Raw genomic sequence first — 72,089 nt, 5'->3', positions numbered from 1 at the left:
CCATACAACAAGGGGAAAATTTGGCAGTTTTTGTTGTATACTTGTATAGTTTTGTAACATTCGGCCAGGAAACACATCATACTTCCAATGATGGTTGATAATTACAATGTAAATTATTACTAGTGGTAGTACTACATCGACTTAGGGATTTCTTTGTAGTGAAAATGTGTTTTTAAACCTTTCTAGAGGATTTCATGAAGGAAACACCTTGATGTAACAATATTATGATTTTTAATCATGGTATGATGCCAAATTTGGTTCTGAATTAGATTAAATTTTGACATACTTCAGTTCATGTAAATATGCTAATTTTGATAAGCATAGATGCTAAGAATTAGTTATTGATTTTTAACTTGCTCGCTACCTATTTATTTGTCCTCAGAGGCTTGTTTCTCTTTATAATGAAAATTTGCATGGAGTTTAGAAATCGTTAGTTACAATGTTTTTTTAGAGCCATTGAAATAAAGTTCTAGCTGATGAAAATTTGCATGGAGTTTAAAAATTGTTAGTTACAGTGTGTTTTTAGAGGAATTGAAATAAATAGGCTTCTCGAGGGCTAAAATAGGGCTCTTCTAGGTTGACCTATCCTTTTGGTAGCTTCTAGACCAATATTTTTACATAAAATATATTTCCTTTCTTTGATACATGAGCCCTTCAAGGGAATTTACATCATGACCTTGAATTTGACTCTTCTTCACAACCCTAGAGCACTCAATGGGTGCTTTTACCTAGGAAAAATAACCAATGGGAAGGAAACCCATTTCATAATAAAATAATTTTCCTTTTAAAAATAAATATTTTCTTTTCTTTATTTTGACAATTACAATAATTACATCTAGTCATGACATCATCCTAATTATGAAGACTGACACTAGTTACTTCTTCAAACCCTAAAAATGTCCCAGGGAAAATTTCTCCTCAACTAAACTCGCCTCTCCTTCTTTTGTACTTCAGATTTCTTCTTATCTTAAGACTTTCTCTGAAATGAAGTGCATGTGTGATGTCTCTCAAGGGAGCTCAAATGTATACTTTATATAGCCTTCCAAGGGCTCTTTAAGCCCAATGGGAGGCCAACTTCAGTTAGCTAGCTGACCTGTTCTTGGGAGCACTATAAACATTTTTCCAAAATACAAAAAGTTTCTTTCTTTGATACATGTGCCCAAATGGATCTTTACATAATGACAATGACCTTTTGACTCAAGACAATCCTATAGGCATGCAATGGATGCTTGACATATTAACATAAGACTCAAGCATGAAGCCCATGCTTTATAAAAATTTCTTTCTTATTTTGATTAATATATAATAATTACATCATGACATGAGACAAATGAAAATTATGAAGGTTGAAACTAGTTACATTTCCTAACAGGCAAAAGTATTTTGATTCAAATAAGCCATAGGAGCAACACCAATTATGTTTCCATTTTGGGTTCCTCACACAGTTTGGGAAAAAGTTTCATTTGATACATGATGAAAACAAGGGAAATATGGTTCATGATATATGTTTCATGATGAGATTTCCCAATCCTCCAAGTGTAGTGAAACAATATATCTTCAAGATGATGTCTCTTCCAGCCTTTCGTGCTCACCAAGGAATCCTGCAACACCTCTTGCAATTTTGGACTTGAGGAAACCCTAGGGTATTCACACATGTGAACATTAGAAGACGAATTACAAACTTTTGAAATCTTGATGTGTCTCTCAATAAGTCAAATATCCATCTTTATATAGCCTTTCCAAGGGGTGCCGTTAGCCCTCTTTAGGTTGAATTTTCCTTGATACAAATTCCCGAAAGGGTCTTTTACAATATGACAAGGACTCTTGACTCATGAAAAACCATAGGAGCATTCAATGGATGTTTGAACTAATGAAAAAGTGACTTAATAATGAAACCCATGCTTTAAAATAATCAATTTCTTTCTTCTTTTGATATATACATAAGAATTACATTATGACATGAGTCAAATGACAATTATGAAGACTAAAACTAGTTACATTCTTCAATATATCGAAGTATGTGGGTAATTTTTTGTAATGAAAGATTAAATGCTATCAGATTATGTTGAGTTCTCAAGTTATCGAGTGATTTCATTGGTTAATATGAATAGGCTTTGAATTTCTCAAGTTTCTAAATATTACTTGAATATTTTAAATACAAAGAAATTCCTTATAACTCACTTGTGCTAACATAATGTTCTTGTGGTTTCATCAAGATGTTTCTCTACCTCCCTTATGACACTCGCTAACAATTTATCTCATTTGATGGCGTGTTATAGGATGTTCAACCAAACAGGTATTTGTTAGATATATCTTTGTCAAGTGATGAAAGTTCAGGTAGGATAGAAGAAATTGAACAAACATCTGCTACGTCGTTTAGGAGGCGAAGATCAACTAAAGGTGAAAAGATTAGAAGAAAATTCCATAGACACATGTAAATTTTCTCATTAAAGGGGGGTCATGTTTTTATGATAATGAGAGCATATATGACATCAAGGTTCCCTTGAGGTACAAAAATCTAGTGAAACAATGTGCACCCAAGGTTCTTCCTGAAATAAACACCAAATTTTCTGTCAATTAAATGCTATACCAAATTTCCCCATCCTCACTACATGGTTTGGAGATATTTTCCATGGATGACATAAAGGTATGTTACATAGGATTAACTGAATTGATGGAGTATGTCGGTCCCCGTTAGAACTACAATAATTGGGTACGACTAGTCCAATATACCAAAAGTATGTGAAGATATGGAGTGGCCGCAAATTATATGCAAATAAAAGAAAATGATGAAAATAAAACCACAACTACGTATATTTATGGAAGGCCAAAAGCAACAAGGAATATTGCAAGGTTTATAAATAATACACAACCCGCCACCACAAATAAGAAACCCAATTGCATATTCTAGGGACGTGAAGGAAACCATGTAGTCGTATGTGCTATTAAATCAATAGCGGCAGGCCTTGAGCTTCCCATTGATTATAATTTGAATAAAATAAATACAAATATTTCTATAATGGGGGTGGTATGTATTCAATTTTAGCCAACTTGTAAGCAATGTTTATTGTATGTTATGATTTTCATTTACTACGTGAAGTAATTTGTATATAAAGTTATACATATGTCAATAGAGGTTTTCTTATTAATATAATGATGATTAATTGTGGATGAATTTAAAATTACACTTATTTGATAAACAAGGTGATAAGGGGAAGGCACCAACCTTAGATTAGTCCACATATGCTCGTGAGAAAGAGGTTACTACTGATGCAATTTTTATGTCCACTGATCCAATGCAAGCAATAAGGAAGATTAAATACAAAGAAAACAAGAAACTTAATTCTTTAGTTCTAATTGAGACTCAAACATATGAGATAAAAGGTGAAATAATAACCTTGTTGCAACAAGTTCATCAGTATGGGGTGAGCAACTCATTAAATTATCCCGATTTATTTATTTATTTATTTTAATATGATATAGTTAACTCATCCTTTATAAAAAAAAACTCTTTATTTTATAGGTGTTTTTTGCGGAGTTTGGTCCTCATGCTACGATTATGGGCCATGCCAACGTTGTTAGCAACGCCGATGCTCCACCTGTGAGTGAGTCACTAGTCATTGAGACTAGTACAACCGCTCAACCACCCACAACATGATCTGCACCCCCTGAACAATGTATTTTAGGATCTACACATGATATGATGGATGCTAAGGATGATACAATCACACAATTTGAAATGAGCTTTCCTGGATCTTCTTATGTTACTAGCACAAGATCACTACCAATAACATTTTTGGTAGATGATGAAAATGTCCCTATGAAAATAGAGAAACTTCGAGGTATTTAAGAAGTGTTTTAAATATTAAGTACAAACTAAATGAAATTAACATATAGTCTGTGATTATTTAAAACTAATGATAATATCATTTTGCAAGAAATGTTGTATTTTATAGGCCGTGTATTACATAAAGTAAGAAATATTTGGGCTGACCATTCCCACAAACTAGAAATCCCAAAGTTTCAAGTTAAAAGAGGAACTTATTAATAGGATGGTTCACCTATTCGGTGACGATACCTTCAACAAATCTGGAGTTACCTCAAAGGCATGCCTACATTTAAAATATTTGTGGGAACAATATAGGTCTCAATTAGAAAGGGCCAGGTCACATGAACACTCTCCATCGATTCCAAAGATGGAATGGAGAGCACTCATAACAGATGCACATGAGAAGGCACTTCGAAAAGCAAGGAAGACTCCACCTAGACCAGGAAGATATGAGTCACTTTTAATAGTGTAATTATGATGCTTTATCATCATTGCGACATCTAATTAAGTTTTTCAATGTTTTGAATATAGGCTACTAGATACTTCCAAAATCACACAGGCTAGAATAGCCAAACATGGGAAGCATCATCTTGGCCCGAGTGGTTGCTCAAAATTGGCCACAAAAATTGTAAGTATATAAAAAAATAATTTGCATCCAAATTACAAATTGTTAACAATTTTAATTTAATGTCATAGAAGAAGAAAAAATCACGTTCTAATGAAAAATATCAGGGGACACAATTCAAAGAGGCTCCCATGGAGGAAGACCTAAATCTTTCTTTCAAGTATGACTACCAAGCCGTGGTTGAATGAAGGACAATATTGGTGTCTTCACAGTCTTCCAACGCCCAACATAACACTCAAGAAAATAAAAGCAACGAATAGTGTTTATAAATCATTACTTGTACAATCTATTGGTTATTATTTTTGGCCATAAAGTAATGTGCTTGATTGTAAAAAGTAGGAAAGCAATGCAGATACTACACATGAGCCTACTGATGATGGAGTGCCTGATCTTGAGACTGATGTCATTTCATGTGTTATAAAAAATTGTAGTATGGAATACAATTAAAAATATTTAAATGAAAATGGTGTATTAATTATAACCTTTCTTGTTTCTATACCAGAGCATGCACATGATGTGTCCATAGAAGAGGAGGAACATATGACCACATCCGAAAGTATTCTGCTTCCATCCACTAACGAAGGAAGTAAAGAACACTATACTACTATTTTTATTAATAAAAAATTTGTAATAATAATAAATATAAATATGAGTTTAACATTTCTTTCTTATGCAGTTGATGCTCAGCCCCACTTGCAACAACATATTCGTAGGACTATCTCAATAACAATACATACTACACTAGAGTCCACAACAATTGAAGGGGGAAAATATTAAGACATCTTGGCTAATCACATGTTAAAAAGGAGAAAGAAAGCTGATAAAAAATGACTAAAATTGTTTATTTAGAGCTCATTTTTTTGAGTACCATATTTTTTATTGAGAGGTTGAATGCCTCATGGCATGTGCACATATAACTTTAGACTATATTAATAAAAAGTTGTGATTTTTCCATCGCAAAAAATTAGAACAATTTTGTTTCATATTCCGTAAACATATTTTTTGTGATACAAGGAGGGTGTAGAATACCATATGTTTGATAAATTTGTGATATAAGTCAATTGACTCCGTTATGAACACCAAGAGCCTATAACCAAATTCTTGTGTTAAACTAAGCCTTTACACAATCTGTGGCCATGATAAGTCAACCATCTACTAAATTGTATATCTATCCCACTCTACAATACACTACCACACTCCTAATTTGGGTGCTAACTACTCCTGCTTCAACGCCTAATCACAAAAATTCATGATTATGATGAAAATTCAAGTACATATGTGTGTAATGTCCATGATGGGACGTATGAATTTTCATCCCCAAATTTCTCGTCAATGATTATAACCTTAAATGGGCTCACACCGGTCTATCTCATCATCTCAAAATGACCTAACAAATGAAAATTTACAATTTTTGTCATCATCACTTCACACTATCTCATGAATGGCACTTTATATAGATTATATGCATGAATTTATGGAAGGCCATCCCATCTACCTATCCTATGATTGATTATGACATCGAGTGAATAAAGGACAACTGACAAATCTTTGTTGACAAGATCCCCTACTTATAAATCGTACTTTGTTCACTTGTTCTCACAATCAATCATACTCTAGGTAGAGGGGATGATCTGCGAGAAATTCATGTATACAATTTGTAGAAGGGGTCATCTATGAAACAATGTGAATTGATGATGTAAAACATAGTAAAATTTCATCTGCTGGGTCATTTTGATACGGTGATGATAGACCAGTGCTAGCCCATTCAAGGTTATAATCATTGATGGGAAATGTGTGGAGGACAATTCATACATCCCATCATGGACATTACACTCTTGTGTAATTAAATTGTCATCATAATCACAAACTATTGTGAATTTAAAACTAATATATGTCATACTTTTGTTAGACTAATATGGATTAGAAACTGCAACCAATATATAGATTAGTTACAATAAATATAGTAGAAAATATAGCAGCCATTCCAACAGTGTTAACTAGCCTATATTGAGACTAATATTGATGCTTCATGGGATGGTGTATCAACTCGTCTCATGCTTTATCCCAATAATAATTTAATATCATAATATTGCTATGAGGTTCCATTCAAATTCTGGCAATTTATAAGACTTGTAGCCTTCCAAAATTTTCACATCTCTCTAGCTTCAAGTGGTACACTAAGTATATGTTAACTAGTATAGGTTTAATGGGTAGTTTATTATCCTCAATCCATATTCATAAAATCTTGCAAAAATTTCATCGTAGGTATGGGATCCTGTAGTTTATTCTTATTCTCTATTTTCTTAGTTTGATCGATATTATAAGTCTCATTCCCATAACACACACACATCCACATATGCCAATATTTATCCAATATTAATTATTAAGATATAAGTATCGAACATAGATCTCAACTTCTATACTCCTATTTAGACTTCAGATCTTATATATGTATGTGAAAGACCTCTTTGTTCTATTCAAGTACAGTGAATATAGTTTTCGGACTAGGTATGATCTTTTAACAATGCGTTTTCAAACTTAATTCGGATACCCAGTTAGAAAATTGAATTTCAATTTTTAATCATGATCAGTATGTGTTTATGGATTTTTGAATTGGTGCAACAATTCATATTCCTAGTTTCAAAAATAATGCTCATGCTTTTCGTTTGGATGAGACCTAATCTATTGAAGGATAAATGTGTAATTATTATTTTTCCAATGTTATTAAATTTCTCATTTTAATAATCTAAAAACATCATCGACTAAAATATTCCCTAAATATTTGATACAAATCCCCCTTATCTATTCCCCTAAACTCTGTACCTTCAAAATGGTAGAACATGCACAAAGAATCTCCATATTTCCTTTGTTGTCCCCTTCTTGGAAAATACAACATTTATCCATTGTAGCATCTCCAAAATCCATTAATGATTCATTTAAAAAAAATGATAGACATTAACAAAACCTATAACTCTTCAAAACTCTTAAAAAGGAAACAATTACCACAGTATCAAAATGGAAAAATACAATTATGTAGATGCTTCTCAAACAAAGCATCAATATTGATCAAGACATCCAACATTGCCTCTCGTCTTCACTAGTAGCGTTTCGGGCTTATACGAATTCCAAACATACTCATGCATAGATGCCATACATGATATCTGTGAAGATGGGAGAGAATATTAGTTGTCTTGACCAGTATTGACGCTCTGTTTGAGAAGTATCAACAAAATTACACTTTTATGTTTTGATATTGTGGTAATTGTTTCCTTTTTTAAATTACAGTGTCGACTAGCACATAAGGTAAAGAAAACTCTAATGATTTTTTTATTAATGAATAATGACAAAAAATATCAATTTAACGTTTCTTTTTTGTTACAACTAATGATCCACCCCTCTTGCGGCAACCTCATGAGTACATGACTAGGCCATCAAAAACAAAGAAAAAGAAAAAGAAATGATGGTAATAGTTATATCATTAGAAACATCACGTACCATATTATGAAAACATATTTTTGATGATAACTTTTTATGAGATGAAGTATTTTGTGTCTATGATTAATGAATGAATGAAGAATGTTATATGTTAATGAATAATTTCCATATGTCTCTTTATGTACATGGCATTTTTTCGTATTCTGTAAACACATTTTGTATGATAAAATTTATTGAGATGAAATATTTTGTGGATTTACGATTGAATGAATGTTTTCTATTTTTTATTTTTATGTATCTTAATGTCTTTCTTTCAACTATTTCCTATATAGTAAATAGATTGGGCACTAGGGAATTGAGAGTGATGTGAGAGGGGGGGGGAGGATTGCGGGGAGGGGCTGTTATAGACATTTTTGTGCCTTACAGCTTTAAGCATGAAATGTCCATAAACCAAGGGCTCCTAAGTCCCTAAAAGTGTTGTTCTAACCCCTAAAGGAACAAGGTCAACAAATTACAGCTTCTCCCAGAAGTTCTCCACCAGAAACTGCTCAGAATAAGTCAAAATAGGATCATTTCAGCTGCTCCACTAGCTAAGTGCGTTGCATAGCACCTAAATCCACTAGCTAGGTGCGTTGGAACGCACCTAAATGCACTACCAGGGTGCGTTGAGCGGGAAATGACAAATGGCAGTGTCATTCCGCGAGGTGGAGAGACAATGGAAGCTTCTAGAATCTCCTCCTATGACACTTGCCTCACTGAATTTGACCAAGGATGAGTAAGAGACCTTCAGTCTCCAAGTGGAAGCAAGAAATGACAGAGAGAAGCCACTAATCAAATCACAAGCTGACTCATCCTCCTTGCATACATCTATATATGGATCCCTCATCCCAGAGATCCAGAGGCTGGAATTTTGCACATTGTAAGGAATTGCTGTTGGTTTTGAGATACATATCAGAGAATTGGGTGATCTAAGCTTTGTTGGAGGTGAAGAGGGGCTTCTTTGCTAGGAGGTTGATGTTGGGTCAGGAATCATCGGTTGTAACTCCTCCTGGATCTTCTTGTATATCAATAAAAACTATTTGAGTTTCTCCTCTATGCTTTTGTATCATTGATGCTTGTTACATTTGTATGGTTAACTTAAATATGATCCTAAGTTATTTATGAATATAAATCCATGTCTTTGTATAGTTTTCTTCTTCTGTGATCTTACAGGTACTTGGTGAAGTTGAGCAAGTAAGGGAGCACGTAGCTGGAAGCTGTCAAAGAGGAGAGAGATTGGATCAAAGGACTAGCGCAAGACACAGGTTGGTTCTTCCTATTCTTCTTTGTTTATAGTTCATAAAGGAGATACGAAAGTAGTTTTCTCTGTTTGTTTCTAAGGCAGCTGTCACACCTTAGTGGGATAGAGCAGTTCTAAATAGACACTTTTCCCGGTAACAAAATGGCGACTCCGCTGGGGATCGAGTCTAATTAGTTTGTTTGTGTATCTATTTTTGTTTGTTTCATAAACTTATAAGTAGCAATTGAATTGCATTTGCCATAACAAATGCAAAGTAGACATCTGCTGCTTCAATCCGTTCACTGGATCTGTTTATGATTTGAAAAACTGATTCATAGACTATCTGATTGCCCTTGTGATAGCTCTTAGACCCTCCTTAGATCTACCCCTGATTGTGCATTACTGATTGCTTTTACTCGGCCAAAAACCAAAGACTAAATTGCAAACTGTGACCCAGAACCTGGATAGAATTCTCGTTTCTGCTCCAACGCAGGCACTGTGAAGAGGTTCTGCATTTCAACGCACTTCCCAAGAGGGCAACCTGCGCTGCAATGCAGTTTCTCTGTGTAACAGGTGCGCTGATCAGCCTAGCCCTGTGCAGTTGAGGTTCTTTGCTTCATTCTTTCCAGTTTTGTCTCTGATTTTTGCAGCCTGTGATCAGTATATGACTGTTTCAAACCCCTTTTCCTTACTGATATTCTAGCTCATTTGTACAAAAGAACTGTAGATGTTTTTATGTGTTTGTTGAGTCGTTTACAGTTTTCCATTGCAAAAGTATAATAGTCATACTGTCGTCCTTTGATTTAGATCTGTCGCAAGTGTCGATTTTGATCATAGGAGAAAGTTTATTTGCTGCTGATGGTCGATTATACGTTTACTATTGCCTTTGGTTTGAATTTGTGACTTTCTAGTGTCGAAACGAGTATTTATTTCAAAATCATAAAGTGTCGTAATCGTCTCTACCTTTTGATTTCGAAAAGAAGCTTGTTTGTGTTTGTCGCTTGAAAGCAAATTCAGATTTGTACATCAACTTTCTTTTTAGCATCAATACTAAGAAAGTGAAAAACAAATACATGCGTGTGCATTTGCATATAGACAGTTTGTTTGGCTTGATTTAGGAAAGTGCATTTATAGTGTGCTCTTTGCTCTTTGTGAAAAGATTGTGTCTTTCTTTTCCCCTAGTAGCTAGGATTTTCATTGCTGAAAAGAGATAAAAGTTTATTTATCATCTTTAGATTGCATTTTAGGAATTACATCTACATCTCGTGGTGAACCCAAAAGGCAAACTTCATAAGAGAGATCAACTTAAAAGAAATTCAATGAACCTAACAACACTTTGGAACTTAACGCACAACATTTAGAGGTCTAGGCTAAAGACGTATTCCTGTGTCGTAAAGCCTGGTAACTGTTGTCCTCACTGATGGTTGGGTGATTCCTCCACTTTGAGACGATAAGTGCCAGTACGGACTTGTGCTCCCACGTACCATCGAGTATATATTGGGAGACCCCTATAGGCTTAAAACCTTTATCCATAGGAAGCCGTGTCGGCCGCCCTACTGATCGCAATGCACCGAACACAGCATTCGGGAAGATTTAATGTTGTACCGTAAAAAGTATTCTGCAGTTTTGCGATTGGTTTGGTACTCCCTCTACCTAGACCTCTAGAGCAGTCCCTTTCGTTCCTTTTTAGACTCTTTAACGGAAAAGGTCCATCTGATCACTTGTCACTTCAGGCTCATTAAAAATCGAAGGAGACTAGAGTCATCTTTTGTTTTTTCTCGACTCTTAAAAACTGAAAAAACAAGTTGTGTCAAAAGCGTCTAAAATTCATTTAATTCGGAAACATACCTTCCCTTTATTTTAGTTGATCGAGTAATCCGCAACCGTGGAAGCAAGTCAATTGAAACCCCGTCGTTCCCGGAGGCTTACGAGTCAACCGTCTTTGTCTCCGGAATCGAAACCAGTACGGACAAAGAGAACTTGTTTAACCGGTTCCAAATCTCCTATCAAAGTTAGAACAAGTGTTCCAACGACATCAGAGACTCCGGTTACTCCAAACATTTATGGAATCCCTGCCTATACAGTAGAAGTTCAATAGCCACAGAAGGACAGTGATACTGATCCTAGTTTGAGAATAAACACTTGTGTTACCGAACCCGTTAAATCTACAACCATTCAGAGAGTCTTACTCTTCAAACATCTGTCGCTGCTGATTTCACACCTTCTTCGGCACCAGAAATATTTTACAGACCTGACGGTCTTCCCCTTCCACCTGGTCTGATTACAATAGAAGAAATTGTAGAAGATCCTCAAACAAGTACTCCAACGCACTTTGGAGTCAGGATCACTCTATATCCTTCGACATCAGAAGTTAGTCTACCACCAGCGGAAGCTCCTGTAGAATCGCTAGGTAATCTTTTGGATAGACTACAAATGTCTGAACAACCGTCAACATCTAGGACTGTGTCATCTGACACAACGACGACAGAACTCCCTGCTATCACTCCGACAATGTTCGCCGGCATACCATCTGTCCCAACTAGCTCTCAACCACTAGAAGGAGCCTACTCAGGGGCTATTTCGACAGTTTGGTCCGTTCCTGTTTGTTCATCCGGAATAATATCCGGAAACTCTTATGTTGAGTCTCAACAAATTGATCCATTTGGAGGTCAATTTGGGTAGTCCGGTCCCCAAGGGCAAACAATTCCCTTGAGTTCTGGATTACCACCGTATGGGGGGCAGTATGCCCTTTCATTATCCCCTCCGGGAGGATATCCATACGGGAGTTCACAACAACATTCAGGTTATACTGGAATTACCTCAAGTGGTTGGGTACCTATACTACCTCAACAACCAAGAGTTGTGTATTCGATGCAACAATGCGTACCTATGTCGAACATCCCGACTACGCCAACTATTGTGACGGTGTCGCAAGTTCAAGCGCTGCCTGTTGTATGCTAACCTCAGGTTTCTCAGGTTGTAATGCAACAGCCCCTTGACCCTGCAACTCAACCACAATCGCCGACTAGTGGGGCGACACAGGTCCAGACGGGTACAATTACCCCTCACCTTGGTCAAATGGTTAGTATTGGGCAACATCACATGTCTTCACAACCATGGCTGGTGCAGTACCAACAACCGCAATTCCAACAAGTATACCAAGGTTCTGAGCAGCATATCTTTGTGAACAGTGGGCAACCGTACATTCAAAACGGTCAAAATCAACCATTTTACAATGGTCAAGTCCACCAACCTTACCAAACATACCAGCATCAAATGCATTATGCCGGTATGCAAAGACCAACTGCTCAGGCGATTCCATCTTATCCTGGGTATGCTTCGCCTAACCTGAATCAACAGTTACCCTTCGTGGCAACCTTAGAGTTACCTGATTTAAATCGGTTAACAAACGATCCAATTGCTTACGCCCCTTGGTGGCCAGCGATTCCGCATAAACTTCCATAAGATATTCCTAAATTTAATGGAAATCCGGGTGAAGATCCATCGAATCACGTGATGACCTTTCATCTATGGTGTTCATCAAACACCCTAAATGATGATTCGATAAGACTTCGCCTCTTTCAGAGGACGTTAACGGGTCCAGCGGCAAAATGGTACATTGAATTGCCTAGAGCTTTGTTCGACAACTTCAGTACCTTAGCCACAACCTTTTTAACCCATTTTCAATTACCAATAAGGTACGAAACGGGAACAGAACTTCTTACCAACTTCAAACAGACAACGGCCACTCACATATCTGATCATATACATGAGTGGCGACGTCGTCGTAGGATGGTAAAAATGTACGTCCCTGATCAGCTCTTAGCTGAATGGTTTATCAAGTCATTACTACCTTCCATCAAGGAAGATGTGGCAAAGGGGGGAGTCGTAACAGAAGAGCAAGTTATCGCTCGTGCGCAATATCTGGACTTGATTTACACTCAGTCCAGCACGCTCTACGACAAAATACCTGATGCCCCTAGACCAGAATTCTCAATTCCTCCTCCTCCTAAATCAAACAATGACTCTCATGCCGGCGATGGCGTGATTGGCGCAACAGACACGAAATCAACAAAGGCTACATATAAAAAGGCCCGTAAGATTTCTAGTCAAAATGCAAATGAGGAACTTCTTGCCTCGGAAAAAATGCCGTGTCGACCGACAAGGGCAAACAACTGAAGCAACCAGGGGGCAAGAGGAAAAAGAAAGGGAGGAAAAAGAATCAGGATGAGTCATCTCCTGAAAAACCTTCTACAAACCCTTCTGGGCAAAGGAAACTCCCTGCGGGGTGTCATATATGCGATGATGGATCATTGGACGAGAGATTGTCCACATAAAGCTGAAGTTAAGAAACTCTTTAAGAGTTCAAAAACCTCAGCAGTATTGACTGATCCGTTTCCAAACCCGGGAACCAAACTGGTTGCTAATCAAAATGCTTCCCGATCCCAAGTGCTTATGTTGTCTATCTCAAAGCAGCAAAGTGATGCTTTGACAAGGAATAAAGATTACAGGAATCCACATCTGTCGAATAACAAGGCTAATGAACAACCTAGTAGTTCGACAACAACTTTGACTGAAGTTGTGCCACCCATCATTCCTGAACCAATGATAAAGTCACCAAAGGGAGTAGTACACAAATCGACATTTAATCCTCGTGCAAAAGTAGCACAAAATTATAATATAATAGAGCACCTGGCTCAATCGCCGTCCGCTATGTCGACACTTGAGGTACCGCAAAATTTCCCCTCCCAAAAGCAAGCTTTATTATCAACAATAGGTGGGATTGGCCCAATGGATTCAAATCTTGTGGCTTTTGATCATAAAGGATATGACCCTCAGTTATCAGCTCAACTAGCTTTCCTTATTCAAGTAAAAGCCCTCAAAAAAACTGTTCATCGAACAATTATTGATGGGGGGCATCTACATGTATTATGTCGATGAGTTGCTGGAAAAATTTAGGGTCACCACCCTTTTTGAGATCATCAACGACATTAAAAGCATTTGATGGACGATCATACACTCCATACGGGATTTTAAGTAACTTGCAAGTTGAACTAGGGGGAAAAACAATAGAAGTTGATGTTGAAGTAATCGACGGAAACCTCGATTACAACATCCTACTGGGAAGACCCTGGATATATGCCATGGCCGCAGTTGTGTCGACCTACTTCAGGAAGATTGCATTTCCCTTCCAAGGAAAAATTACAATAGTCGACCAACAAACATTTCTCCCCAACAGTTCACAAGTTACGAGAAGCATTCCAATGGTCTATGGAAGCAATCATTCGCTTCAAAATATTGGAGTAGGCCTCCTAAAAGACCCTGCCTTAATGGGTACTTTTGCCCTACCGCCTCCGAGTAATCTGACGGAAGTGGCCACAGTGGGAACCTGCAATATGAAATCTTCTATATCTAATGGATTCGGAAGATTCCTAAACGTTTTGTCAGCATGGATCATCGCCCTAATAGAAATATTATAGCAATCAATTTTCTTGGCCTGGGGGGCAAACCCAAATCAGCGCTCATCGAGTGTTTGGATAGATAGGTCTAAGGAATATAGCACCTCTTCAAATCCTTCGTCGCATGTACATTCAGCAGACGAAAGAATCATTCATTCAATGATAGGAGAGGCACCATGGGAAGATTACCACCATCGTTCCCTTCTTCCGGATTGTGAAGAAGATACCCCTGATGACCTTCATCATCCTTCAATTTTTTATTTTCTATCAAATACTGTAAATACGGTGGACTCCGAGGACAGTTCTTATCTCGTGTCAACCTCGTTAAAAAATGAAACAAGGAGTCATGAGGATAGTTCTTTTATTGTGTCAACCTCATTAAAAAATGAAACAAATCACCTTTCCAACTCGAATGTAAACCTTCATTCCAACCACCAAATTGAATGCAATAAAGCTTGGGGGCATGCAAACTTATCACGAGCAGTGTTACAACAGGGTTCAAGCTCGTTAAAAAATAAACCCGCATCGAGCAGTGTTACCGCAAGGTTCAAGCTCGTTAAAAAATAAACCCGCACCGAGCAAATGTTTCCACCCGCGTTTAAGCTCGTTAAAAAATGAACTATTCCCCGGTAATAACCACCGTGAATGTAGTACTTCAACCATTAAAGCCTTGGTCGTGTTTGCACCGTCACCTCCACTTTTTCATTGGCCGATCATTCACCTCCATTTGATTGTTTACCCATTTTGAGGAACAGTTGCGAAGAGTGATTTCACTAGCCATCCTTGTGACACTGCCATGATTGGAAAGTTCCAAACCTTACCTGGAATCAGCTACTACCCATTTTATCACTCGTTCCTCAAACGAAGAGTCTTCTTTAAGCTCTTTTCTGACTCGTAAAACATGAAAAGGTTGCCGAGTTCTGGCCTTCCAGCTCGTTAAAGCGATAGGAAGTGCTATCTCTCCTCTATATTTTAATCTTTTTGGACCTGAGGGATTATTGCACAAAAAGATCGAGCGCTTGTTTTGTTCGGCTCGTTAAAGCTATCGAAAATTCATCCCTTCTGTATTGTTTTATACTTTTTCGGACTTAAGGGATTAGATGACGAAAAATGAATTTTGGAGTTACCTTTATGTACCTTTTTAGACTCTCTAAAAATGAAAAGGACCCAGTTATCTTTATCGTTAAACTCGTTAAAAAGATTAATAGCGACAAACTTGTCTTTAGATGAGAACGAGTTTCACTATCGCTAGGCTCATTAAAAAATAGCGATGGGTTTGCCCGAAGGGCAAATTATAGAACAAGCATATGTTATCCTCCTCAAGCTTGAAAAAAATAAAGAGGTACTAGTCAGCAATGACTGGGGAAAAATTGGGAAGAAAACTCAAAGAATCTTTATTGGTAGCAAGTCGCCCTTGAACATGACACTTCCGCTCCGTGCCCGAGTCGGGTTGGGTTGTTTCATTCACCGATCACATTGCCATGGTCACGCCATACCATCCACATTTGGGGTTAATGCTACCAATCCATCACATCAGTGTCGCCGACATGTTCAAGATAAGTCATCCAGAAAGGCCACCTGTGTCCCACCCACTACCATACATTATACTTCATTCTTTCATGACTGCCACCCTGAACCATATATCATCAGATCATTTTCACCTCCATCAAAATCATTTGCTCCGTTCCGTGTCATTGATGTGGGATTCATTAAGGCCCTCCTATGACGGATCACTTCTTGTCGACATCAGCTCATTATCCAAGAAGTTGGTCTAGGGACACCCCATTCAGTACTTTGAAGCTTGCATGCCTCAATGGAAAGTTTCTCACTTCCGGCGACAGGTTTACATCAATGACCTTCGACTTAAAGATTTTGCGTGGTGTTCGACGCCAAGTCCTTTATTCACACCACGTGAATTGTACTGCAGTACCTTGAGGATCATTATCATTATCGGTGATTCCTCTCGCGCTTGTTAACAATTTACATCATTGACTGGTAATCAAGCGATGTCCTTCCATGTTCGACTTCAAAACATTTCTCACATGGATCGAATTGTACTTCGAGTGAAGATCGGACGAGATTGAAGACCCCGGATCTAGTTTCATCCATCCGGGCTGCGATATATATTCAGGGAAATAAAGACATTGAAATGTACAGCATTGAAGCACAAATAATCATCCTACCAAAAGGATGATGGCTCTATCAGAATCATCAGTCTACCATCAGACGATTGTCTGTCCTATGTACATGAAAATGAATCTATAAAGCTGAGCATGGGAATGCCCGCCTCAGCTAGATCATGAAAACAATATGAAGATAATGTATTGTATTGTATCTTATTACAGGTCTCCTCCCAGCATTGAAAGAACTTCAGATCCTCATAATAAATCATTTCACCCAATAAACGACCTCATACTTTAGGGGGCAACTGTTATAGACATTTTTGTGTCTTACAGCTCTAAGCATGAAATGTCCATAAACCAAGGGCTCCTAAGTCCCTAAAAGTGTTGTTCTAACCCCTAAAGGAACAAGGTCAACAAATTACAACTTCTCCCAGAAGTTCTCCACCAGAAACTGCTCAGAATAAGTCAAAACAGGATCATTTCAGCTGCTCCACTAGCTAAGTGCGTTGCATAGCACCTAAATCCACTAGCTAGGTGCGTTGCAACGCACCTAAATGCACTACCAAGGTGCGTTGAGCGGGAAATGACAAATGGCAGTGTCATTTTGCGAGGTGGAGAGACAATGGAAGCTTCTAGAATCTTCTCCTATGACACTTGCCTCACTGAATTCGACCAAGGATGAGTAAGATGCCTTCAGTCTCCAAGTGGAAGCAAGAACTGAAAGAGAGAAGCCACTAATCAAATCACAAGCTGAATCATCCTCCTTGCATACATCTATATATGGATCCCTCATCCCAGAGATCCAGAGGCTGGAATTTTGCACATTGTAAGGAATTGCTGTTGGTTTTGAGATACATATCAGAGAATTGGGTGATCTAAGCTTTGTTGGAGGTGAAGAGGGGCTTCTTTGCTGGGAGGTTGATGCTGGGTCAGGAATCATCGGTTGTAACTCCTCCTGGATCTTCTTGTATATCAATAAAAACTATTTGAGTTTCTCCTCTATGCTTTTGTATCATTGATGCTTGTTACATTTGTATGGTTAACTTAAATCTGATCCTAAGTTATTTATGAATATAAATCCATGTCTTTGTATAGTTTTCTTCTTCTGTGATATTACAGGTACTTGGTGAAGCTGAGCAAGTAAGGGAGCACGTAGCTGGAAGCTGTCAAAGAGGAGAGAGATTGGATCAAAGGACTAGCGCAAGACATGGGTTGGTTCTTCCTATTCTTCTTTGTTTATAGTTCATAAAGGAGATACAAAAGTAGTTTTCTCTGTTTGTTTCTAAGGCAGCTGTCACACCTTAGTGGGATAGAGCAGTTCTAAATAGACACTTTTCCCGGTAACAGGGGCCATGAGAGCTTCCACCTTCACGTGGTTGGAATTTTTCAATAGAGAATAAATTAGGATTTGCATAATCTTAGAGCAAAACACCCTCAATCCAATAGAGCAACAACAAAGCCAATGTTTACTTTGTTGCTGCTCCGTTGAGTGGAGGGAGGTTTGCTCCAAGATTAAACTGCTCCAACAATTTATTCTCGAAACTAAGAGGAGCTCATTCAAGTATTCATGCACGCAAGTATTTTTAATTATTATTTATTCATGCAATTAAATTAAATATTTGATGAAATTTAATCTAAATTTTCCTAATTGGTCTCATGAATATGTGTAGGACAACTAGTTTCAATTCATATGTTGAAGTGGAACAACTATCTGAAGCAAATAGATCAAAATGGTAAGGGTTTAGGTGAGACAAAGAAATTTGTTTGATATTTGTGTGTATGTCTTAGCCCAGTGGGAGTTACATAAAGTTTTATAAGAAATAACAGACTTTTCCATGAAGCAAATTCATGTAGTATTTCCCTTTCTTTGAAAATTGTGTTTGTATTTGAGTGAAATACCATAAACTATCATTTTTCATGTGTATGAATTTTTATTCTATTTTATTAATTATTTATCGCACCTAACTTCTCCTCCTTCCTTTGTTTTGCATGTACTTTCATTCGTATATATGGATTTAAAAGATTAACTATGGTTGGAGTCATATATGCAAAAAAAATCATTGAAGTACTCCTCAACTTTATCCGACAAAGAACTGGTCTACCAAGTGCATGATTTAGTTTTACGTTGCATTTGATTTCAAGCAATTTTTTATTTCTACATTGCAAATCTTCCAAGACCATAGATGTTAAGAAAAACTTGGGCAAACAGAATTGATGAATAGGACAAGCTCGGAAACCCAATTAGTTCTTCGAATAATGAAATAGGAGAATGGGATCAGAGAAAATAGGAATCTTCTCCAAGATTGCTTAGTTATTCTCCTCATCTCTCCTCCCTACGATCTATCTCTATTTTCCGGATCGTTTGGACAAGGAAAGGAGGGAATGGCATGTATATAGTACACGATATAGAGATTGGGGTTTCTTTTATAATGTTTTCTCTTGTTATATTGAAAATTATTGTGATATAATGTTAGTTCATCATCATCATTATTATTTTGTGTACATCATCAAGACAATTCCAATAAATAATATCACAATGCAAACAAGAACACTGAAAATAGGCTCCAGGCTAGGGAAAAAGCCAAAAACTTCTCTTCTTATAGAAATTCAAGGAATACTTCTAAAACCTTTGATCAATATAACTCACCAAGTGACATGACAACCACCCAAACAACAATGCTTCTCTCTATAACTCAGTCTGCTGCTCTGTAGCTTGAAATCTAAACAAAGATAAGTTTCTTCCCATACGTGCGAGCTTGCGAAACAAAAAAATTGATGCACAAGCCAAGCAAATAGACCTTCTTTATTTCCTGACTATTATTCACCTCTTTCTCGCTCTGAATTTTTCTCAACCTTCTTCAAGAGACAGAATTAATTGTGTGACTTAAATGAGGTCTAATACCTCTCCTTTGTTGAGAAATTTAGGGCATTATGTGAGTTAGATTCTTCAATTTGATTTCTCTTATCTTGAAATTTACTTGTGAAATTATATCTTGATTATGTTAGTGTTCCTTTCATCAAATAAATGCCAACATGAAGATCACTAGGATAAGAACACAAGATGTAGGCGCACAACCAGGGAAAAAACCCTATGAAGGAGAAAACCCAATCAACTATTTCTCTAGTAGATTAAATCAAGTTAAGACACAATTGACTCTTTGACTAAAGAAATATACTTACTCCAACCACCAGACCAATTCCTCCTACAATTTTCTCTGCTATCATGGTTTTGGCTCATTCTGTTTCAACTTCAAAATTTTGACCCTCATTCTGCAATAGTCTCGACCCTCCTACTTCAGAAATATCGAACTTCCTTCTGCAATAGTCTCGACCCTCATACTTCAGAAATATCAAACTTCCTTCTGTAATAGTCTCATCCCTTTCTGTAACCATCTGTGCAAAAAGGAACTTCGGCCTCCCTGTAATTGTTTCTTCAATTCACATTTTTAGCTTCCTCTCTCTAATAGTCTTCTAATATTCTTGGCTTCCTCTCCATTTATTGGTCCCGTAATAGTTTCTCTTACCTATTGAACGAATGCTTCACTTCTCTCATTCAAATGGTGAAATAATAGGTTATTTATACTTATTGGTTACTGTGCATTTGAGTCAACATGAACAATTTGACTTGAACCCGACTTGTAGGCTTGCAATGAAGGTCAACTTGATTATCTTCTGTTTGGAGGCTAGATTTGAAGGATGAATGGTAATCCTTTTGGGAGAAGTAACTGATTTGGTGGAGGAGATTTTTTTTTTCATTTCTCGACCTTAAGGAGCCCAAGAAGGGTCTCTTACAAAATTGTCTTTCACTTTGACTCAACAAAAATTTGGCTTCACAATGCCCAAAAAATGTATTTGAAGGCAAACATTTATTCAATTAGATTTCAAAGGCCTTCCCCTTAATCATTTGATGCTGTATTCTCTATAATGGCTATGCGGTCAAAGGAACATTTCTTGTTAACAAAGTATTTCCATGTAAAACGATCCATTTTCAAGAGTCGATGATAAAAGTTGAAAGAGATGAAAATTATGTTCGTTACCCAAGTATCAACTCCTTGGAAATATTTGGAATGAGCTATAAGTTGATCACATCATCCCTTTCAATCTGTTTAATCGCATTGCTTACTTATGGAGAGGTTCCAAAAGATTTCTTTATTAATCTTGCAATTAACGTTATGGAAAAATTTCATAATGAACTTAAATATGAAACAAAATCTTGGAAAGTTGTAAAGCAATATAGATATTTAGATGACGACCACATATGTCTTATAATGTTATCATGTGGAATTCCTTTCCATGAATGAATGCTTATTGAATTGACCTAAACCACCCCTGGGGTACCACGAATGAAATGTGAAGCAATGATCTCAAAATAGGTATCTGGAATAAGGACATGCTCCTAGGGGTGATGTAAGGGAAACTATCTGGATAGATATAGACATAGAGCCTATTAGAGTTTACATGGAGCCAAGCCATTAGTTAGACCCGAGATGCTGATAGGAAAGAGAGAGGAAAAGTGTATAAGTCCACCAGTTAGCAAAATATTCCCATGCTAATAGTAAAATACCCTAATAATTAAATATAAGATTAGTCTATGTCTTGCATTCCTAGTACCTTTATGTGTTGCATTTCACATGGTATCTAAACGTTTATGATCATTCGATGTCCAAGAATTGTATCCATTTCACTTGAATGAATCAAATTATCTATGTGAAGTCATTTCTGGCTCTGTTGATCCCTGTTGACTCAATCATAAAATACAAGCTCCTAGGGACCTCTTGATCAACTCAAAGTTTTATTGAAGTGTTTATTCTCTAATTGCCATTACCGATGCAGTGTTTATATGTTCTTAGTCATAGTTCGCATTTACAATATGGTTCACACTTATTTATGGCTCTTGCTCTCATGTCATGTAGCTCATGAATAGTATGGTTCACACTTATGATTTGAGGCTCGCACTCTGTAGCTCTATTTCTAAGGTTCACTCTTTAAGGTTTGTGACCATCTCACAATGATCCTGCAGTATATATATATCGTGATATTGCATTCTATGTGGCAGACACTTCTAGGAGGTCAAAGTCTTCCTCTTTATATAGTCTTCCAAGGGATTGAATAGGCCTCTCCAGGTCAACTTCATATTTGTTGGTCGAATTCATATTTGCTAGTTGAGATGTCAAGTTTTTCCACCAAGAACAGTTTGAATAAGAGGGACAAATTGAATTCGTGAAGGCACTGTCAAGGAGGGTTGAAGTCACCACTGTAATAACCAACTAACTTCCTAGAAAATGTACTCAGTCAACTTCATAAGTGATTACAAAAGGGAGAGCGGAGCTATCTGCGATTATCGGCTAAAGTATCAACACAAACATATATATAAGCAATAATCCAAGTCATTGTATCAACAAAACCTTGAGGAGAACCAAACTGCAACCAATATAACCTTCTTAAGCTTCTTCACACTTGTAGATATATCTTGTATATATTCACTCTTGACATATGTCTCCATTACATTCTTCCCCATTCATTAATTTTAACTTACACTCAACAGTAGATGGTTCACATGCAAATCACACTATCATAATATTTAAAGTTTTCCATCAATATTAAGTATAGTCATTTAGGATCTAAATTTTAATTACATTTTGTCCCCAATTTCACATTAATGGTTAGTCTTCTATAATTATTTCTTACTCACTATGCTTGTAAGAACTCAAGAAGTACCATGTTAAAGTATGCTACCAAGAAAGAAAGCTTTTTGTGGGGGACTAGGTTAGAGCTTAGCGCTCAATGATAACAAGAACTCCAGCACAATTTTCCTCCTAGATATGTCCCCAACCATAAGGGACATGAATTTTCCAGATTGCGCAGTCACCTACACAATTATCCAACAATTTGAACGTCCGAAGAGTAAGGGGCCCATCAAGATTGTTCATTTGGAAGGAAATTATGAGGAAGAGGGTCCTCATACGGATGAAATGAATAGTACCACCTATGAAAACATTACAAAGTCTTGTCTCCACTCCATAGTTGCAAGACCAACCATTCCCCTATATGGGGATATGGTAAAGCGGTTCTTTGACCATTAAAAAAACTTAAATTTGCGCTATAATCAATGATAGCGAGGAGGAATATTATTGTTGGGGAGATAGGAAATCCTTTACCAAGAAGGAAAAATGGGTCTACCCAATGATGTAGTTTCACCCAACATATAGGCTCACCATTACACTATTTTTTTTTTATAACACAGACTTCCGTTGAATATTCGACAACAAAAGGCAGTCGTCTCATATTCGATGACTATTGGTTGGAAAAACTGTTGGATAACCGACGCTTGAATCGACAGATAGAAGCGTTGGTAGTTTAACAATCCCATTGGACAAAACTCCCGTACGTCACATATCCGATGCTTAATGACCGGTTTGTGAGTGCTAGAGCGATAACACTCCTGTCGCAAAATTTACCTATACCGTCCATTACCTGATGCATAAACGTCAATTTTTCTCATCAGAAAAAATGACCTATGTGTCGAATGTACGACTGCATACAGGCAGGAGACCTGGCGGATATTCAACGTTTGGTATGTCAGATATCCAACTATTTTTAGCATCACAAAACCGTTTTCTAATTGTTAGTTTTTTTAATGACCATTTCAAACTTTTACGTGTCAGATAATCGAAATTTGTACTGTTGAATATCCGACGATTACTAAATTGTTGACTATTCGAGGTTTTTTTAATGACCATTTCAAACTTTTACGTGTCAGATAATCGAAATTTGTACTGTTGAATATCCGACGATTACTAAATTGTTGACTATTCGACAAAATTCCAATCACGATTTGATGAACACTGATGTGTCAGACAACGAACACCAAAAATTTGCATATACGACTAATAATTGTCGGATTTTGGCCCCATTTGTACTAGTGTCAATTGTTCAATGTGCTCTTTGTCAGGCTCGAAAGAAATAGAGATGGCAGGTTTTGTTAGCAATTTTGTTGCTCAAGATGTATGTTGGTGTATATGTGGGAAATTGGGTCTCAGTAGGCTATGGATTACAAATGCGAAATCTTCCTTGCATGGCACATTTCCTCTGAGACACCGATCATCAAGCTCATGAAGGTTGGCCATCGTGGCTCAGTACAACTCCAAGTTCGAGGCACTCAGCTCGTGGCTCCAAGAAACTTATACTGCATGGATCCTGACGACTCCTAGCTTGTGGAATTTTTAGCGTCAAGAGGTTTTGGAAGCTGAGCACTATTACTGGTTACTATCTTTTCCTTTATTAGATGACATCATTTAGTTTTTTTTTATAACTGGTTACAGTGAGGCCTTAACGCCTCTAATTTCTCAGAGCTCCTTGTAAATTTTGGAAAAAGAATTTGTTTGTTTGATGCACTTATTAAGAAAATCTATTGTAATATGAAGATACTTAACTTGTGCTACTGGGCTAGCTTCCCACTGGACAAACTAGTAGCACAAAACATTCTCTTTTGTAATGCCTCATTTAGTTCATGGAAATTAGAACTTCAAACAAAAAAATTAACAATGTCTCAAATGACAAATATTAAGTATCCTCTTTGTGGATCTTCAGTTATGGAAGTTGAAATAAGTGGCTTGGAGTAACAAGTGGAAACTGATTATGTAAGAACAAACTAAACCACCTTTTCAAGGATAAATGCATAAAACGTTATTTCTCTCACATTTAATCATAATTCATATCAACAACAACTAAAATACAATGGAAAACCCCTTGGGTCTAAATCCTGCGTATAAGCATAAAAGTGGATTAATAATCATTAACTCAAGGTTATGGGTGAGCAAGAAGGGTTACAAATTAGGTAAAATAAGATGTAAAAGGATGATAATTACATGGCTCAACATCTCCTCCAATTTGAATATGTTGCATGTCCTTATGCAACCTACAATCTCGCTGTCAAGGCACCAATTTTTTCAATAAAATTTCCATTGACCTTAAAAAATTTATTTTTTAATTTCCTACTGTCATGAACCTTCGAACAAAACATAAATTCAAAGAAATTGGCATTCAATGCAAATGACAATCTAGATTGAGGATATTTTTGGTGGATATGTTTACAATCTTCTAATGCCTCTATTTACCAAAAAATGCACCAAGCCACTTCACAAATCCCAAGATATAAGCAAATAGGTTATTACAGGGTAAGAAAAAACTATTGTATAAAAGTCAACAACTTAATTAACCATTTTCTCCAAAAATAAGAATGCGTTTTTTTTTTTGTTTTTGTTTTTGTTTTTGTTTATGTTTATGTTTTTTTGGTTTTTTTGTTTTTTGTTTTTTGTTTTTTGTTTTGTTTTTTGTTTTTTCGTTTTTTTTTGTTTTTTGTTTTTTGTTTTTTGTTTTTTGTTTTTTGTTTTTGTTTTTGTTTTGTTTTTGTTTTTGTTTTGTTTTGTTTTGTGTTTTTTTTGTTTTTTGTTTTTTTGTTTTGTTTTGTTTTTTGTTTTTGTTTTTTTTGTTTTGTTTTTTTTTTTTTTTTTTTTTGTCTCTGAAATTTTGTGAGCAGTTTTACTATTTAATTGGTTCTTCAGACAAAAAATAGAGATACCCACATCACAGATTTTGAGAAAAAGATGAATTGGTTGTAGGTGATAGTGCTTCATTTCTCGGAAACTGTGAACTGGAATTACCCAAAAAATTTTGTGTTTGTTACTTCCATTGAAGTGCTTCTATTGCAAAAATTTGGTGGCAATTGGATGTTTCGTTTGTGAGGTATGTTCAATTCAATTTATGCACTTTTAAAAAAAATATAAATGAATAAAAGCATGAAATTACCACAAATGTCTTGTTCTCAACTATCATCTTGATTATTTTTGTCTTCATTAAATGCACAAAGATCCTTACTCCCCCAAATTGAAGCAATTGCATGTTGTCATGTACCCTTTTGATTATAAGAGTGAAAACAATGAGGTGATAATGAAGAATCTTGATTGGATTGCCTAACATTTAGCAAGTCTGTATTTGTCTTAAAAAAAGGGGTGTAGAAATTGAATCAAACGTATCTCACAAATGAAACATCCATTTGCAATGAAATTTAGATGAGAGAAGCACTTTAGTGAATAGAACAAACATTACAATTTTCAGGTAATTATAGTTCACAATTTTTGAGAAATGAAGCATTATCACCTACAACCATTTCAACCTTTTCTTAAAATCCATGATGTGGGTATCTCTGATTTTCAGAAGAAACAATTAAATAGTAAAAATATGCTCACAAAATTGTAGAAAAACCAATTCGTATTTTGGGAGAAAATGGTTAATTAAGGTGTTGATGTTCATACAACAATTTGTTGTTACTCCTGTAGTAGAATATTTGCATAATATTGGGATTTGTGAACTGACTTGGTGCGATTCTTGCTAAATAGGGGCATTAGAATATGATAAAAACACCTACCAAAAATCTCCTCAATCTAGATTGTCATTTGCATAGAAGGCCAATTTCTTTGAATCTACATCTTGTAGGAAGGGTCATGACAATGGGAAAATAACAAATAGATCTTTTAAGGTCAATGGGAAATGTCTTGAAAAAATTGGAAGCCTTTACAACTTGGCTGTGGGTTGCATGAGGACATGCAATATTCAATTTGGGGGAGATGTTGGGCCATGAAATTGTCATCATTTTACATCATCTTTTGCCTACTTTTTATCCATTCTTGCTCACCCATAACCTTTTGTTAATGCTTATTAATCCACTTTTATGCTTATATTCAAGATTTAGAGCCGTGATGTTTTCCATTGCATTTATTTGGTAGTTGACATGAATTATGATTAAATGTGATAAATAATGTGTTATGCATTTATCCCCGAAAATGTGGTTTTGTTTATTGTTGCAGAATCCAATGTCACTTGTTGTTACTCCAATCCACTTATTGCAACTTTTATAATTGAAGATCCACAAAGAGGATACTTGGCATATTTCGTATGAGGCATTTTTAATTCAATATAAGCTTGTCCTCAAAATATCTCAAAAACCCAAATCATACTTCTTGAGAAATCAACATTTTATTGTTTGCTATTACTTGAGGTTGTTGTTACTCGCGGGATAGTTTTAGAAATTCATAGAAATCCATCTTCAACCATCAAGATCTACCAAAATTTAGGTAAAAAACAACCATCATAGTTGAGAAGAGAATCTTGGAACAATTGATGAGATTAACTTGATTAGTTTTGGATTATTATCAAAGACCTTGTAATTATTTACTATTTGGTAAATTATTGTAACCACAAGAGGAAATTATGGATCTATATTCATTGTTTGTTATTTTAGTTTCAGACAAACTCATGTATAAAAGGGAGTATCTTCTTCATTCTAAAGGGGAGGAGTTTTAGAGCAACGATCCAAATTATGATGGAGTAAATAATATTTCTTATTCACTTCTCATCTTTTTATGATTGATTTAATTAATGTTGTAAATTAGTTTCTTTAAGTTTATTGACATGTGTGAGTATTAAATTATTTGTCATAATTTATTGAATTGGTTGTAAATTCTCCAATTACTGATATAGATTAATAATCAACATTTTGTTCTATGGAGGTAGGGCCACCTCCAATAGAACATAGTGTTGTGCATCTTAGGTAGTTTCATGATTTCCATAGTGTGGTTAATTACCATATTTCAATTCTGTCATAGTGTGAGTTTCAACTAATTTATTTTGTAGATTAGTGGCAACTAATCGAGGAATATATTTTTTTATTTCAATTCATTTATGCATGTGTGTGAGTTTTTTCTTTTCAGAAATTTACTTTTTGTCAAATATATCAAATTTCAATTATGCAAGAGTGATTTAGATTTAGAATTCCTTGTGTGTTGTGTGTTGAATAATGTCACTAGTGTCAATCTTTATAATTATATTTAAGTCATGATGTAATATATTTGTAAAAAGAAGAAAAATAAATTTTATTATTAAAGAAGTTTACTTATTAAAGCATGGGTTTCATGCTTGGGTCAGTTGTTTTCAGGTCAAAGTCTCCATTGAAAACTTCTAGGGTTTATGTCAAGTGTCCTTTTCCATGTCATAATGTAAAATACCCTTATTGGGCTTTATTTGTCGAGAAAGAAATTTATTTTATTGTAAAATAGGTCAATTAGGCTTCCTCCACCAAGTCATCTTCAAGAAAGGACAAGTCGACCTAAACAAAGGATTTCAACCTCACAAACTCATTATATATTGGAGAAATTCAACTCATTTGGTAGCAAATCTCTCACAAGTTCAAATTACAGTAGTTGGGAGCAGAAAAAGTGAAAATTTCAAGAAGGAAGCTGGAATCAATGTTTTTTGGTCTCTCTCTCTCTCTCTCATGTGCAATGAAATTATGAAGTTGCATTGAAGCTGGGAAACTGCGTCGAAGTTGTGAAGCTACATCAAAGTTGTGACACTGCATTGAAGCTGTGAAGTTGCATCAAGGTCGAAGTTGTGAAGTTGCTAGGCTAGAGCTACTAAAGTTTCTAGACTAAAACTACAGTCCTAAAGCTAGGGGTCAAAATTATAGATTGAATCTTCATTTAAGTAGCTGACACTTCGTAACTTTGGAAGAGATCATCTATTAGAAGGAAGAGACGACTTTGTGGAGGAAGGTATTTTGGTCTAGGGTCTTGGCCTATCTCAATTTGAATCTATTGAAGGAAGATTTATGACTGGGTTTTCCCCTATAAAAGGGTTTTAGCCTTGGTCGAGTTCCTACATCTCGTGTCCATTGATATTCGTCTTTTTATTTTGGTAATTATGTGATGAAACAAAGATAAAGGAAGAACATAAAGAAGTTAATAAGAAGACTAAGATTTCACAAGTAATTATAAACATAAGAAAATATTTTTGCCTTTTCGATTTTCTAACATGGTATTAGAGCTAAGGTGAAAGAAGGAAGAAAAAGACAGCCTGAAGATTTATTGAAAGGAGGATAAGGAGTTTTAAGGTCAAGTCATAAGGAGTAGCAGATATAAATACGCCAAACTTAATGAAGGGATAAAACAATCTAGAAGGAGCCTCCAACTATAGGGCCTGGAAAAAAAGGATAGATCTCATCCTTGAAAATAACAAAGTTTTGGATCTTGTTCAAGAAAAAATCAAGAAGCCTACAGATGAAGCAAGTGAAACAGAGAAAAAAAAATTCAGAGAAACTGAACTATTGTCTATGAACCTAATAATGGATGGAGTTAAGGACAACCTAATTCCATACATATCCAACATAATTTTTTCTCAAGAAATGTATGAGACTCTCTCCAAATTATTAACCATCAAGAACATAGGTCAAATAGTAAGCCTCAAGAATGAATCAAGGACTCTTAAGATGAAAAAAGACGATATTATATCATCCTACTTTATAAGAATATCTAGAATCAAATATGAACTCTAAGCAATAGATGAAGTTATCCTAGAAAAGGAGCTCGTAATTACTTCTCTTCTAGGACTACCAAAATCTTGGAGTGCCTTTGCATCAGGATTTAATAGTTGGAAGGATACTCCAACATTTGAACAGATTTAGAATGCATGCAGCCAAGAAGAAGCTCGAATATCATTGGTAATTAACAAGAAGGAGGATGAAGAAGAAAACATCTCTAATGCCTATTCTTCTCATCACAAGAAGAAGGGAACCTCCAAGAAGTTAAAAGGACCAAAGAAGAAAGTTGACCTATCCAACATTGAATGTTAAAATTGTCACAAGATGGGTTACTACACAAATCAATGTCTAGAGAATCCAAGGAACAAGAAGAGAGATAGGGATCAAGAAAATATTACTGACGAAGCTCCACCAAAGAAGAATAAGACTAAAGAATAAGAAGTCAAGGAATTATAATACTAAGTCCTCTATTAGATATCCTTCTTAGTATTGTATTGATTTCCTTTATGTTTTGATTTCTAGAGTTTGCAGGTCTAACATGTCTTGTTAGAACATTTTTGAATTATTTTGATAAGTTATAAGTATCCCTCAATATTGGATTAAGAGGGAGACCTCACCATTTTACCAAATATAATTATCTTTTTCTTGGTATCCTCTTTTATGTTTGGATTTTCTCCTATATCAAGATTTGTTTATATTATATGCTAAGAACATTTTTATTTGTATTTTCCTCGGTAGGAAAAGATTGTAGAATATAAAAAGGTTATGAAAGAGACTTCAAAGGATATACTTGAAGCATGGTTGTAGTTCTATTGCAAATGAATCCCTTCAAGAATTAATTTCCTACAAGGTTTGATAAGGAACAACTAAAGGTATGTCTTAGAATATAAGCTTTATTATAAAATTCTCTTCATGTAAAAGGTATGTTCATTCTCTTTTGAAATTTTCTTTACATTACTAAAAACATTATGTCTAGGGTTTTGAATCACAAAGTTTCTTGTTAGGGTGATTAATCATCAAATTGAATATACCCTCATTATATTATTTGACCGTTCTTACTTAACCCTAACCTTTAGGGTTCACTACAAAACCCTAGCCTCTTATTGCTAAGGATGTGTCAATATTGATTATGAAACCTTAAGGCTACTTAGGGTTGTTGATGAAATCTATAAATCCTATCATTTTGATGTTTAGGTTATGGTATTTTTATGATAGAAACCCTATCCCTTTAGCGTTTGCGGTTAATGTCTAAATTATGTATTAAATCCATAGATCTTTAGAGTTTGGTGAATTATGGTTTTTGAAAAAAACCCTTATAAGTAAGATAATAAGAATGAAACCCTAGATGTGTATTCCTCCAATCGAAACCCTAGCCTAAATGAAATTGTTGTATACCTAATTTTGATGTATTAATGTTTGTTTACGTAGTAGATATAGATATTGATATGAGATGTTAGTGCATGAAATACTAGATATGTATATACTAGTATTCTAATCTAATTGTTGATATTTTATGAATTCTAGGGTTTGTAACAAAACCCTAGTAGAGATTAATGTTCTAGGATATGATGATATTGTTTTTGATTGTTTAGATTTTGATGAAAATCTAGGGTTTGAAATAAATCCCAGTAGAGTCTATCATATAAATTTGAAAGTAAGATTGAAGCCCTAGATGTATAAGTGCTATAATGAGATTGATATCTTGATTGAGTTTCTTTAATTCTTGATGATAAAGTCTAGGGTTTGTGACAAAACCCTAGAAATAAGTTGAAGTCTAGTATGTAAAAGGATGTAACCTTTGTTGATCTAATTTGATGCTTCCATTATAGTAACATGATTATGATATAGTTAACTTCATGCTTCTATGTATTTGTATTTGGTTGAACTTTCTATTAAAGTTTTGCAGGTACATGATCTTCAAGATGTTGGATATGTTCGTGATTGAAGATGTACATAATAATAAGCACAATGAAAGGAAGCTATAATAATGATGATGATGAAGATAACATTAATACCATAAGAAAGATGAAGCCTTGAAAGAATGAAGTTTCTCCAATGTTATGAAGTTGTTGATCTCCCCAAGTTGAGAGGCATCCTAAAAAGAAGAAAGAGTTCATCTCCCTAGTTCAGAGGGAGGTCATGTTATAATAAATTCCTTGAAGAAAAGAATGAAAGCACTACGAATAGATTTGCAATGTACTGAGAATGTATTTGGTGCTGCTGAAAAAAAAGAAAGAAAGAGAAAGCTTATGACGAATTTCAAATAATAAAGGAGATCACCCAAAACTCTTGGGCTATGTCTCCTGGTCCAGCTTTTAGTGGTGACCTCTCTATTATGCCTTCAAGAGCATATTTTTACAACTGTGAGCTCAAATCGAGTCTCAACACAATAGGGACAAACAATAGGGTTTTACTTGAATCTCTCAAGTCTTTCTGAGTACACAGACTCTCCCTCTCGCTCTCTATCTTCTGCTTTCTCTCTGTCTCAGCAACTACTTCCCTATCTCTACCACTGACTGGATTTTAAGCCTATCGACGCTTGTCTGTTCGTCTCCCCTTTCGGCTCTCTGGATCTTGGCCCCTGTCTGTTCAAATCACATATGAGCATTAAAAAATCATTATAAAACACCTTCAGGTATGGTGGCCACTTGTTTTTAAATGGAAAGGACCACTGGCATGGTTGAAATCCCCGGGAACATGTTTCCATGTTTACACATAGAAATACACAAAAAACACGCAAAAACTCTTTCTATTGGACTTCAAAGATCATTGAATCTGCCCTATAATCCTATCGAGTCCGCCTTTGGTTGCTGTCACACGCCCACTATTGCTCTGTGTGATCTTTGATCCAATGGTTGATATTCATTTCGGGCGGCTTATGCGTACAAAGATTACCCGCCCGAAAAGGTAGTTTTCTCTCTCCGACGCCAAGCCATGTGTCGCCCAATGTATGGGATCGGGCAGAGCCCGTTCAATAGCACTTACCGCCTGAGGCCCGCCTGAAATCCCGTTCATTACGAAACTCAAATAATATAAAGGTGCATGTATAAACCTTTCGGGTCCGTTTTATCGCACCGGGCACATTTCCTTTGTATTTTGGTTTTCTAACGAAAATGCGAAAATACATAGAAAAACCCTTTTTACCGGAACTCAAAATATATTAATTTGCACCCATAAAACCCGTCGGGTCCGGCTATTGCAAGTCGCATATTGTATCGGCCCCGTTCCTTTGTATCGCTCTGATGCAATATTGCGATGCGATATATCGCAATCACATATCGCATGGTCTTCGGGCCTCCCGTAAGTCTTTCCCTTTGTGTTTTATTGATGCGATATTGCGATGTAATCTAGGCCATTGATCTGCGTGCTTGATCAACGGGCCTCGTTAAATCGCGCTGATCAATATTGCGATTTCCATAAGGCCGCCTCCGATAGACTCCGCTTGCCACCTCTGATTGTGATATGCCGATTAGATCTGGACCATTGATCGGTCCGATTTGACGGATCCTGTGCAATGTTGCTTTGGCCTCCACTTAACTCTGCTTTCGCCATTTCATCATGTTTTTCCCGTGCGATAGTGTTTTTTGCCATTTGTTAATGTTTTTCCCTTGCGATAATGTTTAAGTATATGAAGACTTAGAGGGTTTTAGGATCCATTTTGGATCACACCTTCCCACTGAAAAGCTTTTGGACCACAAAAAGTTGGTTTTTAGGCATCGATCAAGTGAGGATATAGCTTCCTCACTTGTCCAATTTCTATCCATCGTGCACTGCTTGGTTTTGAACCTTTGAGTCTGATTGTCAGGTACTCAACATCCCCTCATCACGCAGTTCTCACCTTCCTATCTAGAACTGTGTCTTCCTGCAACTCATTGAGATATTCAAGCAATAGATCATCAATAGAAGGAAACTAACTTTGCTCTTCGGGATCTTCAATCAATGAAGGTTCATATAGTCTCAAGTTTTCTACATTAACAACTGAATAGATATGCATATAAGCTGGAAAATCAAGGCGAAAAGCATTTTCACCAATTTTCTCAAGTATCTTGAAAGGCTCATGCATTATTGGTTTTAGCTTCTTACCTTCACCTTGCATTCTGTCTTTGCTGATGTACAGCCAGACTTGATCACCAACTTGGAAACTATGCTCAACTCGATGCTTGTCATGTCTTGCGTTGTACTTGGCTTGAATTCTTTCTAGTTGTTCCTGCACTGCCTGGTGAATTTCTTGGATTTGCTCAATGAACTTGGTTGCTTTGTCCACATCACTGTGTCCATCAACTGCTATGTCTTTACCAATTACAAAATCCAAGGGAGACTTTGGTATAAAACCAAAACAAGTCTCAAAAGGAGATCTCTGATTAGAAGAGTGCTTGGAACGATTGTAAGCATGTTGCACATAACACAAATGCTCATCCCAAAGCTTGGGATGCTTGCTGCAATAGCCTTTGAGAAACTGGATCATTGTCCTGTTGACCACCTCTGTCTAACCATCTGTTTGTGGATGAAATGCTATGCTCTTCTTCAATCTAGTGTCCATCAACTCCCATAAACTTGACCAAAATTTCCCAACAAATCGAGAATCTCGATCAGATACAATAGAAGTAGGTAAACCAAAATGAACCCATACATTCTAAAAGAACAACTTTGTTGTTTGTTAAACTCTAACCTGCTTGTTACAAGGTATCAAAATACACATTTTACTGAACCTATCCACAACAACATATAAATAATCATGACCTTTTCTAAATTTTGGCAATCCCCCAACAAAGTCCATGGAAACATTTTCCCAAGGACGAGAAGGAATTGGAAGTGGAGTGTACAAGCCTAATTTTCTATTACTGGGCTTGCTTGTAGCACACATAGTACACCCTTTGATGTATCTAGAAATTGTCTCATGCATTTGGCCAATAACAGAACCTTTGCAATTGCTCAACTGTTTTACTTACACCAAAATGACCTGATGTTAGAAAAGTATGTGCTTCTCGAATCATGTTAACTCTTTCCATTTGAGGAATGCATAACTTTCCCAAATGATATAAGAGTTGGTCCTTTACATAATAATCCAATTCTTCTACTTGTTTGCCATGAATTAAAGTTGCATATACATCTTTAAAATCTACATCTTGAGCATATTGTTCAATCTAACTTTCATGCATTACTGGGTCATGTTTAAGTATAGTAGATGCATTTATGATTGGTCTTGATAACATATCTAACCTTATTGTGTATGCCCTTATTATATTTGATGACAAGATGAATTGTTGTAGAAAACCCATCCACCTATAATGTCTTGATTGCTACAATTTAGTTTGTGAGTGAAAATATTGAAGTGGTTGATGATTTGTATGCATGATTGTTTCTTTGCCCATTAGGTAATGTTTCCACTTTTTCACACTCTGTACTAATGCATATAATTCTTTATCATATGTGGGATAATTAACTACTGGAGAAGTAAATGTCCCAGAATGATAGCATATGGGTTTACCATGTTGCATCAACACTGCTCCCATGGCATAGTCACTGGCATCTGTTTCAATCTCAAATGGACGTTGAAGATTTGGCAGTGCTAGTATTGGTGCTGTACTAATTTTTTATTTTAAGGTGTCGAAGGCTTTCTGCCGTTTTCCTCCCCACTGAAACACCTTTTTCAATCCTGTTAAAGCATGTAATGGAGCTACAATCAAAGAAAAGTTAGCAAAAAACTTTCTCCAATATTGTGCTGCTCCTAGGAAACTTCTAACCTCTGTAGCAGATTTGGGTTTAGGCCAGTTCACAATGACTTCAACCTTAGAGGGATCTATCTTCAATTCACCACCCCCTACAACATGACCCAAATAATTTAAAGATGTTTTTCCAAATTCACATTTTAACAACTTCACATATAGATTTTCTCTTTTTAAAACATCTAAAGTCTGCTTTACATGGTCTTCCCTTGTCTTACTGAAAACAAGAATTTCATCTAAATATACAATTACAAAATCATCAAGAAAAGGTCTGAATACATCATTCATAACTCTCATGAAAGTGGCAGGAGCCTTAGTTAAGCCAAAAGGCATAACCAGCCATTCATACAACCCTTGCTTCGTCTTGAAAGCAGTCTTCCATGCATCTTGTTCTGCAACTCTGACCTGATGATAGCCACTACGCAAGTCTAACTTGGAAAAGTAAACTGCTTCTTTCAACTGATCTAATAGATCATCAATATGAGGAAGAGGATAATGATTCTTGATTGTTATTTTATTTAGTGCTCTATAATCAATGCACATTCTCCACGAACCATCTTTCTTTCTCACCAACACGATTGGAGATCCACATGGTGATGTGCTTGGTCTTATGAACCCTTTTTCGAGCAACTCCTGTATCTGCTTCTTTATCTCTGCATTCTCTAATGTGGATAACTTGTACATTCCGATGTTAGGTAATGGAGCATCTTGCTGCAAATGAATATCATGTACTATTTCCCTTTTGGGTGGCAAACCTTTAGGTTCTTGAAATAGGATATCATATTCTGAAACAACTTTAACTAAATCAGCTTTCTGTTTAGCATCACAACCTTCAAATACATTGGTTTTATCATGGTTCTTTTCCTTTACAACCATTAGTAAAAATTGCTTACATGAATTCACAATTCTTTTCATCTGCCCCGAGTTTATGAGAGAATAGTTATTTTTGAGTTTATGAGCTCTTACAATATATTCTATTCCATCTTTAGTGAGTTGATACTTATTTTAAGCTCTATAGAAAATAGCTTTCCTATCATACAAGTAAGGACTTCCCAAAATAATACCACATATATCCAATGGAACTATATCTAACTCAACCTCATCTACAAATGTTGACCCAATAGCAAACCTAAGTTTACATTGTCTTGTCACTTGTAGCTTTGTTTTATCACATACCCAACCTAATGGATATGGCTTCTTGTGAGGTTTTGTTAGTAATCCAAACTTCTTTACAATTGTTTTAGAAATCAATTTTACTTGTGATCCACTATCAAATAAAGTATCAATCTTTTGGTGCTTGGAAATGACTCTAATACGAAAAAGCTCATGTATTTTCCTCTCATTATCAATAGATTGTGCAGAATTACTTGTGGATGATTCAGAATTTTTACCTTTTATACTTGTGGCTGTGACTGTTGTTTCATCACTTGAGTTTGACCCCAAGTATTTTTGAATAGCAACAACAGTATTTTTATTCTTACCACCGAACTTCTTAGGTTTTAGCTCCGGATGCAAAGACCAACAGTGTGCATCATTGTGTCCATCCTTCTTGCAATGAGTGCAAGAAGGTTTGTCCTTTTGTACAGTGTTTGCCTTCCTCTCCTTCCATTTCAGTTTCTTCTTTTCCTTGTTCTTTCTTATAGAGTGTTTAGATGATCCCCCAACCTCTGGGTTCACATTCTTGCCTCTAGCTTCTAGATGTGTAGCCTGAACTGATACATCATCTAAGCTAGTGGGATTAAACATGATAATGGTATGCTTCAAATAGCTATGTAGACCACCTATATACTTCAAAAAAGTTTCAGGCGAGTCTAGAGATATGCCTAGAGTTAAAGCTCTTTTTCTGAATTCCTGGGTATAACTTTGTACACTTTGACCCTTTAATTGGCAAAGAGTTTGACAACTCATCATTGCCTGCTGCATATAAGCTAAAGGATTGGATTGTTTTTTGATGGCAGAAACAAATTCATTCCAGGTAGAAAGAATTTTACCATGTCTTTTCAGATCAGCTTGTGTCTTGCCTTCCCACCAAACTAGTGCAGTTCCTCCAAGTTGAAGGTTAGCCAGCTGAATCTTTCTCCTTTCTGAATCAATTTTCTGCACCCTGCAATAAACATCAATCTGTCTTATTCAATTATCTAGCTTCTCTGCATTTAGTTATCCATAATAAATTGGAAAATCAAATTTCACATCTAATTTAATCAAAGAAGTTTTCTTCTTTTTCTTATTAGGGCTAGCTTTATGTGAAGAAGATGATGAGGTAGGTGATGATGGAGGAGTTGGTGGAGAAGGAATTTCTCCTTTTCCTTTGCCTTCTGGAGAGGCAACTAGAAAAGGTTCCTCTGCTCCTTTGTCTGGTTTAGGTGTTGAGGTGCTTTCACCTCGACCCTTCTTAAACTCCCGATACATCTCTTCCACCATGGCTTGCATGGCCTTAAAACATTCCATAAATTGAGAGTCTGATCCCAATGGAGTTTCTTCTACCATTCTTCTCTAAGAATAGACACTTCCAATCTCTGGATTAGCCTCAACAAGTTCTCCTTCTCATAGTTTGAGCTTTGACCTAGTTAGCATTCAAAATCCAGCACAAGCTTGTCTAACCTTAACAAAACCTAAAGCTCTGATACCACTTGATCTGAAAATGAGATCTTAAAACAATATTAAGGTATTACAGACTCATGTGCAGGAATGCCTATATTACTTAGTGCAATGGATCGAAAAGATTTCTAATAATATAGGCTATGAGTAGTTAGAAAAACATAACAGACACACACACATCAACAGAACAAATAATCAAGGAGTTCACCCAAAACTCTTGGGCTATGTCTCCTGGTCCAGCTTTCAGTGGTGACCTCTCTATTATGTCTTCAAGAGCAAATTTTTACAAGTGTGAGCTCAAATTGAGTCTCAACACAATCCCTCAAGTCTTTATGAGTACACAGACTCTCCCTCTCACTCTTTTTATTTTGTTCTCTCTTTGTCTTAGCAATTGCTTCCTTGTCTCTATCACCGACTGGCTTTTAAGCCTATCAGTCCTTGTCTGTTTGTCTCCCCTTTCGGCTCTCTGGCTCTCAGCCTCTGTCTGTTCAAATCCCCTCTGAGCATTAAACAATCATTATAAAATCCTTCAGGTATGGTGGCCACCTATTTTTAAATGGAAAGGACCACTGACGCGGTTGAAATCCTCAGGAACACGTTTCCCTGTTTACACAGAGAGATACACTAAAAACACGCGAAAACTCTTTCTATCGGACTTCAAAAATCATTGAATCTGCCCTATAATCCTATCGGGTCCGCCTTTGGTTGCTGCACACGCCCACTGTTGATCTGTGTGATCTTTGATCCAACAGTTGATATTCATTTCGGGTAGCTTATGCGTACGAAGATTACCCACCCGAAAAGGCAATTTTCTCTCTCTGGCGCCAAGCCACGTGTCGGCTAGTGTATGGGATCGGGCGGAGCCCGTCCAATACCACTTACTGCCTGAGGCCTGCCCAAAATCCTGCTCATTACGAAACTCAAATAATATAACGTTGCATGTATAAACCTTTCGGGTCTGTTTTATCGCTCTGGGTGCATTTCCTTTGTATTTCGATTTTCTAACGAAAATGCAAAAATACATAGAAAAACCCTTTTTACCGGAACTCAAAATATATTAATTTGCACCCATAAAACCCATCGGGTTCGGCTATCGCAAGTTGCATATTGTATCGGCCCCGCTCCTTTGTATCGCTCCGATGCGATATTGCGATGCGATATATCGCAATCGCATATCGCATGGTCTTCGGGCCTCCCGTAAGTCTTTCCCTTTGTGTTTTAGCGATGTGATATTGTGATGTAATCTGGGCCATTGATCTGCGCGCTTGATCAACGGTCCTCGTTAAATCACGTTGATCGCTATCGCGATTTCCATAAGGCCTCCTCCGATAGACTCCGCTTGCCACCTCCGATTAGATCTAGACCGTTGATCGGTTCGATCCGATGGCTCCTGTGCAATGTTTCTTTAGCCTCCGCTTAACTCTGTTTTCGCCATTTCTTCATGTTTTTTCCGTGCGATAGTGTTTTCTACCATTTGTTAATGTTTTTACCTTGCGATAGTGTTTAAGTATATGAAGACTTAGAGGGTTTTAGGATCCATTTTGGATCACTGATGATGCTCCTTCTGCAGAGGCGAAAACCACCTCAGATGAGGGTTTTCACGATGTGTGTTCTGCATATTCCTGCATTGGCCAGAAATCTGATTTTCGTAAGCAAGATGGATGATGCAGGTGTAAAAATAGTATTCGAGAAGGATACCTGCAAGACGGTCCGAGGAGCACTGGTATTGATGCGAGGAGTTTGGATTGGAACTCTGTACAAGCTACAAGGTAACACTATTGTTGATGGGTGCAATAGTTCTATGGTTCTTGAAAGTGGAGGAGAAAATCTAGTGGTCTCTGGAGAGAAGACCATGTTGTGGCATCAAAGGCTTGGAAATATTGGAGAGAAGGGCCTTCGAATACTTCATGGTAAAGGTATGGTAGAAGGTATGAGTAATAGCTCTCTGGATTTTGATTTCTGTAAAATTGTGTATATGGGAAGTAGAATTGGGTGATTTCCCCCTCTGGTGGTAAGAGGGCGAAACAAATATTAGAGCTTGTGCACAGTGATGTGTTTGGACCTGTGAAGTTTCCATCATTGGGTAAGTTTGTGTAATGTGTATCATTTATAGATGACTTCTCAAGGAATACATGGATATATTTCCTTAAGAATAAATCTGAAGTCTTTGACAGGTTTAAAGAATTTAAGGCTTTGGTGGAAAACCAGACAGAGAAGAAGAAAAATGTGTTGATATCAGATAACGATGGAGAGTTTTGCAGCAAGGAATTTTAAGAATTCTGTAAGAAGTGTGGTATAGCATAGAAGAAGACTACTCCATACACACTTGAGCAAAATGGAGTTGTAGAAAGAATGAACAAGACGTTGACGGAAAGGACAAGAAGCATGCTCAGTGGTGCCAGTTAGGACAAGAATTCTGGGCAGAGGCGGTGGAGACAACATGTTACTTGGCCAACAGATCACCTTCATCAGCGTTGGAGGGTAAGACTCCACAAGAGGTATGGACTGGTAAGAAACCATCTCTTTCACATCTGAGGGTATTTGGATGTGATGCATATGTACATGTTCCAAAGGAGAAAAGAACCAAGTTGGATAGTAAATATGAAAAGTCCATCTTTATTGGGTATAAGGATGGTTTAAAGGGTTATATGTTTTGGAACCCAGTTACAAAGAAGGTTGTGTACAACCAAGATGTGGTGTTTAGAGAGGTAAAAGATGTTATTAAACATGAAGTCCAACCAAATGAAATTGAGAAGATAGGGTTTGAGCTTAAGGAGGAAGATTCAGACTCTACAGCAGAGGAGGAATCAGAAGATAAAGAGCCACAAACTCCAGGTGTGAGAAGATCAATTCAAGAAAGAAGGTAGCCAAAAAGGTATAGTCCATCTACTTTCTGTTCAAATTTTGCTTTATCTATTACTGATGATGATCCCAGAACTGTGAAGGAAGCAGTAGATTCAGAGGATGGAAAACGATGGAAAGAGGCCATGGTTGATGAAATGGAATCTTTGCACAAAAATGAGGCTTGGGACCTGGTGGAGTTGCCGACTGGAAGGAAACCCATTGGAAACAAATAGGTGTTCAAGAAGAAGACAAATGTAGAAGGAAAGGTGGAGAAATACAAAGCTTGGTTGGTAGCAAAAGGTTATTCCCAGGTGCTGGGAATTGATTTTGGTGATATTTTTTCTCATATGGCCAAGGTAGCTTCTATTAGATTACTTTTATCTGTTGCTGCTGCTTTTGATTTTGAGGTCGAACAGATGGATGTGAAGACAACATTTCTTCACGGGGATCTGGAAGAGGATATCTACATGAAGCAACCTGAAGGCTTTGCGATGAAGGGTAAGAAAGAACTGGTATGAAAGTTATATAAGTCTCTATATGGGTTAAAACAATCACCAAGGATGTGGTATAAGAAATTTGATACATTTATACGGGGACTTGGCTTCACCAGAAGCAAAGCAGATCACTGTGTGTATTTTAAATTAATTAGTGACCATGTTATTTATTTGGTCTTGTTTGTGGATGATATGTTGCTAGTTTGAAATGAAAATGAAGCTACTAGGTTGGATATACTGAAGTTGCTAGATCGAAATTGGAGTCCTAAAGTTGGGGCTCAAAGTTCTAGGTCAAAACTTCATTTAAGAAGTCGAAAATTGGTAACTTTGGAAGAGTTCATCTATTAGAAGGAAGAGATGAATTATTGGAGGAATAAGGTCTTTTGGTTTGGGGTCTTGGTCTATCTCAATTTGAATCTACTAAATGAAGACTTCTGATTGGGTTTTCTCCTATAAAGGGGTTTTAGCCTTGGTTGAGTTCCTACATTTGGTGTCCATTGATCTTCCATGTCTTGCTTTTGGTAATTTTATGATGAAACAAAGATAAAGGAAGAACATAAATAATTTAATAAGAACACTAAGATTCCACAAGTAATTATCAAGATAATAAAATCTTTCCGCCTTTCTGATTTTCTAACATGGTATCAAAGCTAAGGTGAAAGAAGGAAGAAAAGGGCAGCCTGAAGATCTATTGAAAGGAGAATAAGGAGTTTTAAGGTCAAGCCATAAGGATTAGCAAATATCAACATGAATAAATCAATTAAGTTAGAAAACAAGCTATAAGGAGCCTCCAAATATAGGGCCTAGAAAAAGAGGATAGATCTCATCCTTGAAGAGAACAAAGTTTTGGATCTTGTTCAAGGAAAAATAAAGAAGGCTATAAATGAAGAAAGTGAAACAAAGAAACCAAAATTCAGAGAAACCAAAATATTGGCTATGAACCTAATATTGGACGGAATTAAGGGCAACCTAATTCCATACATATACAACATAAATTCTGCTCAAGAAATGTATGACGATCTCTCCAAATTATTCACTATCAAGAACATAAGCCAAATAACAAGCCTCAAGAATGAATTAAGGACTATTAAGATGACAAAAGATGATAATGTATCATCCTAATTTATAAGAATATCTAGAATCATAGATGAAATCCAAGAAATAGATGAAGTTGTCCCAGAAAAGGAGCTCATAATTACTGCTCTTCTAGGGCTACCAAAATCTTGGAGTGCCTTTGCATTAGGACTTAATAGTTGGAAGGATACTCCAACATTTGAAAAAATTTGGAATATATGCAGTCAAGAAGAAGCTCGAATATCATTCGTAATTAAAAAGATAAAGGATGAAGAAGACAATATATCTAATGCCTATTCTTCTAATCAAAACAAGAAGGGAACCTTCAAGAAGTTCAAAGGACCAAAGAAGAAAGTTTACCTATCCAAGATTGAATGTTACAATTGTCACAAGATGGGTCACTACAAAAATCAATGTTCGAAGAATCCAAGGAATAAGAAGAGAGACATGTTGAAATATGTAACTAGGTTCAGTCTCCATAATGGCATGTAATCATGATTTTATGTATTTAATGTAACGAGAAAAATAATTTTATTATTGTTTCGTTGAGGCATGTATTTCATGTTGAAGAATACTTTATTTTTAGAGGTAAAGATTCCATCGAGGTATTATAGTGCTTTTGATTCATTGTCATGTATGAATGACCCATTTAGGCATGTTACATATTGTAAAAGAAAATTATGTGAGTAAAAAAAAGTCAAGGAACCCACCAAGACCAAGTTAAAATATATGCAACAATTCAACCTTCTCAAAGGACAAGTTGTCCTAAGGGACATTGACAAGTCAAATTAAAAGCTTGGAGAGAAGCCTATATATAGAAGAACTCTACCTCACTCAAGAGATCACTTATCAAGCTCACAAATAAGACAATAAGTGTGAATAAGAAGTCTCTTGAACAAGCGAAGAAGAGGAGAGAAGAAATCAAGAATTTTGGATTTTTTTTGAGCCATTTTCTATTCACATGTGTGAGGATATTAGGGTTTATCTCATTGCAACAAATCTGAAGTACATTCATCTCAAAAAGGATGAGACGAGACAAGAAAAGAGTCTAACTTGAAGGCCAAAGTCATAGGGAAGCTAGCTCAAGCCAAGCAAAGAAGAAGTAGGGCTAAATTTCCCCTATTCTTGTCACACATGCGAAAGGTACAATCAATTATAGGAGGTTGAGAATTGCAGGGAGGAAGGTTAAAAATTTCATACTAGGGTTTCAGGTTTGATGGTAAAAGTAGGAGAAATTGTAGCATGAATATGAAGAAATTGACTTTTGACTTTAGGCAAGGATTGACTTGGTCTTGGAGGAGTTTCTCGTCAAGGATCTAGGTATTGGAATTCATCAATTGAATATTCTATAAGAAGAAGAATTATGTGGGTTTTCCTCTCAAGATTGCAGGGGTTTTGGCCCTAGTTGATCGCCTATATCTTGTGTCTTTTGAGTCATTATTATTTATGATTTGATGACAGAGAACACTAATAATAAATAAGAGAAAGAATATATTAAATAAGTGAAGAAATTATATATCAAAATCGATTATCAAGGAAGAGAAATAATATACTTTACTGCCTCAATATTTCTCAACATGGTGTCAGAGCCAAGGCGATAAGTCAAAGAAGGGCAACTCAATAAAGGACATTCAAAACCAAAGCATGAAAATATTATCAATGAAATCAATCATCAAGAAGAGGAGAAGGGAGACTAAATAAATAAGGATTAATTTTCTAGGCTATAACTCCTCTCACTCATGGAGAATATAGGGAATCCTCCACTAAAGTACCACCGATTTACAATCAAGAGTCGATATATTGAATAAAATAAGTCAACCATCTTTTGAAGACCATAATTCACTACAGAAAAGAACGAAAGTCTGATTATTGGCACCATTACATGAAGTCAACCATACAACAACCACAGATCTGAGATTCTAAGGTAAATATTTTATAAGTCTCCATTTAGAATCTTAAATCTCCTTGCTCAAAGTCGATAAAGAAAATCTCCAAAAGGTAGCATCAATCCATGAAAATTCATCAAGGATTCCAAAACCTGATCTGGGCTACGTAGTTCAATTTCTCACCTCTGAAAAAATTTGGATTCATAGACAATATCACCCTTCGGTCATACATATGGTTGTTCTCTGCAAAAAATTCAAACTTGCTAAAAGGATGAAGAACAAATCTCTCTATCTCTATGATAACATAGATCTCATCTTAGAAGATATGTCCCTTTGACATCACTTCTATAATATACTTACAAGTTTAAATGATGTGGTGACCAAGTACATGTGGCAGTCACCTATCACATATATATCTGATCACTATAATAAATTCTGAAAGATTCAACGAAGCAGGCCTGAAGCAATATAGTCATCAAGCAAATGTCGAAACTGTATCATTTGTAGAAAGAAAAAACATTGATATGCTTTCAAATATCATTTTTATGAAAATATATGAAGCTATAGGAACATAGATCCAAGATCAATAAACAAAGTCATGGAAGAATCAACAGATGAGTACAATAAATAACATCTCACACCCGAAAACAGATGGCATTTGAAAAAGGTAAGGTAAAGTAACCATAAGTTATGTATGTTATTTTTATTATTGTTAAGGGTCCATCATATAATGTTATAGGGTTTAAGTTATGACTCTAGGGTTTGTTTCAGATCATAAGAAACCCAAATCTTAAAGTACTTGTTCCCTATGATTTTAATTCTAGGGTTTGTTAGGATTCTAGGGCATGAGAAAAACCCTAGTGTCACGTAATATGATCTAGGGTTTGAACCCAAGAAACCCTAGGATGACCACTTAGTCGCATAGAAACCCAAAAAGGATAACTTGACATCATGATGCAACAAGCTAACCATTGGGCTTGCAAATTAAAGATTTAGTCATCACATGATTCTGAAATCCACACAACAGGTATGCACACAAAATCTGAGAGAAAATTAATTAATAAATAAATGTTTACAAGAGAATTCTTGGTGTTATAGATCTGATACAAAAATATAAGAGAATACAAATAAACCTAGAAATGAGATAGAAATAGATAGAAATGCTTCGTTATTGATATCAAACCCTTAAGGTAGGGAAACACCATACATTCACTCCTTAAGGAAGGAGAACACTCCACAAGCCATATGCCTGTTCATACAATAATCCTTCACTATCTCCCAAGTGGAGTCTCTAGCCTCTATATAGGCCTCATACATACAATACCATGGGTCATTACCATGGTTCCCTCATACCATCAACTAATACCATGGGCCCATTACATTATTATTAACTACTTGTGGTCCCTTACATGACATGGGTTAACCACCTTATTTATTACTATGGCCCATCCCATTATTACATTATTACCTTGGGTACCTCCCTTGGTACCCCATATTATCCCCTCTAGGTATATAACATTCCACCCCCCTAAGCATGTTTCGTCCCCGAAACATGGGAAGAACATAAATAATAAGATCTACTCAAAAGATTAGTCCACTGGTACCATGCACGTGCATCTAACCATCCAAGAGAAAGGTGAACCCTCGATCTCGCTGGTGCCTCGCTCACTTGAGATGGAAGTCGACTGTGGTAGCTCTTCTGTGTGGATGTGGTTTCCATCTTGATGGTTGTCTTGCGGGGTGATGATATGTTGAAGTTTCAACCCACGATGGCTTTTTCTTTACTTCACCCTGCTGTGGTGCCCGTTGTGGTGTCTTCTTTTTCAATATGACTTCAACCACTGAGCCCTCTTCTGATGTATCATCACCTGTAACCTTTTATTCTTCAGCCTCTGTTTGTGTTTGATTGTTGATCATCAAAGGCTCATCATCTGATATGTCAGTCGGTGGAACATCTTCCGCTTCAACCTCCATGTGCTCTACCTGCTTATTGATGGAAATATCCCGTAATGTAATTTTCTTCTTTTTATACCAGAGCTTCAGGAATTTCTTCTGCACATTAATATTGATAGTACCCACGGATTCCATCCAAGGATATCCCAAAACCACATCCATATTATCCATCTCTGAAGCATAAAAATCACCATGCAACACATATTTATCCATAGAAATATTCAAATCCTTGTACACTTGAACATCCTCATTATCAACTTGTGCAGTTTCAATGTGTTTTGTTGGAACTTGCAATCTTTTTGCCAAATTAACACTTATAAGATTTTTCTTGCAACTAGGATTTATAGTCACAACGATTTTCTCCTTCTGAATCAATCCATGAACCTGCAATAAGAAAGCATCAGTAGAAAATAACCCTTTAGGTTCCATGGTTTCCTTCTTTTCTGTAAAATTAAGCTCTTTTCTAGGAAAAGTGTCTGTCTGTGTGAGCTTATCAACAAGAATAGTTTTGCGGCCAAAGAGGTCCATAATAGCTTTTGTAAACATGTCCCAAGTCCAAAACCTTCTATTGGAACATTGATGCTCTTGCCACCATTGTCGTCTTTCATAGTCCAAGTACATGCTTCCCACCATAAGCTGAGTCTCATTATCATAGATGCGATTCCGATTGAAACACTGCTTCATTTGCGCTATCCATCTAGCTGGATGAGAGCCATCAAATTTATACAAGTCCCTCAAAGCCTAATCTAGGCCCCCCATCACAAAAAATATCGACGAAAATTTGAAATGGTCACAATTCCATCAATATTGCTCAGAATCCCTATTATAACCTGTTTTTAGAAATGGAACAATCATTCTGCATCTACCCATGTGGTAGAAATCTTGATCCAGGCACTTGGAATTTCAGATCTGTGCTGCAACTCTCTCGCCGTCACAAAAATTTCTGCAAAAAAGAGCTGATTTTAAATCAACGATATCTCCCTCATCCAGACTCCGATTCGACTGATTTTGTTTTTTAAATAGGGTATTTTTTCCCAAAGAATCCAAATCTGCAATTAGATTTTGTAGATCTTGTACCAGGACGTCTAGATCTTTGCCGCAAAATCGCTGCCCTGAAAATTGTCTGCAACCCCACTGATTTTTAGATCAGTGATATCTCCTTCATCCGGACTCCGATTCAACTGGTTTTTTTTTTTGAATTCGACTATTTTTGCACAAAGAATCCAGATCTGTAATTATATTTTATAGATCTTGCACCAAAATGTACAAATATGACCTGCAAATTCGCCGCCCCCGAAACCCTGCAAAAAATAAAAAAAAATCTCCACTTTTGTGCCCAAAAAAGTGCTCTGATACCACTTGTTATAGATCTGATACAAAAATACAAGAGAATACAATAAACCTAGAAATGAGATAGAAATAGATAGAAATGCTTCGTTATTGATATCAAACCCTTAAGGTAGGGCAACACCATACATTCACTCCTTAAGGAAGGAGAACACTCCACAAGCCATATGCCTCTTCATACAATAATCCTTCACTATCTCCCAAGTGGAGTCTCTAGCCTCTATATAGGCCTCATACATACAATACCATGGGTCATTACCATGGTTCCCTCATACCACCAACTAATACCATGGGCCCATTACATTATTATTAACTACTTGTGGTCCTTTACATGACACGGGTTAGCCACCTTATTTATTACTATGGCCCATCCCATTATTAATTATTACCTTGGGTACCTCCCTTGGTACCCCATATTATCCCCCCTAGGTATATAACACTTGGCCTACTCATTGGCCTCTCATTCCTACTTACATGCCTCATGGGATATCCTAGATTCATACAAGTGGATATGAACCCAAAGTAGGTTCTAGATCCTAATAAAACTCCCAAAATATCTCTCATGATCCATAAAAACTCTCACCTAATCCCTTATCTCTAGATAAGATCTAACTAACCCAAAAATCTCTAAATTATTCCAAAATACTCTCAAACCTTCTCCTATTTACACTAATTCTCATTCTCTCCTAAAACTATAGGAAAAATACAATAAATAATTAAATCCTATCTTATGGAACTAACTCTCTTAGTAAACATTTAACCCTAGTTTAGATGCACCTACATCACATCAAGTTTTGGTATTGTATTTTTCTTGGGGTACTTGTTAATCAATATTGTAGGTACAATAAGTAAAAGATGGATGAGATGATCCTTTGAGAGGCATGATGGAAGAAGGGAACTATACAAACCGTTAGACTATATTCATGATGTAGATGGATAGCAAGGAAAAATAAAATATGAAAGACCTCTGCCATGGTTGAAGAATGATAGGATGCATGTTAGTAAGAAGGCATCATAGCAAGCATACAATTAAAGCAAGATCTCATGTCATAGCTGAAGTAAAAATCGACATACTTGCAGCAGTAATTGTAGGAAGAAGTATCCCTTGGTGAGCTCATTAGAAGCATAAGTAACACTTGTGGAAGAAGGAAGTCATCTAGTATATATATATCATTTGTTATGCAACTGACTCACAAAATAAAAGAATACATAGATAAACAAATTAAAAATTAGCCTCTTCAAGGGGGAAACCTCCTGTACATTACACAAATGAACGATTCTTGGATGATACAAATGAAAATACTTCCTTTCTATATATATGAGTCTAATGGGTCACAATATAATCAAAGCCTAAATAACAATAATATTGTAAGGGCACAAGAATAACAATAGTGGGCTTCTATGGGGCACAATAATATTAATATGGGGACTACATGGCCACATCAATAAAATAAGGGGGTTGCACTAATAAAAATAAGGGGCTACAGACCTAACATGCCCCTCTCCTTCAAAAAAGTGTTGTCCTCTGTTAGAATTCTATGAATTCTACTAGGCTGAGGGTAGATTCACAAAGGTAACCAAAAACCTCTTTGGGTTGAGAGACTAGTCTTCTCCAACCGGAGGGGGCTCCCTCAACTTATGAAAACTAAAGATTTCGACTATCTGGAATACAAAGACCAAATCTGAAGGATTATTTGAAATATCTTGTTGGGGATTGGTGGAAATTTATGAGATATGGTGTAGGTGATCCCAATTTTTTGTCTATAATGCCTATGCATATACCTGGTTAGCACAAAGGGTTTCTATTGATACACATTTTGGAACAAATAGAGAGTATGTAGTATAGTGGGAAAAATGACAAAATATTCTTTTAAACATCTAGGGAAACACCAAGAAAATTGGTTCAATGTATACTTATGAGACAATATTTAAGAGAAACATATGAGGAAATACAGAAGTAACATGCTCCATTTGCAACTGAAACACAAGAACACAGTGAACACTAAAGAAAATTTAATTGAATTCTAGAATTACTGAGTTCTATCTCAAATTTTAAAGAAGAATTTCAACATAAAAGACACATAGGAAAACACAGATCCAAAATGTCATACCACAATATCCTTTGCAATGATTACTGGGAAAAACTGTGCATTTGAGCCTTTCTTTCATTAAACTAAAATCACCAAAAACTACACCAGAAACTCAAAGTCGATACCAATACTGTCCAACCTATTTTCATTCCAGTTTTCCATCTTAAATAGACATATACTAGGAAATCAAAATATGTCTGGATGCAGTGCACCCTCGATCCATGAAGTGGATCAAACCAAACTAAAAAAGAGGAAACTTAATTCTTGAATTAGGCTTCTGTGATCCATATCAAGTTTTTCGAGAAGAGTTTTCAGTGGAAATCACATTATAATTCCTTTGTCAACATGTTTCGAACCAATAAGTGTGGTTCATCGTCAGGACAAGTTGAAGAATCAGATGATGGCTGCAATATAAATAGAGAGAGCAGGTTGTCTAACGACTACATTTGACAAGGAACAACTACATTTGACCAGGAAACAATTACATTAGACTGGGTAACCGGTCATGACCAAGAGATATGGAGATGGCCATATAATTAGTTAATTAAATCATTAGATAATTAGTTTTATTTCTATTTGCGATTAAATGTAAATTGCTTGCATTTAACTAAATTAACTAATATATTTTTTTATTATTTTAATCATCAAAGACTAGAAAAAGACATAATAATATATGAAATAATAAGAATAAATGAGTAATAACTACATAAGCTAATTAGTTAGTTAGTTCTTTGAATTAATTCATAATTTAAATTTTTTTTAACTATATTAGAAAAGAAGCAATTTCTATTTAGAATATATATAAAAGTCAATGGGAAAATATATCAATTTTCAATTAGTTAGTTAATTCAGTTTATAATTTTATTTATTTTTAATTATTTAACTAAAGGTATACCAGGATTAATTGATTTAAATCATTATAATCCTATTATCTATGTTTTAGGTATAACGAATTTTTATTCATTTATGTAATAATTAAGGCATAAAAATTAATACATAAATTACAAAGAGAAGAAAGGGAAGATCAGAAAAACAATCTAAAGGACGAGGGGGAAAGGACAATACAAGGGGTAGGGGTGGGAGGGAAGGGGAAGGTTCGGAAGAAGGGGCGGGGATCCAACAACTACTAATTTACCAGCCGTCATATCTATTGAGATTGCTCGGACTTTTTTCAATTTCTATGGCTTCCCTAAATTTCCGGTGATGAAAATGCGCAACCTTGGCAATATCACGGGCCTCCTCAATACATACATGATGCTTAGTATTTTTTGCATGTTGTTCCAGGGCGGAAGACCGGGTCCTCCCATGTTTTATGTCGGCTGAGTTCTCATTAATCCTGTGATTAATAGAATGACCAGTCTCACCAACATATGGGGTTCGACAGGAACATGGAATAACATAGACACCTTTCATGTCCTTGGGGTTAACAGGGTATTTTACTGATCTAAGGGAGCTATGGATGGTGTTAAGGGTTCTAAGGTTGAGGGAACATTATGCTTCCTAAGAATTCTCGCAATCTTATCAGTGGTCCCATGGATGAAAGGGAGATGAACCCCCGAGACTCGATCTTTAATGTTGTTTACAATACTTTTCCTTAAATGATAAAAAATAAGATCATGATCATTATCACTATTCTAAATACAAAGTGTCCTAACAATTGTCTAAATCATCGAAACATATCCATTTCATAACAAAAATAGAAAAAGTAGAACATTGGTAGTGAACTGGGACTGCTGCGCATTGGTTGGGTAACAACTGCTATGTTTTCCTTCCAACATTGACACATGGATGTTGATTTATTGCCTGAACTAGCTCCCAACTCCACTACACATCCATCCACTCAATTTTATCATAGCTAGTAGTCTCCAAGAGCTTGTAACAACCTGTGTGCAACAGTCGCGTAAGAACTTTCAAATAGGCACCTTGCCTTCTTCACACCATTAGACTTCATGAAACAAAACCATAGTATTGTAGGCCCCTTCATACACCCATAACCATCCCAACATGCTAACAAAAACACCATCTACAACTTAAACAAAAATGGACCCCTGCTACGCAGCATAAGCAACCTTCAGTCATGAACAAAATTGCAAAATTTCAGACAAAGGATTTTTACCTCCTTTTCCTCTTGCTAGATGTTTTTCTAGTGGATGCTTTGCCTTCTATGAATTTAGGAGGAGGGTATTTTTCTTCAAATTTCATTATTTCAATCTCCTCCACCTCCTTTTCTTGTTTTTCCTCTGAGACCTCAACAACTGTTTGAGGAGTTGACTCCTCCATACCTTTCTTAACTTTCGACCTAGTTCTAGGTCTTAGCATAAATTGTTCATCCTTGACTATTTCCTCTGTTGTCACTGAAATATTCTTTGTTTAGGATGGTGCCACATGAGCCTTTGGATTTTCGTATTTCTCCTTACCCTTTGTGATCTTTCCCCTACTCAACTTCTTGCCAGTTTCACCTTCTATAACAGACTATGTGTACACAAATAGAGGTGGGAGATTTCACTTTTCGTGACAACAACCAAAATTCAACAAACAGGGGTACTGCGTAGTGCTGACAGGGCATTCTAGCAATTTGGAGGGTGAGTGGAAAGCTTTATGACCTTTACTAACAATCACCCTGACTACTCAACATTCAAAATCAACCAACATTTGTACATAACCTTGACTCTGAGATTAAAAGCGACTATGTGCGTAGAAGACAGGGTGTGCACAACAACTTAATAACACAACTTGATCACAACTCACCAAGACTTGAATTAGGCAACAAAACATAGTATGAGAATTGGGTGACACGAACCTACCTCCAGAAAACAAGATTAAACCATGTCCATGCTGGGGTGACCACCGGGAAGACACTGTGTAGCAAGTTGCGCAATGCTCTGTGTGTAGATGCGTAGCTCCTTTGCGTAGCGTGCTTCTCTGTGACTACTAATGGTGATGCGTTCCAATATTAGGCTCGATTAAACCATGTACCATCCTCAAATTTGAACCACAAACACTTAATCAAGCTTGGAAAACAATTTCACAGGCAATGATGGAGATGGAATGGCGGCATACCATTTTAATTCGAAATTTGGCATTATGGTTGAGTGATGTAAGTCATGCGTATAACAATATGATGACTTAGGTAATGATTTCGAATCATAGGTATGATATGACTATTGGGTAGTGGAGGTGAGTGTGAGGCATGCGAATGTGATTTGAAATGATGACCATTAGGGGATAGAGGGGATGGAGACTTAGGGTAAATGGGTAGTATTCATACATGATGCGCCATGATGGTTTTTTAAAGGGGATTAGGCTTAGAGTAGGAAAGGAAATACAACAATTGTATGGAATGATGGATGAGGGAATAGGTGGGATTAAAAGGTAGAATAGGGAGATAGGGAAAATGAGGAATATTAGAAGAGGAAAAGAAGTTCAGTATCCCAAAAACCATGTTGCTTTGAACAACATACCCTTGACTGTAGTTAATTTTCAAATGAAACCTTTAAAAAACCTTCACTTTGACCATATACCCCATGATCCAAAAATCTGTGACGATGACTCCCAAAGACTCAACATCACTTCACGTTATCAACCAAAAACTTTGACGACCAGATTCATGGCGATTTTGAGATAGTGATCGATCAAACTCATGACAGTAAAAATGTTTGTGAGTTCGACTTATTCCATGACAAAAAAATTATGGATTCAAATACATTCGACAATTGAAAACTAACTGACTCTAACATCCTCAATGCTTGAGTAGTTCTGGATGCTTCTGTATAAAATTATCATCCTCCCATCTGGAATCTTCAGCGGGTAAGTTCTTCCACTTGATGAGAAACTTTGAAATTGATCGATTTCGTAGCTGTCAGGTTCTTGTTTCCATGACTGCTTTAGGTTCCAATATGATTTTTTCTTCCTTGTCAAGTTTCGGCAATATTTTTTGAACTGGGAGCTTGTCACCTATAACCTTCTTTAAGCATGAAACATGGATAACTGGGTGCACTCGGGAAGATGCAGGAAGCTCCAATTTGCATGCCATAATACCAATATTTTTCAACACGTTGTAAGGAGCATAGTACTTTGGTGATAATTTACTATCCTTCTTAGCTTTCTTAAGGGACATTTTTTTATATGGTTGTAGCAATAAAAATACCCAGTCGCCTACATCAAAACTTCTTTTGCTACGATGCTGATCTTCTTGTTGTTTCATTTGATTCTGCACCAAAGTGAGGTTATCCTTTAAGATTTTTGTTGTTGATGCTCGATGTGATCTTACACTAATTGAACCTTAGAGTGATTGTCCAAGACTTTTTGGAGATATGGAGAAATAAATGATTTTTCTATTTGAACCTCTACTGAACATAATTGTGCAATTACGTCCCATTGTTCTTTCTTTAGAATACTTTTCATACCATTAGAGCTGATTATCTTTCCTGGTTTCCTTGCGATACCTCCCACTTTAACTTCCTTTCCTTCCCAAAAAAAATTCAGGAAAAGTTCTTGAAAATTAAACGTTATCGTACCCAAATATTGTAACCATTGGACTCCTAATACAACATTAGCACCACCCATTGGAATGGAAAGCATTGGACTATTCAATACATATTATGCCATGGATAGCTTGATATTATGGCACTTTCCAGAGCAATTTATGGTTCCTAAATTTGCAACCATCACTTGACACTCTAGTACTGGATATAGGAAGCAATTCAATTCCTTGGCTACCTTACAATGAATAAAAATATGCGTACTACCCGAATCAATCAATACTATTGCCTTTTTCTTCTTGATATGTCCTTCTATATTGAGAGTTTGAGGATTCATAATTCCTGTCAATGCATTATAAGATATGGTGGATTCATTTCTTCTTTCTTTAGGGTTAGTTCGTGTTGTATATCCTCTTCTTTTGACGTTTCTTTTTTCTTTTCTTCCTCCTCTTCCCAATCTATGTAAATTAATTTATTCTCAGCACACTTATTACCTTTAGTGTAATTGCTATCAAAACTATAACAAAGCCCTTTTTCTATTTTTATTCCAATTGTTGTGGTGTCAACCTTGTAGGTTGTGGAAGGCTAGGAGCAACAACACTTTTATCTTTATAGTTGTGAGTGGTAGGATTCCTTCTTCCCATAATTTTGCTTTCAATTTTTCTTTCCAACCTGAATGCTTTCTCCAAGGAATCAGGTTCCAAAAGACGAACCTCATGTTGGATGTTATCTTTTAAATTCCTTATGAAGACATCAATCCTATGCTCCTCTAGAATATCAGCTACCCTAATATTCAATTTTTGGAAGTCTTCAATGTGCTTTGCTATTGAACCCTTTTGTTTGAGATTTATCAATTGGATAAAGAAGGTGTTGGTGTTTGTATCTTCATAATGTGTTATCATTTCCTTCATAAAAATTGACTAGGTGACAAGTGGTTTACGAGAAAACAGCCATTATACCATACAAATTGATTGTTCTAAATATAAAGATGCAATATGTACCTTTTGTGAGTGTTTCACATCATGTAGATCAAAATATTGCTCCATCTGTAGTATCCAAGTTACCAGATCCTTTTTATAAAACTTCCTCATATATATCTTTGGAATGTTGTGTTTCTTAAACCCTACATTGGAATCTCCAAAATCATAATTGATATTACTTTTGTTTTCATCATGATTTTCATGGATTTCCTTGTCACCACTGGGATGCCTTTCTTCTAGCAACTTTTCCAAATCTTCCTTCAACCCCTCTATCCTTACATTTGTCATTGCTTCCATGTCTGCTTTTAAACCATCATTCAAAACTCCCATGTCACTTTTTATACCATATATCTTAACATTCATCATGGATTCAGATTCAATTTTCGTTACTTTTTGCGAGAGCGAAATTTGTTGCACTTAGTCTCGTAAATTTGATATATCATGCTAGATTTCTTCCTCTTCTTCATGTGTCATAGTAGAGATCGGTTTTCTTACTATGTGTTTTCATTTTCTTTCTTTAGGTCATAAAACAATGATAATTATTCTTCACTATTCCCTTTGAATTACTTCAAACTAAGTTTTTAAACAAAACTTATGCAAATTTTAAAACTACACACCTTTTGTTTTTGGCTTTGTAGGAGCTCGATATTGAATCTGTTTCATCTCTATAATTTCAGACCTCCCAGGCCTAATTTTTTTTCCTGTGGTATCCCTCAAAGTCCTATTTCCAACCCCACAAGTATGATTGAGATTGGATTCTTCAAAAAAGAGTTATGTCCAATCGCCCTCGATGACCTGATTATAGACTGTTTTAGTAAATCGAACTTGTACAGAGTGCCACATGTCACTGTTTTGACCTTTGGCCCTAAAAAGTATACCCAAAAATCTACATTCCGTCCTATTTTTGTCACTTTTTACGAAATTGGAATTTGATGCATAAAGAGAAAGTTATGACTATTTTCCCACGGTCACCTGTTTGAGATGGAATTCGAGAGCCTGCAAAAACCCTAACTTCCTTGGATTATATATTTGAAAATATAGTGAAATAAGATTTGAAATTAGTAAACAAGGTTAATTAAGATTTTAGCTCCACTGGTTTTTAATTTCAACTTCTGAAACTTTGTAGAAAAAGAGTTATAGAGAAAATTCCACAATGACGTGTTTGAAGCAACGGAACCCTAGAATCCAAGGCCCTGATACCAAATGTTATGCAACCAGCTCACAAAATATAAGAATAGATAGATCAACAAATTCAAAATTAGCCTCTTCGAGGGGGAAACCTCTTTTACATTACGCAAATGACCAATTCTTGGATGATACAAATGGAAAGACCTCCTTTCTATATATAGGAGTCTAAGGGGTTAGAATATAATCAAAGCCTAGATAATAATAATATTGTAAGGGAACAACAATAACAATAGTGGGCTTCTATGGGGCACAATAATAATAATATGGGGACTACATGGGCACACCAATACAACAAGGGGGTTGCACTAATAACTATAAGGGGCTACACGAGTAGTATAGGATGATGACAAGGGAATTCATCATGTCAAAGATGATTGAAGCACTCTCAATCAAGGACATGAAGTTTCTAAAGGAAGTCTAGATGACCAAAGAAGAAAAGAGGTATGTATGCATATGTTAAATGAGTCAAATCATGTCATTATATAATTGCAGATAGTAAGGATGCATGATCTACCTCATGAGCATGATCAAGGGAAAATGATCTTTTTTATTAAAAGGATGCACGAAGGCATGGGTCACATATTAACTAAATGAAATCAACATAATATGTCTTCATATGGAATATGAGGTGGTTGAGAAAAATAAAGGAACTATGATTGGGAGTTCCTGGGAAGTAATATGTGAATAAAGAGAAAAAAAATATAGCAAAAAATGTAACTATGGAGAAGGCAATCAACATCCAATTACTAGACAAATTGACTATGATATCTCCATGGGAAAGATATGAAGACCTTGGAAAAGTTTGAAAAGAAATAATAAATTTGAATAATTAATATATTGGAGATGTGTCAATATGAATACATGATGTTGATGTTGCAACAAACATATGTCACGATGAAGGGCCATCACAAAAGGTAATCTTTGATTTGATGTTCATTTCTGATTTTTGAATAATATCAGGATGGGCTAATACAGGGCTACCTAAAGAAAAGTGTGGATGTCATCTACAACTGATACTCATGTGGAAAGATGGAAGATCCTAAAGGAGACATGATGTGGAAAATGTAGTTGTATGAGGAAAATCCAAATATGGTCCAATGGATCATGCTCCAAGGAAAGGAAAGATGACATGACTTACCTGATTCAAGAAGGAAGGTGATGGATGGTCGATGCCCTACATAGAAGTCCCAAAGATGAAGACTCCATCATATTAAAATGAAATTCATGACATCGAATGGAGAAGCTATATAAGCATATGAAGGTCCCATGATATCCACCAATGAATAAAAGAGCTACTGCTCAGAATAGGTCCCTCGTTAAGAGGGAGCCTGGAAGACTGATTTAATAAAAACTTGGTTAAGTCCCTCGTTAAGAGGGAGCTTGGGTACATTCCTTCATTGGAATAGGTATATCCTCCTTAGTTGATAGGGATAGATATACACATCATTCTTTCTTAAATTAGGAAGAAAAGAATGGAGGATTGGGTAAGAATTTGGGATCTGACACTTTTTGAGGATGTGGTAGGGCATCCAAGATAAGAGTAGTGATAGAGGATTGATATTCTTTGAGGACTAGGAATCCAATATAAGAATAGTCCTGGAAGGACATACCCTGTGAACACCTGGGTGGGGTATGTTCCTTGAGAGACAACGATGAAGGTGTCTAAATCATTGGTCTCACCAACATTGTGCTATGATCTTGTGGAGAGATAGAGTTGTTAGTCAAGGCCTTACTATGTGACAATTCTGGATGATATGATGCTATATAGATGGGTTACCAATCTGACTCTTCTTATGAGAATTATTTAGATTGAGAATGTCCAAGTACCTTGTATGGATTATAAATACCTCCCTAGTTAAGAGGGAGTGTTGAAATATGTAACTAGGTTCGATCTTCATAATGACATATGTAATCATGATTTTATGTATTTAATGTAATAATAAAAAATAAATTTATTATTGTTTCCTTGAGGCATGGGTTTCATGCTCAAGAATAATTTATTTTTAGAGGTCAATCTCCCATTGAGAGCTTCTAGGGCTTTTGAGTCATTGTCATGTATGAATGACCCATTTGGGCATGTTACATATTGTACAAGAAAATTATTTGAGTCAAAACAAAGTCAAGGAACCTTACAAGACCAAGTCAAAATAGACTCAACAAGTCAGCCTTCTGAAAGGACAGGTCGGCCTAAGGGACAATGACAAGTCTACTTAAAATCTTGGAGAGAAGCCTATATATATAGGAACTCGACCTCACTCAAGGGATCACTTTTCAAGCTCAGAAGAAGAAAAAGTGAAGAAGCGGAGAGAAGAAATTGAGAATTTTGGATCTATTTTGGGCCATTTTTTGTTCACACGTGTGAGGAGATTAGGGTTGATCTTATTGCAGCAAATCTGAAGTACAATCATCTCAAAGAGGAGAGACAAAACAATAAAATATTCTAACTTGAAGGCAAAATTCACAAGGAAGCTATCTCAAGCCAAGCGAAGAATAAGTAGGGCTAAAGTTGCCTCATTCTTATCACGCATGCGAATGGTATAGTAAGCTATAGGAGGCCAAGAATTACAAGGAGGAAGGCCACAAATTTTAGACTAGGGTTTCATGGTTGAGGGTAAAACTAGAAGGAGAAATTGTAGCAAAAGAAAGAAGAAATTGAATTTTGACTTCAAGTAAGGATTGACTTGGTCTTAAAATTCGTCAATTGAATATTCTATAAGAAGATGAATTCTGTGGGTTTTCCTCTCAAGAATGGAGAGGTTTTGGCCCTGGATGATCACCTATATCTTGTGTCCTTTGTATCATTGTTATTTATGATTTGTTAGGTTTTTTATGATAGAGAACACTAATAATAAAAAAGAGAAAGAAGAAGTTAACTAAGTGAAGTAAAAATATATCACAAGCGATTATCAAGGAAGAGAAATCATTTACTTTGCTGCCCCTATATTTCTCAACAAGATAGGGATCAAGAAAATATTGTCGACGAAGCTCCACTGAAGAAGAATAAGGATAAAGAATCAAAAGTCAAGGACTTACACTACTAAGTCCTCTATTACATATCCTTCTTAGTCTTGTATTGATGTCCTTTATGTTTTGATTTCTAGAGTTTGCAGGTCTAACATGTCTTGTTAGAACATTTTTGAATTATTTTGATAAGTTATTGGTATCCCTCAAGATTGGATTAAGAGGGAATCGTCACCATTTTACCAAAGATAAGTATCTTGTTCTTGGTCTGTTGGACACCCAATCCTCTAAGGGTTGGTGTGGAATGTGAGCAGTCAAAGGGAGTCTAAGAGACCTTGGAATATGGTATCCAATGATCACTCCATTGTATTATAAAGTTTATATCATGTGAATAATATATAAAATTAAATTCTTGTCTTTCATATTTGGTCTTCGCCATGGTGATGTCTAACATGGTATCATAGCTACAGGCATATTCCTTCCCTACTCAAATTTGAGCCGCTGGTTTTTGTGACCTTTCTTTACATATCAATTCCGTTGCATTTCTGCTCATCTTGCTACCTTGCCTATTTTATTGCTACGTGAATCTGACATTATATCCATTAGTTTTTTGCTATTAGTGCTTCACTTTTGAATGCCTTCTAAGCGAAACTCAAGCTGAATTCTTTTCCCACAGTGCCCGAAATAGAAAAATGTACGTTCCTCCTACATAAACGTTACTCTTGAATTTTCGATTGCAGAAACGTTGAAGTAACTGGGTGCTCTTCCATCTTTTCATGTCAAAACAACTACCAAGAGCATTTATTTTTTTTGGATCAGAAAATTCCTTTTATGGTCTGTGAATTTCCTTGTAAAGAACCATCGTTTAGATTCTTGGATTGAATTTGGCTTTGCCACCTTTTCAATGTTACCAGTCGTTTGTTGCATCTCTGGCCAAACGATCAAGCTTCTCTCGTGGAATCAAATTGGTCTAGTCACTTAGGTTCTCCGTTCTTTTTCCTTCGATCTTTTGCTGGCGCATGCCCAACTCTAAGAGTGTTCCTATGTTTTTATAAAAAACAACGATATTGAACATGAGTTTAAAAAAATTATGGTACTTGACTTAATGATGTTCCTTTGGAATACATGCTAGAGAGATGACCATATAGAGGCATAATTGGGTTAGAAAATTTGAGAGGTTGGGATATCTCGAGTATGCAGGGGAAAAGAAATCCACCTCTTAACACTACAAACTCTAAATCTGTGCGGATGTTTATAACATTGAATGTTATAGAACCAGTGCACGTCTTGACTAAGCACCTGTGCCCAATTCTCCCCTTGCATATACTAATATCACTTAGAAGTATAGGAAAGATCGTTCTTCAGGAACTGAGCCTGATTAATCAAACACATTAGTAGAGAATCCTTATTGGGTCACATAAGTTGCTGAATTAAATGATGATGGTGTAGTCACGGATACCTTGAGAGGATAGTGGCATAACAGAGGACGTGACTTCAAATCGCTAGTTTCCTTATATTTCAATGTGTCACGAAGGCAATGTGAAATTCTATGACATAAAATTACATCAACTTAAATTAGATGTGATACTTTGTCAGTCACAATCGGAATAGATGAAAGGAAATATGCGGAAACAGTTAAATCTCTAAATTTAATTCGATCTTAGATTTTGGAAATATTCTCAAATGTCACAAAGAGAAGGGGAATACTTTCGAATATGACATACAAGAGTCAAATGTGACATGGATGTGGATAAGCTACGAGTGGCATAAAACATAATGTTTTGAAGACCGCTCCCTTTAAAACATAATGTTTTGAAGACCGCTACCGCTAAAGGTAGCCATTTCGGTCCAGTTATTATTGGAAGAAAGAACACACCAAAAGCTGGAAGAAAGAACAATCACAATTATTCAATCCCATTGCCAGTGGGAGAAAGACAATGGCGGGAGAAAGACCATGCTGAGAGAAAGACCACAAAAAAGAAGAAGATCTTGAACCACCATCACTAAATGCTTAATCATCATATGCATATAGATTGACCAACTTGTTAATCACCTCCATGAAAGGAACTCGAGAGAAACAACCCGAGAGTTGTGTCTTAGTTGTGAAGCCGACCTGTGAAAAACTTCTTGGAATGAATGGAGAGTGCACCGTATTTATGAGTTTTTGGATTGATGCATTGCTCAAAAGCTGGTATAGCTGCATGTGGTTGGTGTCTCAGGCTATTGGTCCTATTTAACTGCTCTGTAAGTTAAGTTTTTGAAGACTGTGCTGTGTTGAATATTAAAATTGTGTTCAGTGCCTTTGAACTGCTCATTCATGCTATGCGTTGGAGATCATTGAAGACGCTATACAATGCATGTTCGTGCCTATAGATGTGTTGATGCTGGTTCATGTTTGTTTTTATATGCTGGTTCGTCCTGCTGGATTCATATTATTGGAAGATTGTGGTTTGGCACTGTGTGTCGGTCTTGACTTGTGGGGCCACACAAAGTCTGAACTTCCAGTAGATTTTCATTCACAAAAACCTGTTTATCATTATCAAAGGCCTTGAAGCATTCACAAACGAAATATCTGGTAAGCTCATGTTCTTGAGTCCCTTTTTCCAGATTGTCGAGGCTCCTGTAGCACAGGTTCTCAACGTTCAAAAAAAGAAAAATGGGTTCCATACTGTAAAGAAATATAACACAATTCGAAGAACCTCAAAAATTTTGTGCAATAATTTGAAGAGGAATGAACATTATATGAAAAATTTGCCCATATGTTGAAGAAAACCATGGCAATGGTAGTGACTACTACAATATTCTAAGACACCATATTTCTTGTAACATTGATGAACTCTGAAGCAGAAGTCATAAACCTTTAATGGGGAGTCTCGGCCTGACTTGCTGCAAAGAAACAACTAAGTTATTGGATTTCAATGATTATTATTGAATTCCTAGCTCACTACTGCCCTTCCCTTGCCCATTCTTGAAGTTGACCCCAACATTTGAAATGAATGTCTCAGAGAAAAGTTTAAAATCTGCACGAAGTAATGGTGTATTTTAGGTAATAAATTTTTTTGATAATTTGATGGCTCTTGTTCGTATGATGACCCATGCCATGACACGCCTTTTATGGCTTCCACTAGAATCTTTATTTTTTCCTTGAGACAATGGTGATACTTAATGATTGTTTAGAGTTATTAAGCACTCTAATCATGTCCACCGCTATAGACACAGTAAAAATAAGAAAAACCACTCTTGATGACATTCAAACATGTCAACAAGACGCTCAAGAAAAGATCAAGTTTCTACAACTTGAATCTCAATTTTAGCAAGAAGAGCTACAACAAAATAGTGATCATTCTGAACCTGTTCCTATTCATAACATTGAGACAGACTCCCATCAGCACCAAGAATATAAAGTTGAGGTTGATTCACATTTAGTGCCTAGTGCAAGAGAAGATTTGCATGCAGAAGCAGAAATTCAGCCTACACTTCCCAAGCCAATCATAATACCTTGGGAAGGGATTTTTAGCAACAAGCACATAACAAGTCTTGGATATGATAAGGAGGCATACTTTGATATTCCAAGCCCATTCAATTTCAAAGTGCTGAGTTTCCTCATGGTGTTTCACCTTCACCTGTTCTAGATCCTGCTCCTCCTCCACAACAACAAATTGTTAAATGCAAACAATGTGATAGAGTTGGCCATATGAAAGATCACTATTTTGATCTTCATCCGTGCAAACATTGTGGTCAGCATACTCATTCTTCACATAGAGGATTCAAAAACAAGACTCTTACAAGAACATAGATTCACCTTGAATGGATCGCTTCTTGGGAATTTTAGTCATATGTCAGAATTTCTTCTAGAGTATTGAAAAGTCTCGCAGTTGAGTTTTCTCCATCATCTAACCTTGTATCTAGTAAGGGGGGAAGTGATGGTCATCTACAAGTTTCAAATCCACACCAAGCGAGACTAAGCCACAACCTTCCATACCAGTTTTAGAGTTGTAGCTAGAGAGAAAGAAGCCCATGAGCATGCCTTCGGTTGGTGGTCAGCCTTAAACCATCTATGCAGGGTTGAGACCTCTCTTTTCAGGCTAAGCTTCTCACTCTTCAAAGAATTAGGGACACTTCCTCTAGCATAAGACTTCAACTTCTTGCCAATTTTGGAAGAGTTCCAGGAATTGCATTAAGCATTCCAGAGTTGGCGGTCATCCTTAAACCACCCCAGGTTGAGACCTCCCTTTTCAGGTTAAGGTTCTCCATTTTTTACACAGGTTGTAGACCTCCCTTTTCCAGGTTGAAGGTCTCCCTCTTCAAAGCATTAGGGGCACTTCCTCTAGTAGAAGAATTCAACTTCTTTCTAGATTTGGAAGAGTTTTGAGAACTGCACTAAGCGTTCCAGTGTTGGTGGTCATCCTTAAACCACCACTTTATGTCAACATTTCAGAGAGCACATCTAGCCTAGTGCTGCCATGCATTTTTGCACATTTTGTATTACAAATCTCTTCTTGGACTCATACATACCCTTTTCGATCAGGGGGGGAATGTTGGACACCTAATCCTCTAAGGGTTGGTGTGGAATGTGATCAATTAAAGGGATTCCAAGAGATCTTGGAATATGGAATCCAACAATCACTCAATGTATTATAAAATGTATATCATGTGAATAATATATGAAATTCAATGCTTATCCTTCATATTTGGTCTTCGCCACGGTGATGTCTAACATGGTCACCTCTTTTATGTTTGGATTTTCTCTCATATCAAGATTTGTTTGTATTATATGTTAATAACACTTTTATTTGTATTTTCCTTGGTAGGAAAAGATTGCAAATAAACAAAGGTTATGAAAGATACTTCAAAGGATAGACTTGAAGCATGGTAGTAGTTCTATTTCAAAGGAAGCCCTTCAAGAATTAATGTCCTACAAGGTTTGCTAAGGAAAAACTCAAGGTATGTCTTAGAATATAAGCTTTGTTATAAAATTATCTTCATGTAAAATGTATGTTAAATTTCCTTCGAAATTTTCTTTACATTACCGACAACATTATACCTAGGGTTTTGAATCACAAATATTCTTGTTAGGGTGATCAATCATTAGATTGAATCTACCCTCATGACATTATTTGATCATTCTTGTGTAACCCTGGCCTTTAGGGTTCACTACAAAACCATATCCTCTTGTTGTTAAGGGTGTGCCAATACTGATTATGAAGCCCTAGTCTACTTAGGGTTGTTGATGAAATCTAGAAATCCTATTCTTTTGATGTTTAGGTTTTGGTATTGTTATGATAGAAACCATAGTCCTTTAGGGTTTGCTATTAATGTCTAAATTATGTATTGAATCCCTAGATATTTAGTGTTTTGTGAAAAAAAACCCTTGTAAGTAAGATCCTAGGAATGAAACCCTAGATGTGTATTCCTCTGATCGAAACCTTGGACTGAATGAAATTGTTGTATACCTTATTTTGATGTATTAATGTTTTTTTACCTAGTAGATATGGATATTGATATGAGATGCTAGTGCATGAAATTCTAGATATGTATATGCTACTATGCTAATCTAATTGTTGATATTTTTTGAATTAAAGGGTTTGTAACAAAACGTAGTAGAGATTGGTGTTCTAGGATATGACGATATTGTTTTTGATTGTTTAGATTTTGATGAAAATATAGGGTTTTCAATAAATCCTAGTAGAGTCTATCCTATAACTCTCAAATTAACATTGAATCCCTAGATGTATAAGTTATATAATGAGATTGATATCTTGATTGAGTTTCTTTAATTCTTGATGATGAAGTCTAGGGTTTGGGAAAAAACCTTAGCAAGAAGTTGAAGTCTAGTATGTAAAAGGATGTAACCTTTGTTGGTATGATTTTATGCTTCCATTATAGTAACATGATTTTGATATAATTAACTTCATGCTTTTATATGTTTGTATTTGGTTGTACTTGATATTAAAGTTTTGCAGGTGAATGATCTTCAAGATGTTGGATATGTTTGTGATTGAAGATGTTCATAATAATAAGCATGCTGAAAGGATCTATCAGAATGATTATGATCAAGATAACCTTGATACCATAAGAAAGACGAAGCCTTGAAAGAATGAAGTTTCTCCGATGTTATGAATTTGTTGACCTTCCCAAGTTTAGAGGGAGATTGAATAGAATAAATAGTTCATATTCCTAGTTGAGAGGGAAGGAATGTTATAATAAATACTTGGAAGACAAGAATGAAAGCACTACAAATAGATTTGCAATGTTCTGAGAATATATTTGGTGCCGTTGAAAAAAAATGAAAGAAAGAGAAAGCCTTCGAAAAATTGCATATGGATAACTTGATGATGAAAGAAACATCTGAATGAATGATGACCCCGAATATTTGTATTTACTTGTATATATATTTGAAATTTTATTACTGATGTAGAAATCATGGTGTACATTTTCAACTTCTCATGAAGTTTTAATCAAAATCACAAGGCACAAACCTACTTTACTGCTCTATGGAAGTTAATTCACAATTTAGAACAAAACATTTAGAAATGCAATAAGAAATAACACACATGCACACCATATTTTTCTTGGGGAAAGAAATATGCTAAAAACCCCAATGCTTTCTTGCATTAAGCTGATGAATAGAGATGAATTACAATTTCTTTGCTCAACTGAGAACAACCTGCAAGTGAATAACCTATCCCTATGCTCACCGAGAAGTTTTGGCTCAGAATTAGTTAATTTATGCCTCTGATTGAGCCCCTATTTCCTTGTGCAGTTACTTGAGAAATTAGGCCCCTATTATTTAGGAATTTATCCAAAATGGATTGCGCAATTCCCAAGGTTGATCATCAGACTACATGCAACACCTGTACACTCAAGACTTGTCTACAATTGATGTTACACTGCATTGGAATCTCCACCATAGACGAGGAACTCAGATTCTTTGGATGGAATAACTATTTTGGGTTGATTGATCAATTAACTATATGATCACTGCATTTGAATGAAGTTCCAATGCACAACTAACCTTCCACTAGTTCCTCCAACAATTGGAACCAGTTTAACTGAAAAAAACTTGATATCACTAACTTTGATTGCTACAAATTATCAATCCAACGTGATTAACTAAAATCTAACTCCTCCAACTCAAATTTACAGATTAAACTGGGTGACACAAGCCATGTCACACAAGCTAACTGCATCCAAGTTGTTTGCTGACGTGGAAATTCAAATTTTCTCAATTTAATCAAGGAAAAATCAAATTGAGAATTTCTTGCTGCATTTTTCAACACTCTCTCTCAGCAAAAATGGATTATCAACCCACCTATCATGCACTTGTGGAACTCGAACTTCCCTATGGACAAGGCCTTTGTCAAAATGTCATCATCTTGTTCCTTTATCGGAATGTACTAGAGAAACATTATCTGCCCCTGCACATAGTCTCGTAAATGGTGATACCAAATATCTATATGCTTGGATTGATCGTGAAATACATGATTCTCAAAGAGCTTGATGCAACTACGATTATCACAATAGATCATAGTTGGATCCATCATCTAGACAAATAGTCCAATAAATACCTTTCTCATTGAGATCACCTCACATGATGCTTGACTTGCGGCCATGTTTTCTGTTTTTGCCGAGCTGAGCACCACAAAACTTTGTGATGTACCAGGAAATAACTATGGACCCAACATTAAAAATTCCACTTGATGTACTCTTTTGGTCTAATTGACTCCCCGCCCAATCTGCATTTGTGAAGCCACACAACTTCATTCCCTCTATCCATCTGTACCATAGTCCAAACTGGGTAGTGCCTCTAAGTTACCGTAAAATATGCTTATTTTCCTTCCAAAATAATTTGGTTGGCCTAACCATAACGTGGCTCAAGTGGTTCACTGCATAACACATATCAGGTCGTGTGTTCACAAGATACAATAGTGAACCCACTAGCTACCAATAAATGGTAGCATCCACTTCTTCACCTGAGATGGCATCCTCCTTCCTCCAGTTGGTTACTAGAGGTGTCTCCATGGGTTTGCAACTCTCCATGTGGAACTTGTAGTATCTCATTTTCATACTTGCCTTGAGAGACAAAAAATTCCCCATCGCCTTTCCATACTTCCAACCCGAGGAAGTAGTGCATGAGACCCATGTCCTTCACTTGAAATTCCCTTGCAAGGTCCTCCTTGCAAACTTTGATCAGCTGCTCATCACAAGTTAAAATCAAATCATCAACATATAAGACAATAATAATTAATTTACCTTATACCAAGAAGTGATATATGTTTGCATCTGCTTCACTTTCGGTGAAGCCCAAACCGGTGAGATAGCTATCGATCTTGGTGTACCAAGCACACGGTGCTTGTTTGATACCATATAACGCTTGCTTGAGTATGCACACATGAGAATATTGATAAGATGTATCAAAACCTTCTAGTTCCTTGATGTACACCTCCTCTCCTCAATAAATCCATTGAGGAATGTTGTTTTTACATCCATTTGGTGGATCTTCCACCACATATGCGTAGCCAGAGCAAGAATTGATCTAATGGATGGGTACCTTTCTACAAGAGCAAAGGTATCCTCATAGTCAATTCCATAAACTTGAGAGTACCCTTTGGCCACAAATATGGCCTTATACTTCTCTAGGTTTCTGTCTACTTCCTGCTTCACCTTGAAGATCCATCTTGAACCCACAACTGATTTATCTGTTGGTCTTGGGACCACTTCCCAAACACTGTTCTTTATAATGGATTCATATTCCTCCACTATTGCATCAACCCATACAAGTTTATCTACTTATTCCTCAAAAGATGATGGCTCAGTATCTACAAGCTCAGTCATTAGAACCATGTAGTGCGTGTACTGATTAGGTGACCTTCTTTGCATGCACTGATTTGAAGGAACACACACATTCTCCCTCACATCTTGCATAAGTCTCTCAGCTTACCTGGTTCTTTTCCTTCCTTCTCCAGATGGTTTTGTTTGAGTGGCTGTCACTACTCTTAGCTCCTCAATTTGTGGCTGCTCCACAACTTCTCAAGGATCCTCCTTTGGAGCTAAAAGCTCCTCTTCTAGTGGGATCTAAATCTCCCTCTTAAGAGAGCACCATATCACTTTCTCCTCATCAAATTTTACATCCATTCACACAACTGTCCTTTTGAGGGTTGGAAAGTACACATGGTAGTTGTGTGGAGTTTCTGTGTAACCCACAAATACCCCCAATTCTGCTGTCGGCTCAAGCTTCTTCCTAGATTCTTTGGAGACATGGCATTAAACAAAGGCTCCAAAAGTCCTGAAGTGTGACACATCTGACTTCCTCCTCGAGAAGGCCTCCTATGGTGTAATCATGCCCAAAATTCGATGAGGACTCTGGTTCTGTAAATAGACTGTTGCGTTGCATGATTCAACCCATAAATGTAGAGGTAGGCCTTGGTCATGCAACATCACCCTTTATTCTCCCACAATGTTATGGTTATTTCTCTCATCCACCCCATTCTGCTGTTGGTTGTGGGGTGTTGTCTGATGAGTTCCATCAATAGGTACATTTTGAAGATTAATATGCCATCCTCTAGCCTTTTTTTTGTGTAAGTCAGCTTTGATATTAACAAGATGAAAATATAGTAAAAAACTTCTGCTTCAGCAGATTACGGGCCGCTAAGCAGCAGGCCTTACCACAGGAGACCAGAAGAGAACAGAGTGACTGAAAACTAGAGAAGACAGAGTAACAGGAAACTGAAAGCCAGCACACCACGCAGGGCGGCATAGGACTAGAACTAACAAAAGACATAAACAGAGGAAACCTGGACAGTGAACATATCAACCCGCTGAGAAGAGGGAAGCGGGGGTGGCAAGCCACGAGACAAAAGAAGTCCGCCGAGGACGAGGAGTCTGAGAGACTTCAAAGTCAGATGCGTTTAAACATCTCCATGACCGGAGCAGACCTTGACATGTTGACCTGCCCTAGCTTGGGAGGATTGCCCTGCTGGTCTCCAGTCGGTTCTCCCTTCTGCATGTCTGAAGGCTTGTTGTCTTGCCCGATGACTTGTCGTAAAAGTTTAATCAGGACCGTGAGTTTCTTGTCCATGGTGTCGACCTGTTGGTGCAGCGCACTTAGCTTGAATTCACTGCTCTCCACTACTGCCATATGATCATGCGTCATGGTTTCTACGAACTGTTGAAGCTTGCGCAGCTGCTCTCTATGTTCACCTTGAATATCCATTGCTTTCGCGAGAAGGGTCTTCATACGCCAGCTCTCAGCTTGAGTTCTAACAAATTGAGTGGCTTGAGTGCTGAGAGTTCCAGGGTCCTAGATCCAATCTACTTCTTTCCCAATTTGCTGGTCAGAAAGCTTGATTTCCTCTTCCTGGACTATGGCTTCTAAGTCGATAATATTACGCTTGTTCCTTTGCGAGGTTCGCCTCTCATACATCTCTCTCGCTTGTCGAAGGTCGTTGTTGGCAGACTTATTGCGGCTGCCCTCCCCTGCCATTGTGTTTCTAACTCTCCTAGCTTTATCCTGAGCTTTGTCTGCAGAGTGAGGAGGCTCTGTCTTGCTACATGCTGAATCAATGTTTTTCTTTTGGCCTTTGATAGTGGTTAAATAACGAATTCCGGGGAGATTACCGTGTGTGATCGCTTATCTCTGTGCAACTTGCACGTCAGATCACCATAATTGCTGCGTGATGGAATTTTGGTTGGGTTGTGGAATAATTGTATCCTTTTACGGTCACCGCTCCTTGCCTGCTCCATGGGTCCCTCTTCCTTATTATGTTTCAGCAGCTCATATCACCACAGATCATGAAACTGCACAAATCTTTGTCACCTGTTTCTGTCATAGTTGCCCTCATCCCGCTTGTCCTTTGAGGTTTGCTGGAAATTAATGGAGCGTGTCTAGTCAGCCTGTCTAAGCAATTATGGCGCTGAGTTATTCGACCCTCCGGTCGGACTCCTCTGCCGTCACCATATCTAACCGAGAGAGTTGCATGCATTTTTCTCTTAATTGAGGGTTGTCAATATGCTGCCAACAGCTGTCCCACATTGTGTTGGGGTGTTCAATCCCATGATTTGCCAGGTGGTCAGCAACCGAGTTGGCATTTCGCCTTACCGCTTGAAAGATGAGGCCTTTCATTTCTCCTAACAGTTTGGTAATATTGTCTGTGACCTTGGACAGTCACCAGTGTTTTGTGACTCTGCTGGCTGGCTTTCCCCCGTAGATTTTCCTGGCCACCGTTATGGCTACCTCTGAATCTCCTTCAATCACTGCGTTGCTTATTTCGTTCATTCTGAGAGTCCTTAGTCCTTTTTCCATGGCTGCAAATTCCATTTCATTATTGGTGCCTTCCCCTAGAGCTTTACTGTAAATGTGAAGAATTTCACCTTCATGATTCTGGATGATTCCTCCAATGCCTGCCGGGCCAGGATTGCCTCTCGAGGCACCGTCAAAATTTAGCTTTAGAAACCCTTCCAGCGGACGTCTCCAGCCCTTTGGCATAGTGTTTAGGTTTTGCTGGCGCTCAGTGGATCCCAGGTTTTGTTCGTTGATCAGGTTGAAGGTGTTCAGAATTCTTTGGTCCTCGGCCGAAGCTTGGTTGTCAGGATCTGCTCTGCATTTTACCAAGATTAATTGACGAATGTTTTGGGTTAAGGTAATTTGCGAGTGCTCTATATTTTTGTGCTCACTTTGAAAAATTCTTCTATTTCTTTCTTTCCATATGGTCCAAGTTATGAAGCCGGGCAGGACTTTCCATATACTATTGATTCTTAAGTTGTTAGAGTACTTGCTTGGCCAATTCATAATAGTATGTTGAATGGATTCGCTATCTCTGTTAGTTTGTTGCATTATAGTTTCCATCCCTCGCCAAAGGTGATCAGCCCATTCACAGGTGTTGAATAGATGGTTCATAGTTTTTTCAGCTTGATTGCACAAAGGGCATTTGGAAGGGCCCTCGAAACCTTTTTTGCGCAGGTTCTCCCAAGTGAGAGTTTTTCACTGCATTAGGAGCCAGAGAAAGGTTTTTATTTTAGGCCAAAACATGGGGTCCTAGACCTTGTTACTCCATTGCATAACCTCCACCTGCTCTGAATGTTCTAGCTGCTCTCTAGCCTCTTTGAGAGGGAAATTACCACTCCCCTTCATACCCCATCTCAGCATGTCACTCTCTATGGTCTTTCTGATTTTTCGTTTGTTTAAGTGGTTTAGTAGATCCCTTGTATTATTGTTTTCCTCAATTGGGTTTTCAGTGTCATGGAGTGTCCATTCTCTCCATTCCTGGTCGTAGCTGCTAAGACTCTATTAGTGGTGGACGGTGAATTTTCCCCTATTCTGGCATTCTCTTTTAAAATCTTCGAGCTCTGGTTTTTCCAGCTTTGGGAGTTTCTGCCAAGCATCTTCCCAGAAGAGGGCGGTTTCCCCATTGCGGATTTCCCAGAAACTATGGTCCTGAACTAAGTTGCGGTTCCTTCTAGATAAATTCCATATTGGAGAACCCTCCGGCACTTCCTGTTTCCTTATTAAGTCCTGTTCGTTGCAGTTGGGAGTGTATTTCTCCTTCCAGTGTCTGGCCCAGGGTAGATTGGTTTCCTTCAGCCAACTCCACCACAATTTGGCTCCGCATGTCATATTGATGGTGTAGGGATCAATTAAATTTAAGCCACCTGCTGCTTTCGAAGTGCATAATTTGTTCCAGGCCACCAGTGCCCATTTCTTTTTCTTAGCATTGCCACTCCACAGAGTGGATCTTTGAATAACTCTAATTTTCTGAAGGATTCCGCTAGGAGCCGGCATGATGGAAAGCATATACTGTGGAATGGCTTGCAGTATTGCTTTAGTGAGGACCAATCTTCCAGCAAAATTAAGAGCCCTATGTGTCCAATGCTTACATATTTTCTCCATTTTCGCTAAGATTTTTTCCTAGTGAATTTTTTGCCAAGGTTTAGTTGTGAGCGGGGCTCCCAGGTACTTAGAGGGAAGATTTCCTTTTCGAAAGCCAAGAATGTTGGATAGATGATTCTGGATGGCTAGATGAGTATTAAAGAAGAAGATAGTAGATTTAGCATGGTTAATCTCCATACCTGAAGCTTTGCTGAAGAGGCTTAGAATGTTCTTGAAGGCCCTGGCTTCTTTCACAGTTGGAGTGCCATGCAACATTGTATCATCTACAAACTGCTGGTGCGTTGTTGTAGGTATGGAGGGGAGAGGATGTAAGCCTTTGATTTTCCCTTCCTCTCTTGCTTTGTGAATGAGCCTGCTAAGCCCTTCCATAAGGATCACAAAAAGGAATGGGGAGAGAGGGTCTCCTTGCCTGATGCCTCGGGAGGGGGAGAAAGGTTCAGAGGGGGAGCCATTGACCA

This window comes from Pinus tabuliformis, chromosome 8 (genome assembly GCF_031772625.1).
Source record: "Pinus tabuliformis cultivar Carrire ecotype Pingquan chromosome 8, CPIR1, whole genome shotgun sequence".
In the NCBI taxonomy this organism is placed as follows: Eukaryota; Viridiplantae; Streptophyta; class Pinopsida; order Pinales; family Pinaceae; genus Pinus; species Pinus tabuliformis.
The sequence above is the reverse complement of the archived record's forward strand: the minus strand, read 5'-3'. Positions refer to the sequence as shown.